Here is a 72089-nt window from a genome sequence, read left to right on the forward strand (position 1 = left end):
CATTTGGTCTGTTTACATGGGTGAACACTTAAACAAAGTTGCGCATTGTTATTGAACAGTCTTGAAGGTCCTACTCTGATTCGACCCAAATCCGGGTCAGATTTGACCTGACACTTTTCCGGGTCAAAATGACACTTTTGGAGTAAATATTTCCCCGGGTCATTTTGCCCAGGAAGGTGTCATCGTTTGACAAGAAACTTTGTCATGTCGACCCAGAAAAGTGTCAATTTAATTCGAAGAATTGTCATTTTGACCAAGAGGATTGTCCGGTCAAATCTGACCCTGAATCAGGGTCGAATCCGAACCGAAACTTTAATGAACGTAACCGACATTTGCTTCATGAAATTAAGTTATCTGAATTGTTCATTATCTTGAAGCAGCTTGGAAGTAAGTTTAGGCAAATGATAAATTGACCACCATTGAGCAGTTGAGCAACAATGGAAGTCTCCCCAGGCTAAAATAATTTACTGTAAGTTATAAATATTGAAAAAAAAATACAAATAAGCAAACCAACAAACACACAAACACAATTTAACAAGCGAACAAACAACTGAGGTCAAATCGATCGACAAAAGGGTCAGCTACAACAGAGAGAAGACAAAGTTGACCTCATCTATATGCTTTAAGGATTGAAAACTGAATTAGGTATGTATCGATCATTCAGAATCTTGAAGAAATTAAATAATTTGCTTGACGTTTATTCGAAGTAGGGCCTCCAAATGTTTTTAAAAAAGAACAGCATATACACCAGAAGCCCACGGGCGGAGTGCATGAAATTTAAAAAGCTGAATCCGTATTTGTCTAAATCATCAAGCAGGCCTGCGGAAAACTGAATAATGTGAATAGCGAACCACGAAATAGAATGAATATCTCAACCACAGTCCTGTCACGTTCCGTCCTGATATGCCCGCTGGTATACGACTAATACTGAACAAGATTTATCACAATGTTTACAGGGATTTTTCTATCGACACTGGAGAGGCCGGGGGCGGTGGATTTGACACTATACGGCAGGAATCGATACTTTTCACACGAAGACATTTTGTTTTGACAATCGCAGATCAGATTTCTCTCACGCACGAGAAGTATGCATTATGCCCCTCGTAACGGAGAACGCGGGCCAAAACGGTTCAAGCAAGTTATTTGCCACAGTGTGCCTTTGAAAAACGGGTTCTCCTCACTTACGGTGTAAGTTTTATTTTATCTATCATGCCTAGAGTATGTATGAGGATATTTGGTTTGAATTGTATTGATTTGTTTACTGCGCGTGACGGTGCATCTGGATAACTCAACGGTCGACTCTGTCATCGGTTGTTTCCCGTCTACATCGACCGATCACACCTCGTCCAACCCTTGCCTGTGTGTTCCCGACTGAAAGGGCGCTCGAGCCTTTCCACCAGCTCTATGGTTGAACTCATGACTTGAAAGGTTTACTCTTAGCTTGTTACGTACCTAACTCGTACCGGGAACGCCCCTTTCTACTCTTAACGAATGTGATGTGCAGGCAAGTGCATCATTTATCTAAACGGATAATGGAAATCATCCATTAGTCTAATTCTTGTCTTTATATCGCGAGTCCAGCCAATTAACATCAATCCATTCGTCATTAACGAGACCGCATCTTGACTGTGCTCAGTTATTAAAGGGATTGGGTAGTAACATCACTATCACTGCATGCTTAACACGACGTTTGCAAATGACGTCACAGATGGTCTAACATTGCCAATTACCTTAATTGCCACAGATGCCAAACGAGTGACGCATTTAGAACACGTGATTCCACCCCGATCCGCCTAGTTAGTAAGAGACACAAGGATACAAAACCAAGCCTTTGCAGTGTAATAAACCTGCTAGCAAATAGAAAGATCAGAATAATAAAACAAAATAGTAAAATCAAATATTTATATTCAGGGGTCGAAAATACACCAATAGAAGGGAGTAATAATACTAAAAGCCTGGTTGCAAGAAAGACTTACGAGAAAACAGTGGTCTTTTAGATAGAGGACTGCTTTTTGACCTCTGTGATACAGGTTCAAATTCCACCCAGGTTCGTCAACTTCGTATATTATCTGTTTCTTTCCCTGACTGATTCTTTAGTTTTTTCTTGGAGTATCAAAGCTGAGATTTCCACCTCACCTCTAAACCTAAATTTTCTCCGAGTCAATTCTCTCTCTCTCTATCTCTCTAGGTTTCTTCAGCCTTTTAAATTAATGCACTTGCATTTTTGAAAACACCTGGTTTCATTTTGGAAATGCATTAAAATAAAGTAGGGGATAGACGGTGGACGGACAAAACAACAAACGTGAAAAAAATGAACAGGAGATTTGGTTTACACACGCACGTACGCAAGCAATCTCTCTATTGCATCATCATTATTGCAGTTCTATCGATCAATTCGGTCTAACAGCTTTCATTGACCGAATTTCAGAACAGACGTTATTTCAGAGCACCCAAAGGACTAAACCATGGAGCACTCGCCATAATATGGCGGCTGAAACAACATGCAGCCAGTATCTATGTAATGAGCTGTGACGTCATTGCATTGACCTCTCCGCATCTGTGCTACACCAGACGTGATCATAGCGGCCTCGAAATGTGAGTGAATCACATGAACCACATCTGTATCTTACATTGCATTAGCGCTCGCTGATCAATATCTAGGCAAGAAATAAACCAGTCTATATAATGGAATACATTCCACACATGTGAAGGTGGCGACACGAAAACCTGCAGCAAATAAATGTCAACTGAAATCGTATAGTTGTTGACGTATACCAGTGCGTGTACTTTGTTACCGCGGAAAATGAGAGTTTGAAGAAACTCGTTCGCTGTAAAAAAACCACAATTTTAAACACATTAATCTCACGGATCTGTGCCTTGGTTCCGCTATAATAACACTGCATTTACATTTTGCGGTGTGGTTACATCAAAGCATACAACTATCTTGACGAAACTCGTACATGAAAAAAACACAACGTCCACTTAGACTTGGCAGTAAGGTGTTACCGAGATCTGATTGTCGTAGAAATGTGTCTTTGTTGTTCCTTTAGAATTTGCTATTGGCCAGGGAAAAATCATGATAGGTTGCATAATAAGCGTTCAGGCTACTTCTGTATTACCTAACGCTATTATCCCGTGTCTGAAAATTGCAGATTCACTTTTTGTGTGCTTAAAAAGCATTCCTTGTGTAAAATATAATTCATACAAATGGGTATTTTAAGAAAGCTTAATGTATCAACTTTTATTGGCGCTCAATCTTATTATAGAGAAAGCAGCTGTGGATGTATGCTGCCACCATGCGTTTGAAGGGTCCCAATTGGCATAAGTCATGCAGTTTGAATATATCTACAGTTCTACAGTGTTAATAAGAACAATTAACAATACAGAGAAGCTGCCATTAGAGGAACAAATCCTGCTTTACCCGCAAAGCATCATTGGAAAAATGGAGATTGGTTTTGTTTGAAGAGATTGCCAGATGGTAGTCATTCCGTTGTATGCTTCTATTTTAGAATGATCATTGTGTACATGTTTTTTTGTTGTTATGCACTGAAGTCAGAAATGAATGACGGTAACAAACTGATAGTCAATGCAGGAAGTTGACCGTGAGGTTGACACGTGACCTCCTCCTGGTCAACTTTTGGTGGCGCCCTGTATTGTGAATCGCTCCTCCTAATTGGCTACACGGTCTACAATACTTCCATAACGTGGCAAGACTTAGAACGTGCGCGGTAACCTGGCGGCTCGTCTGCGCTCCTCCGCCGTAGTATCCGCTCCAGCACCCCACGGGCCCGGTTCAGCATGGAGGACCGGCGCCGCTTCTGCACGACGCTCGACCCACGGCAGGGGCTGTCCACTTTCCCTGTGGAGTCCATGCTGCCCCGGCTACCGGACTCCTCCTCTCCTTCGTCGGATTTGAGCCGGCTGCGCAGCCGGAACTGCCGGACGACCCCGTGGAAGAGCTGATCGACGTTGTGGGAGATAGCTGCCGAGGTTTCGATCAGCTTGCAGTCAAACAAGGCCGCAAAGTGCTTCCCCTCTGTGTATGAGAGAAACGAGAGAGAGAAAAATGCCCATTACCAGACTAAAAGCCACTCAAAGTACAGGGCTACCAAGGGGAAAAGGAAACACAAACAAAAGGTGCAAATAAGACTGACCCTTGAACGGTGTGCCCTCAATGAGGACAGGTTTTGTGATTTAAATACATGACAGTGAAAGTACAAAGTGACTGCTCATGCATAACACAGAGGAACAAAGACTGCCCTCAGGTGTGACGTCAGATGCAAGGGGTCTATTCACTGATTCAGAAGAAAAGTTCCATGTTTCTCCTGAAGGTGAGGAGATCATGGGACGAAGGAAAACAAGCCTCTGCCCTTGAACAACCAGATCCAAGAAGACTAAAAATAAAACCACTATGTTGACTAGTGGTGGATTCCTGACGTAACTTCTGCCTGCGCACTATAATGGCACCTTGCAAACGCTTCTAATCAAACGCAGGTCAAAAAGTCAGCACGATACTTCTTGATTCTGGCTTCAAGTTGTGCTTTATGATGCTACATCGGTAACTATCGATGCAACCGTGCCAGGCGCTCCCGTTCCAAAACAGGCGACTAGTCCAACCACCCTACGTTCGAGTGAAGTTGGACTAGAACTATGGTAAAGTATAAAGTTCGCGCCCGAACTTGCCCTAGCTGACAGCCATTTACGGCTTGTTACTGACGAACAGGCAGCGTTAGGGAAAATTAGGATGGACACCAACTGCGGTAATATGACGGGGAAAGAATGTACAGCTTGCTTAAAGACTTTCAACGAGGTTTAGCCAAGGTCGCCTCAGCAGCAACTTACTTAATGCAATCACAGGAGAAAAAAAACTGAGGAATTTAGCACGATGTGGTTGCAGTGTTGATGGAATCCAGCCTTTTTCAACCATCAAGTGTTTGTTAGATGGTACAAAATGATCCATCAGTGCGGGAAGGTTCGTGAAGTGTAGCGCAAATACAAACAGATTGTTGCTAGTCTCTAGTTTAATAAACGTTTCGTCAATACATCTAGTCGTTAAGTGTGTACTGAAACATGTGCCATGCTTATAAAGGTTAATTAAATTCATTAGTCAGCGTTGCTGATGTTTAATGTCTATAGACGGAAAAAGCAACGATCCCTTTTCCTTTTTTCTTGCATAGAGAATGTAGAACGAAAATTGACGAGGTTGGTAACGGAATTTTGACTATTACGAATCGTTTATTTTGAAATCTGTCCACGAATATTTTAAAAGATTTGAAGCTACCTTTAATTTTGCAAAAGTAGAGCACATATCGATTTGTTTTTTTTTTCATTGGAAACTTCCTGAAAAGTGAAACGTACCAGTAAATGGTTCATCTGCAGACTGGCCTGGGTTAAAAGACATTTGCATAACCGGAAACTGTTTGTTCGGATCGACAGGACGTGCTGTCACCTACCAGTGCCGTGTATATCGGGCGGGAATTAATGCAGCAAAGGCGGGAAAATCGATAGTGGACATTGTCGCATCCAGATAAAATGATGTCAATTAATTCCAAGCTGATGCAATTGTCGGATCGTTACGAGAAACACAAAGGACTAGAAATAAATATCGAGCTACTTAATGATCATTCACAAGAAATCGTGGGAACGTAAAATGTAAGAATCAGTGTTTTTTTAAAATTTTTTTAAATTTTTTTTAAATAGTTTTACTGCGCATTTTCACTGCAAAACAACTAGCCATGGTGCTGTCAGAATAACTCTCTATACATGAGAAACTGTTGTTCTATTATTGCATGATGGACTGAACCTATTTATGGTATGTCCAGTCATATTTGCGCATTATGGAGAAATGTTGCCCATAATCACACGGACAGACACGCCATACTCATCCAAATATAGACCAATGCGCTGGATTACTGCGCCAGATGGCGAATAAAGTGGTCGCCCATGAGAAAACATCGTTCCGCTTATTCCCAGTCCCATCCTAGAAGATGGTGATTGGGGCCTGACTTTTCGATTGGAAAAATTGTATTTTGGACTGAATTTATATTTAAATGAAAATTCAAAAGCATGCATCAGGCGAATAGGCCTATGCATTCCCATCAACTAGAAGGAATATCGTGAATCTGTTTTACAAAAAACCCAACTTCTAGGCCTACGTTACTGGAAAGGTTAAAAAAAAATGTTCGAAGCTGTACCACTGCTAAAGTGCCGTCCATCAAAAGTCTTCACAAATCCATCGCAAGTCAATTACAAGTAATCCAGTCCAAAGTCAAGTCACAAACTAAGCAAATGAACGAAATAATTTTTGCGTGGTTGATGTTCATTCTTTACTTGTGACCGAACTTGTGAATTGTGAATGGACCTGTCTAGGACCCGACTACAACACTGATTATCTCTACACACGCACCTGCAAAGGAGACCTCCCTGGACCTCTCCAGGTCCGTCTTGTTGCCCACCAGGATGATGGGCACCGTCTCCGTCTCTTTGGTCCGCTGGAGCTTGAACCGGAGCTCGTTGGCCTTCTTGAAGCTCCGGCGGTCGGTGACGGAGTAGACCAGTAGGTAAGCGTCGCCGTCCGAGAGGTACTGCTCTTCCTTCTCCTCAAAGTCGGCCTTAAGAGGTTGGCATCGATTTAGAGAACAAAAAAGGAAGAAGGGTTCATGAGTATACTCGTCACATACATGTGTTTACTAAACTGCGGCCTCGTCTCCGGCTTCGGTTCAGACTTCATAAAGAGTTATGCTGGTAGGCCTTTCAATTTATAGTGGCATGCAGAAAAGGGGCACAGTATTGGAACCGTCTTCTCCACTTAAGGTTAAATACAAAATGAGGTGTGCCAAAAGTTGAGACTAAGGTCCACATGCGATTGGGCCGATCACTGAATGCTCCGAAGCCACGAGGTCGAGCTTGAAAACTTCAAATTACGTCATCAGCTGGTTTGTGAGGATTTTGCAGGATTGAGGAAGGTAGGGAAAATCAAGTTTTACTCCACAAAGAGCTGGATGCCCATAGATTTTTAAATACAAAGAATGCGCCTGAAGATGCAAAAGTGGTAATATTTGACTGAAAATTGACCTCCATAATACTAGACTCTTAGTAATGGTAAAATACAGGGGAGTGTATTACTACTCTTAGTAGTTGGGGCTGACACTTCATTGTCCCTCACAAGAAAGTATGAATATCGCAAAGGGTAGGATGAGTTGGCCCCCTTGCCCCCACTTGATACGCCACTGATTTGTCATTGTGTTTCTGCTCGTTGGGGGATTTGGGAGGAAATATTGCACTGCTCATTGCAATACGAAGCAACAAAGGGCACCGAGTTTACCGCCCGATTGTCTCATTCAAGTCAATTCCCTCATAAAAGTCCTTTTGGGTAGACTGGAACCCAAGGTGAAGGCGAGGTACCGATGAAGCAAGGTGGGAAATACCAAGAGCGCCAACCCTGACCCTCACCTAAGATGGATTGGTCTTCATCGATCAAGTCTTCTAGCCAGGAAGACGGGGGTCATCAGGATGCAACAAAAGCGTAGCCGATGTTCACCAAGCGCGATTCCGGAAAAGCCGAGCGATAGACGAGTGTGTTTAATGGCCATTGACTGGACCATATTCTTGCCTCATAATCATGTCAAGTGGATATTGTAGTACAAGGAAGCGCCATTTGGTGAAATGACGATACCACGAAAAGCCGATTTCTGAAAATTATGTCGATTTATATAGTTTCGTATTACTCAAAACGTGTTCCGCGAAGTGTCAGGGCCTGAGAATGGATAAAAACCTGTGGAATATAGTTTCAAAAGTATATTTCCTTGGATAGCGACAGTGTACGATTTCAATTCATCTCATGACAGAATAATATACGTTGCAGTCCTTTCATAAAAAAACTTATCAAACACGCGATTCAATCCCATTGTTAGGGGGGAAATGAATTAAATGTACCCGTGTCTGTAATGTTTTGATAAATGGAACAAAAGCAACATCAGGAGGTTTAGTAGTAATTAATGTGGAACACTGTGAGTCAGAATTTAGTTTTAAAAGTTTTTTTTTTGTTTTTTTAGGAAACTGATTTTTTTTCCGGCCACAACTCGCTTTCAATATACCGTTTTCTGCTGCGTGTCAACGGACATCAGAGGTCATCACTGGCATGAGAACGACGAAAAAGACGCTGGACGGGAAATTGTTCTCATAACCGGAGGCAAAGGTCTCTAATAAGGAGCCGTCGAAGGAGAAGAAAAACGCTTTTTAATATTCCGTTCGGGTTGTGTGTATCCGCCGATCTATCTTGTGTGTCAAGGCCTATACGTACGTGAGTTCTGTGATCAAGATATTGAACATACGTGGGTTTGTTTTCACCTTACGAGTTCCTTGGATGGTAATTCTATATGGAGACAGTGCTGTGTGGAACTGCGACACGACGCGAGTGAGACAATTGAAAGGTCTTCAACCTTTGTAAGTGGTTTCGAACGGACTATACTCCCTGGAATGAAAGATGATACTAGAAGGAGTTATCGGAAATTAAAGATGGCGCATAATGCATTCAACAACTTTCCTCACCTGGCCGTAAGAGGGCGTGTCCATTATGTGTAATGTCGTAATCTGCCCATCGATCTCCACTGTCTTTTCGTAGAATTCATCCTCAGGATTATCTGTAAGGAAAACGGGAATAGATTTGAGAGATCTATTAATAAGAGGTTTATTCCGAAAGAGATATGATTTTGGAAAACTTGACTACACAAATAGAAATCTCGGCAAAGTATAGGTTTGTTATGGTTGATATCGTTTAATTCCTTCTGTGTTTACTTTGTTGTGTTGCTTGTAGCTTGGGTCCTTTCTAACAATATCTTTACATTCTTTCAAAGAAATGAGGGGGGTCACCAGCCCTTTGTTTAAGGAATCAGGTACAGACAAACACTTCCCTTACATTGAAACGAATTTACTAAGCCGAAGGCTGCTGTGAACAGACGGTTATAACATCCTGTAAATACATGTTTCTGGTTACCTTCAGGCAAAGCTATGTCACATCGCCATGCCCTGGATAGTACATGAATGTTTGACAGAGCATTCTAAGCCTTTTAACCTTCCCACATTTTCGTTGCTCGCGGGTGGAATCGGTTACGTGGCTGGCTGCCGCGTGATTAAAGCGTATATCATGCGCTTGATCTCTCCCCGTTCAAATACGATTTCCATATTAAATAGAAAAATACGAGCAGTTCGAGTTCAAACGTCTGAGATGCAATTCGAAAATAAGTATATGTAAAGCAAGATTCTTTACTGCAACACCAGCGGCGTGCTACCAAGACGCGGAAGTTGTTTAGAGTTAAACCCTAATGTTGCAGAGAGCTTTACAGTAGCCGTTTATGGGTGATCAATCACAGCGGCCAATGTTTAGTGACAGTCAGGCCGGAGCCATCTGACGTGCATAATCATAATCCGTCGGCAAGCCTTAAAAAAAAATGACGCATAATTTCTGGTCGGGATATCAAATGCTATCTAACCCCGATAGCACCGAACTCTATACCGGCATAACACCCGCGTTCTGCACACGCGTGTCAAAGCTATTCACGGAAACGAAGATACAATGTATAAACGTTAGGCATTACTTCCCGAGTGTGCTTGTCCGCTGAAGGATCAGCTTTTCCGAAGAGAGAAGTCTGAGGGGATGGAAAAAAGTATCTTTTAGGAAGGTCCCTAAGGGGTGATCCTTAATCAATGTAAGTCGTGTCACATTACCGTCTTGTCGTCCTGATCCATTCCATGCGCTTACATGGACAGCTCGCCGCAAACATTGAACCTGCTCAATGATTCTACTGTTACGAGTGGCGCGTACAAAGTTCAGAAGATGTAGGCGTACAATTGAAACAAGATCATTTGGATAAATACTGTGCCTATAGGCTTCGAGCAGTGAGTTCTGTGGGTGTCATTCTAACAAGCCATCGTTTTGATTTCATTTCGGAAAAAAAGAAGGACATAGACAAAGCTGGAATCTAAGTTTTGTCAAAAACAGACAAGCAGACACAAAGAATGAAATACTTGAACAGGGTAAAACACTACGATGACAACGACAAACAAACTGCCATATATGTTGTGGTCAAAATGTCGGAGTTCAATTGCAGTAAATGTCCCTGATATCCGTGGATTAATTTCGTGATATTTTCAAAATGACGCATATCCATTATTTGCTGAAATTCCATTTGGTAGGTCTACTCATTGGATCGTTCGAGGAGCTCAAGTCATGTTCATTTTACTTTGCTGGAATATTAATGGATTTAGCATGAATTGTTATATAGCCTCCCAAAGGCAGACCATGGAATTTATGAATACGATTGTGTTGCTGATTATATATGTAAAGCCTATGCGTAGGCATGATCAGACAACACAATATAACAAGCCAACGAATCAAAACATGTTTACAACTTACAAGTTAGCAACATGCTCTCTTTTGGAATTTTATAAATGAAATAAGGTAAGATCTGGTAGTCTACTTAAGCCACACAACACCAATTAAGAGCACCCTTCCAAAATCGATGCCTTTTGCAAACCTGTTACTCAGTTCTTGCACACAGTTATCGGATGATACGTCACTTGAGGGCGCCCTAGGTGAAAATAATTTTGGTTATTAACACAATCCCGAAACCGAGTTCAAGACTTTGGGTCCCAAAAGTAAAGGACATCAATTTGTTAACAATTTGTCCAAGATCGATGTAGGAAGCGAAAGTTATAAATCATATCTGGTCTTGTGTCTCGAGGGTAGCCGATGGGTTGGCTTGTCGAACCGACCGAGATAGTCCATCCTTGACGCCAATACGGCGCTCCGCTATACAGCGCACGGATTTTAAGGCTTGATATCGATTCTCGTTTCTCGGAAGATTGTGTCCCCGGTGATTTTGTTTTCACCAGCATCTGATGTTGAATGTGCGGCCGTCTTAACCTTCTCATATAGCCGGCCCTCAGGTGTGTGTAATCCTATAGGTTTCCATCAAACCACTGTTTGCGTATGAACTGCACTTGAAGAGTATATGTTGCGATTGATACTTCTTTTGTCCACAAGAGAAAACCTGCTTTGGCTCAGTGGATGTTTTTCAAGTTGTTCTTGTTTTTTCAGATTCAGATGTCCACTTTCTCAGTTTGGAGAGGACTGACATACTTTTAAGGATCCTCGGTAAAACGAAATAAAACTAGTTAAGATAACAAGGTTTTAGGTTAACACTTTAGTCCTTTCATCTTTCGTACCTAATGTTCAATTATTTTAGATAAATTTGACCAATAAAAAGCGGAAGCTTGCCCGAAAGGCGCTCTGGACTGTAAAAAAAAGTTATCGTTATAATTTTTTAAACGGTCAATATATAATGCGTAACTCACAAAACATAATTCAACAGTCTACGTAATTCACAGGGGTCTTGTTGAACACATCATTTTGATGACGGTTATATACTTTCGTCTTTCCTTGACATCCCCTGTTCAATTTATCACAATTTTTAATGTCAGAAGATGTAAAATAAAAAAATAATATAATGTTCACGTGTTAACACTGAATGCTTCCAGGTGGTACCGAAATGGGAAAAAATCCCCAAGTACAAGTAAACAATAAATGAAACAAAAACCAAACCCAAACAGATTGAAACAAATGGAATGAAAGGTATTCCCCTTGTGCATTCCCAGCAAAAGTGATACTAAAAAGGTCTTCATGGAAGAGGTTTGGTTAAAAAAAACATGGAGCTTTGATTCATGGGCTGTTTTAACACTAATTTACACAGACCAGTTGGCATCGAAATGAAGAAACATGTGCACCGTCAAAGGACGTGTCAACAAGATCATCTCTCACGAGACATTTCCCATTCGTTGAATTCTACAAACAAACAGACTGTTCAGTTAGTCCAAGCGTCAATCGAATCAAATGTGATCGTGCGGTGCAGATGTTCCCAAAACGTGTACAACAGCGAGTTGCCTTGTACACACGTTCCGCTATAGGACGTGAGATAACGCTAGGCATGTAGCATTTTCAAGGGACACGTTCCGCGGATGATGACAATTTCTGTCACTGGTCTGTGCGATTTCAAATGTTATCTTCAAAGCATGCCACGCTGTGTGTACATTCATATCTGGCCAAATCGTGCCGCTGAGGGTATTTTGCACAGCATAACCCAAGCTAGTCAAATTTATATAGGCAGCACAAACATTCTAAACAGTTTATAGTCTGATTGTGGCAACCTGGCCATCATCGGTCAATTCTTTGCAACAAAGTAGTAGGTGGCCTCATCTGTTTCGTTCGGTGCAGATGGAATTCTACTTGGACCCATTTCAGCACGTAGAGACCCGCATATAAGTATTAAAGTCACACTGATCCCGTTTTCTTCATGCTTCCTTCTCGTTGGGAAATGTCTGGAGTAGATTTTGCCAGTCCATGAGGATTTTTAAATTAAAATCTATCTTCGTTGGCTGAGAGCTTTCCACCGCCTGCTTTGGTGAAGATATCCCCTAATCTCATTTTCCTGATTTAAAACTATACAAAGATACCTAAGTAATCCTGGCCCATAAAGTCGTTTATTTGCCTGTTACTTTACAAATAGGTTAGAGTAGGAAAATATTTTGTGTACGTCTACATGGCTACATGAATTTGATAACAACCCTAGTGTTGATTGAACCTTTTTTTCACAGCCTGGGAACTGTACTACACCAAGATTTTAACAAGATCTAAAAACGACCGATCGAATAACAACTTATGTCGTGTTATACTAATGTGGCTTTTTATATTGTGATCAAATTCAAGTCAGAATTTGTTTAACAATAAATTTCTACAGCACAATACTCCGCTCACAGATCTGCATTAATAGCCACAGCGTATTAAATGCTTCGTTTGACGACATTAATTAAGAAAAATGAAATCAGTCAGGAAGCAAAACAAGTATGAGAGATGTTAGTTTAGTGAAACAGTTGTGATTAAGGAACTATAGAACTTTAAGGGAAATCGTAACATAAATGCAAATATATGGCGATATTGTTTTAAATTAATTTTTCACGAATGTTCAGTGCAAAATGTAGAAAGCTGAACTTGAATGTTTGAGCTCCAGTGCGGTATACCAAAATCGTCGAGCAGATGGTCTTATCAAGTGGCGGGGTTTCAATTTGTCAGCGTTGGTCTGGGCGCTACTCGGAGGTCGTTTAAGGAATACTTGTCATGTAGCTAGCCGAGAACTACCGCCGAATGTTTGCAGTGTAACACGAGGAACGGCAGCAAAGGATCATGTGACGTGATTACTCTCTTATTGAATGTCATATAACAAAAAAGGCTGGTCTGGAAAATTAGGATCATTCTCTGACTCCTGTCAAATGACATCATATCTCCATAATCTAATTTCACAATCTATCAATGCGTCTGGTTCTATTTATACAGTTAATTTTTTTAGATTTTTCTTAAACCCAGATAACATCGATATAAATAAAATCCCTATGTAAAAATAGACTCATAGTTAGGTGATTATTTCGATTTCAACTTCAATCTGTTTCTAATTTTATCCATATACTAAATTCAAAGATTTATATCCACCTCCGGGGCTATTGTTTCTCTATTAACACCGCTGTCTCCCCATATTTTATTTACAGGATGAATACATCGTATTTATTTTAGAATACTGAACATGGACGAGGCTATGCTGTCTATTAAAAAATCGCTCTGCGTGGTTTCCTCTTTTGTTCTCATTTTTCTTGCGTTTCGGAATTTCGCTCAAGAATGCTTCGTGTCCTTCTTCTGTCATTATTGTCTCAACAAAATTGTAAGCTGCAGACCCGATTTAAGAATGAGCTCGTCTTACTAAATGCGTCTTACTATGGTGCTTTACGGTTTGTTTGTGTTCGGTTTGTTGCAGCTCAGCTCCTGTCGGTTTTGTAATTTTATTCCTTATGTCAATTACACTTTTTCTACTTTTTCTCCCAAGTGGTGATTTAAGTATTATTTTAATGTATAAATTGCATTACGTCATTCCTGTCTTCCTGTCAGGCCTAATGAGAGACAGTATCTTGTTTTATGGTACGTTGCTATGGTGATACCATTATTTGCCTATTATGTTTCCGTTAGTAATTGAAACAAGAGAATCCATTTTTTTGTTTACATACGATCCGATCCGTATTCATCAACTGAAATAATTAGTTTTACATGGATGCGAAATGCTCTTTCCATCTTAAACGTTTTACCAAAGTTTCGAGCTTAAACTAGTACTTTCCGTAATTGAAATGTGAGAATCCATTTTGTGATCCGATCCACATTCATAAACTGAATTAATTAGCATGCAAGTCACAAAAGGTTCTTTCCATCTTCAAAGTTTTACCGATATTTATAAAGAAAGGGGTTTTAAGCACTCCAGATCACATTTGCCGTGGCCTGGAGCGATGATCTGCGGGTAATTCTACAGGCTGTGGGTTCGAGTCCAGCCTGGGGTCATAGTGCACGTGTCCTTGGGCAAGGCACTTTGTCACTCATTGCTTCTATCCACCCAGGAGTAAATGGGAACCTGTGAGGGCAGGGATGGTTATTGTGATTGGTTTTAGCTGCTTTGCACCGAAATGGCAGTATATCGAGCTGTATACTCCCCAGGGAGCTGAGATTGTATTTGGAATGTTTCTTTAGCCCAATGAGAAGGGATAAAATAACATGAACGCCTTGAGTACCAATAGTGGTGATTACGTGCGCCTTGGAGGCCTAAATACACATTATTATTAAGTCGGTAGTGGTACAATACATTACCTTGTTTGCACAATTTGTTATACAGTGAAGTTCTTCTCCGTAATATTTGATAAAGTAATCGATAGTGCGGTGCTTTATTGGGGAAGCAAAACGGTTATAGATCGTCGTCAAAGCGGAACGGTGATATTCACATGATAAACCAAACATGTGTGGTCTCCAGTTATAAGAGGCAATATCCATTTTAATATCCCTTTGCGGCAACTGACGTGTCGCGGAACGTTGATCCCTGTTGCAACATTTGGATGCACGCGGCTGCGTCCACGTGGTTGGCGTATTAGATGAAGCTCTAGTCTTGTAATCAGCAGTCAAGCTTGTCGCTAGAAATCCCAATTCACTAATCCGTCAACTGCCAGCGATGAGTATAACACAGCAGCAAATGCAGTGCGGGTCATAGAGAATATCAGCGAGCACTGATGCCAAACTGTGGCCACCCCCCCCCCCCCCCCAAAAAAAAAGAGTTGCAAACTGCGAGAACTACTTTTTTAACAATATCAAACCGTGGAAATTTTACCACTGTGAATAAAATAACGATATGACATTCTCAACGTAATGGGAAAGGTAAAGCACAGCTTTTGTACCTTTCACAACTCGAGACAAGCATCGATACAACGAAACAACAACAACACGGACAAAGACAGGGCAATTCAGGCGGGACATTCGGGACAATGAGTTATAGACTCATACTTCGTAAACATTCTTAGGTTTCGGGTATGACAATCGCCTCTTTAAATGCCCATGGAAAGCGTCAACGTTTTCACGAAGGGACGGGCAAATGCGAGATCCACATTCAAGATGATCGCAAGAGAAGTTTCTCCTTTTTTAAACTGCAAAAACAACTACATGTTCTGTGCAACAACTTTATGCAGTAAGAAAACCTTCACGTGATTCTTTAAAAAGTAAACATTTATGTGAACCCAGTAATAAGAATTAACAAAATGGTTAGTTAGCCAAAATAAATCAGTAAAGATGCCCGTCCCTTTGTCAAAACGAAAATCCAAGTTTTCCTACATTTACGCCCTTCTGTTCAATGTGTTTCCATAGGGAAGGGGTGCCCATATCTACGCGCGCGCAGCTGAGAATACAAAGATGCCCGTCCATTCGTGAAAACGAAAATCTCAGTTGACCTACTTTTACGCCTTTCAGTGCAATACGTTTTGTACGTGTTCAAGGGGCAGACATGTTCGCGTCTCTTCGTGAAAACGCAAAATGCAATTATCGAGATACCTGCCCCTTGCATCTGTAATGTAATCTAGAAATAAATGACGTTTTGCTAACCGTGGGAAGCATCTCACCATGGTTAAGTACAATGTTTTTAAGCAAAATAGTGAGAAAAAAATCGAACTTATTGAAAAAAAATGGTAATTTTTGACATGCCCGTCCCTTCGTGCAAAGGATGACGATATTAACTAAGCAAAATGAAGGCACAGTCGTAAGTTTGAATGATTGTCGGTTCATTCCACAATATGACGTAGCGTTGGGGTAATGAAATTAATAAGAGAAGCACTGACGGTCATTGAATATTTCTGAACAAGGGACCAAATGCCCTTCACATGAACATTATCGTCATCTTTGCTTGTGATCTCAAAATCTTAAAAACTTCATATCAAAGATTTCTTCTCTCCCAGTATTTAACATAGCCTTCCCTTCTTTACCGTTTATTTGTTTGTTTTTTCTCTTTCAATATTCAATATTTAAGCTTTCCTTCGTTTTTATTGTTATCTTTGTGCATTTTTGTTCTTTCATCTTGCATCAACCTGGTTTATAATATGACTTACGTTGGTTTTGTTTGTCATTTGTTTGTGTGTCCGATCGTGTCTGTCTTTTGTGGTTTTTTGGTGTGATTACGTTGTAAAGTCTGTCCAGGCTGTTCCACCTACAAGCCTTGGCTTATGTGAACAGCCTTGTATTCTCCTATTCTACTCTTTCTCAACTTCGCTTGTTATTAATCTTAATTTAAATAATTAGATTCAATTAAAGCATTATTTTATTCTGGTGGTAATTACCTTCACGTTTGTAATCGTTTGTTTAAATATAACGGTATTGTACTTACATTATCCAACTTTGTATTGGTTTATTGGAGAGTGCTAAATAAATGTCAACTGAATTGAATTGAATTGAATCTCGAAAGTATACAATGCGCGCTCAGAAGAGTGGCCGTTACTGCAAAAACGGGCGGGAAACCAGATCATTTAAAAACTGACAAAGTGACACGGGCCCTCAGGGCAACGCACCGACACCCGAAATCGTCCCCTGTGAACTATATATAGCACCAGCAGTCACGCCCATCAGCCACGGGGCCGCTTGCTCGAGTGTCAAACTTGTTTGTTATTTTCGGAAGCGCGGGGAACTATTTTTGGCCAACATGCATGCCAACTATCCCCTGGATGCTATATTTAACCGCTGCTGACGTCAATCCAGTCAAGTGAGCCAGCCAAGGGCAGGCGGGCAGGCCGCCTCGCGAGCTCCGGTAGCTCACTACCGGAGTGTTGAGTAGCTGGCGGGGTGTATCTACGGCGATACGCTCTGGCGATACGAATTGGTGATGAAAACACCCGATGCAATTTTGGGATGTAATGAAGCCTTGAGGCTTATTACCAGGCGTCGAGCTGATCTGACTCTCTCTCTCGGTTCCACTCTTTCCTCGAACATTCCGATCGCGGCAACATGACTATCACCCTCCGTTGTTTGTTTGGCTTACGAGTTTATTGGCATTTTCTTAGTTAGATGAGATAACAAGTCCGTTTATAATTACCTTGTGTAGCCTTGGTTCGAGTGGCTCGCTGATCGCGGGACCATTCCTCATTACGAAATTGTAAACAGACAGAGCCCCCCCCCCCCCCCTCGGCTGAGATTAAAGCTGAACGGTATCAGCGATTTGAAATAAGGCTAATAATTAAAGTTCTAAGGCAATACGTCGTCAAAATGGTTTAAAATGTTAAACTCATTGTATCAAAAGTTAGATAAGACTGGATATCTTTGCTTTGGCTGTAGGGAATTTACGTCATGCATAACAGCAGGAGTAAAGGTAATTAACGACATTATTTGATAGCAATGACCACGAAGATATGACGCCGTTTTTATTTTTCATGCTTCAGCAATCTTGGAGGTGTTACTTGCAGTAAGAACAGGCACTTAGATAAAGATGTTCTTATGCGTGGCATGTTTAAGCACCGCACTTCCAAATGTTTGCCATGCAAAGCGTATGATGAAGATTTGTGCTCGTGTCAAAACGTTCAATTTCACAGGGTAGCTTATGTGTAATATATTACAATAAACACTTACAAACATAATATGTAAAATGAATCACAAAGGCATCTCATCCAGAGACAATCTCAGTCGTTTCAAGCCAAGGAAACCGGAGATAAACGCCGACCTGAAGGGCCATATTGCTCGTGACAGACTTTGACATGAAATTGAAAAACCAGTGTCAGGCACGAGGGATCAGTGTTTTCATGTGACGTCGTGGGCCAATCTCAGCGACCTGAAAATGAACTATTAAACATTCGTGCCTCGTCAGACGTAATGATCGCTTGCCGGGATGTTATATGACAACACGTCCTATGTTTATATAGTACTTGATTGCAACTCGCGACTGATACACATCAGGCACGCACACTATGATGCCTCATTTGCGACATAGACGAGACCAAAGGGCACCACAGCAACACAATTTAAAGGTGATTCAACCCTTTCAAGATACATTTCGTGTCGCGTTTATCGAGTTAAAGTTCCCTCACAAAAAAGCCCATCAATTGCGAATTGTTTACAGTTTGGCGCAAAAAACAACGACTTGTACATTATAATATACAGGTATTGATATTGACGTTTTTATTTGAGACTGGCGTTTGGAGCTTGGTATCTCTATTCAAATTTTTGTTTTTGCATTTTCCCACGTTTGCAGCATTGCTAATGTTGCTAGCATTGTACCTATGGGTGTGATCCCTGGCTACATGCATTGCATATACAGGTTCTGACCAGCGCCCATTGAACAAAGACATTGACTAAATAGGAAACAGCAAACAAAGGTAGCTCAGTTGGTGAAGCACCGGAACGGCAATCCGGAGGTCGCAGGTTCAGATATCGCGCCATTTAATTTCTTTGTTGAACTTTACAAATATTCTTTTTTATTTTTGTTGACATGATTTGTTTTTACAGATACCTTTTAGAAAGTACATGTGCAACAGCGTGGGTTTCTTTCACAAATATTTCACTGCACCGATCTCCTGTTGCGTGGATCAATGGAAAAATGCTGACTTCTTTCTACAAGTCTGATGACTGCAAAACATCTCCATTACACGCGTGGCTTTCCACACACACTTCGTATTGTTTTCGGATGATTACCAGTGATTTAATCAGTTCATAAAACGCGTGAAAAGGTTTCATTTATAATAGTTTAACACCAGTCTCCCTTGAATAATGCAGGACTGTGACGCGTGGAAGTTATGAAGCTGCAGTAACGACAGACAGTTAAAACGTTTGGAATGACGTCTGATGGCCCATTCATTGGCTAACTAAAGTGGAAACATATTTTCATACTCATTTCCAGCAAAGAGAGTTACAGGCGTTTTTCAAACATCGGTGACGTCTCCGATTCGGATTTATCGCTGGCTAACCTCTTGCATCACCTGATACCGAAGTTTGATACGAAGTCGAGATTTGGAAAAACCCGCTGCTCTCAGCAGCCGTCGTAACAGTTCTATATATAACCGTATCCAAATGATGGTTATCAAATTTAAGCTATTCTTAGCAAAAATCTGCTAAAAAAACACCAATTATTAAATTATTTTGACGGATATACGTTTGAGGACCCGCACTTCCTGTTATTTTGCCGGGATATTTAATATACATTTTACTGATTATTTTTAAATACTGAATCATAATCTTCCGTCTGTTAATTAAGTGATATGTCATACAATATTGTAAATTCTTGCTGAAGGACGTGCCTGCAGGCCTTTTGTAAAAATTCTGGACTTCAACACCTAAAGCCACCACTTCGAAATATCCCGAATTCGCTACTGAGTTGGCCTACATTCCTAGATTGGTTGATAAAACCAATCGTTGGTTGAAACATCCATATTCGTTAATATGTGTCCATCTAATTCGATTGGTTGGATACATTAACCAATTTTAACCAATCCGTTTTTAGATTGTAGCAACGGGAATTTCGCGGGAAAATACCTAGTCTGTACAGCCCACGCCTAAAGGTCCCATGGGACAAAGAAATGCAATGCCGTTGGAATCACGATGAAAACCACTTTCATTACTCGAAAGTCTGAAATAACGAACAGCTTCTTTTGTGTTACTTATGTGATACACACACAACGCACAACCTAGTGTAGACAATGCTTTGTTGAAAACAAAATCATTATATTTGCACTGCGAACACTCTTTCAACCCATTTTTTATCATGTTTTCTGAGTGTTTCTCTTTGAGCTTCATTTGGCGACGAATAACCCTAACCTAAAAATGCCTCCAAACCTGTTCTCCAGAGGGGGAACTATTGTACAAGCATCATACATTCACTCCGAACAAAAGAGCCGGACAAAAGAGGACCACATAAAACAGGTAGCATTGACATTTTATGGACTTACCTACGTCTACACAATGTTTCTCCCTCTCTGGAAAACAGCTTTAGAGGGATTTTGGGGTTAGGTTTATTCGTGGCAAAATGAAAAGAAACACTAAAGGGAATCATAGAAAAAAATAGAAAACAAAATAATGTCCACACTGGGTGTGTAACGTAAACATGTATGTGTGGACGTGGGCAAGTCCACACAACGTCTTCACTACTTGCACCCTGTGGACCTCTTTTTCACAGGTCAAAAAAGAGTATGCAAGGTTTAAAGCACATAGTCACGCCCCACGGATGAGGTTGATGGGTACTTGCATTTTTCTCCCTTTGACCCTCTTCTTTAGAATGTCTCTTCTGTGGTACCGTTTCACAAAGGTTGACATGTGGGGTACCACTGTTCCCTTTGTTGGGTACCCATAGGTAGCCTTCGTAAGAGCACGCAGAATGTGCCATTCCTCGCAAACAAAACTGTGCACTCTTAAAAATCCTGGGTCAGACTCGACCCGGAATCCGTGTCAGACTTGACCTGATACTCGTCTGGGTCAAAATGACAGTTTGTCGTGTAAAACAAAATGACACTTTTCTCAGTCAAAGTGACTTTTTTGTATAGTAATATGACACTTTTCGGATCAAATGACTCATTTTAACCCGGAGAAGTGTCAGGTCAAAACTGACTCAGATTACGGGTCAAGTCTGACGCGGAACGTTTCAGAGTGTGTGGTGTTCAGACTGACTCATCATTATGTGTTAACTCGACAATATAGTGATATACGCCCACCATCAGGCAGCCATGCCATTGGTAGAGATAGGATATCTTCATGTTGTTATATATATATAAATGGCCCGAGTCTACCCTGCGTGGGACGTGTCTGAGCATGTCCAGACTGCTTGATCCGTATAGGTTGCAGTCGATGGCATCGTGGCATATTCATTACAGGCTGCGCAATGATATAACAAAATCCTATTAAAAAAAGAGGAATCCTTGAATTCTCCGCGGGGGTCGAATCTCGACAATCTCGACAAAAGCCTGTGGTGATGGCACGACCAAGAATAATTTCCTATGGGAAATCGCCCGGGCCAATTACAAAACGAGGCAAAATGTCTCAATTCAAATTACCTATTTCACTCCAGATTTAGCCGCAGGTGTTTTGAGGGGACTTTTTTCTCATTCAATCAATTTGCGCCCTCGCAATGACAGGTCACATTTCACCTGACTATATACTCTTTTTTTTTTTTTTTAAGACGTGACCCGATCCCGTTTGGGAGTCAACTCGGCATAGCGGTACTTTCCTCGCCTTCCACCGCTGTGACCCGCGTTCGAATCCCGCCTGGGCCAACATTTGGATTGGGTTTTCAGTCCCTACCTGATTCTGTGGGTTTTCCACAGAATATTCTTCTAGGGTTTCCTCCCACCTCTAAAACTGTAATTTATTCCTACAGTGCCTTGGGTGCATTTGCGGAATCCTTGGTTTCATTACCAGAAATAAAATAAAAATAATAATAATAATAATAATAACAAATAATAATCCCACCAGCATTTTTTTTTGCAACCAAGTAAAGTCATGTACTGACCATACGAGTGCTGCGCATGTCAACAACACATCATGAAAAATCACATGGAAACAAGGTTATTCAAACTCAAAACACTCGCTTTGAACGAGGGAGTCACTCTGAATTTGCCTCAAATTTAAATCTTACAAATCAAGATATAATTGCTTCAAATCACTTGATACCCGACGCGAGTGAGGGGCGCCCGATGAAGGAAGCAGGGGTGACCTAGGGACGAATTGAATTGTGACGTTAGTTTAATTAGGGGTGAATGAACCCTGCAGACGGAATACTCGTCCGATGTGTTGGAAATTAAAGACCACATGCACTTCAGTTTCTATAGAATGCGATGCTTGCCAAAGATGTCTTGCAAATAATATTTGAAGGTTACAGCTCTATATAGCTTTTCAGGTAGGCTCTTTAACATTCATCATTGCTACACATCCGACCCTGCGCAATTCTACATACAGTGTACAGCCGGCAATGGGGTTCCTATAATTCGAATCCTACTCTGGAGAAAGAAAATTGATGGTCAGAATTGTTTTTAATATTAAGAGGAACTAATCCAAGATTTTTGTGAATCAAATTATATTTTGTTTCCAGAACTGCTTTTGACTTTCTGGAGTATTTTGTTTTTAGTAGTTTTGTTAGCGCCAATGATCAAAAGCCTTTGGGATTTTATAACCGGATTAAAACCCACGAAATCATCGTTCTATGTGCTAATCGCACAAATTAGTCAACCAAAAGTTGTTTCATAAAGTTGGTTTTGTAAGTTGTATTTTTGTTAGTTGGGCTTCTTAGTTGTATAATTTTGTGTTTAAACAACATGTGCAGTTAAATTTGCAATACGATATTTTGGTCATCGCGATTGCATCTTGAATTTGAAAGTGAACTGCCGACCTGTGGCGTCTCGTCTGATGAAGCCTGTGGCGTCTCGTCTGATGAAGCCAGCTTTCGATAATCCATTATTCGATGAGTTCTAATTTATATGGTAATTTTTTTAATCCCTGTTTTGATATCGGTTATACAAAGAGGCTTCAGGGAGACTCCAACTTCGTAGCTTTATCTTAGAATCTATCAATAATTCCGGATGTACATGTAATTTTCCAAATGGAACGGAATTGCGTAGGACTGTTACTCAACCCTGGACTTTTTTTCCCTGAGCTCTTGTGGTCATTCCTGAGCTATTCTGAGCATAGCACGTGTTTATGAAACGCAGAATTAATATCAGTCAAACCCAGAGATGCAATTCTGCAGGGTGACCAAGTATTTAGCAGGCGTTCTAACTTTGTTAACCATTCCTGTAATCAACGCACTTCACTTAAGACATTAATCCCATCATGACTTTTAAACATCTTAATGAGAAATTAGTGCTTCATTTGTGTGGTAAATTATCGCATATTAAGTTGTTCTTATGCTGTGTTTTAAATTATTCTATGCCTCGTAAATGTACTCCTTGCATACGGATGTTTTACTCAACAGGGTGTCAGGGAAAAATAACAGTAAAGCGACGACTTTATTCATAAATGCGCAGGATCAGATGAACAAATCTCTCACTGACGTCTTGTTGACTAGATTACTCGAGCGGGAAGTCAAAAACAAATTGTCAGCTCACAAACGAAATTGACCGGATGATGTAAATCCTTTTTGTGTGTGATTCGAGCGGCTGGAGATCGACATCTGAGAGAAGACGCCGCGCAGAGAGATCTCGCCAAGGAAATTAAATGATCGTTTTTCTGTGTTGGGTTTTAAAATTGGCAATAATATTTGAGCAGAGAGAATGTCGAAATATTTCAACGGCTATGTTCTATTTGAACAATTTCCAGGTAAAACAATGCCATCCAGTAACATCTTTGTACCTAGTTATCTGACTGACTGACTGACTGACTGGAATGATGCGGTGATAGCACATACATAGGCAATCACATCGACGGTTGGTTAAATTGGCAGGAGACATGCCATATAAGATGGGTATATGCCTACATAAGTTTGTCCTGCATACTTTGTTGTCAGGGAATACGTATCGCAATGCACTAATTGTAATTATACACCGTCCGCTGCTCGCGGCAACAGCAGCAGCATCGCGTGTCAAAAAGATGTTAAAAGCTAAAAAAAAAAAAAAAAAAAAAAAAAAAGCTGAATAATTTTTCCTCTTTCCTCTCTCCTTCTAGCATTGTGGCAAATCGTCCGGAAAACCCCCAGACACCTAGGAATAGCAGCCCGCGCTTCCGTATTGCAAGCTACTGCGGGGCTTCTAAATAACACACATGACGGGTCATTTACTGTGGCATAGGGCGTGAATAGGCGGAAATCGTCTGTGCTCCCAGGTTCCCCTTGTGTTATTCAAGACCAATATTGGCACGCTCGCTTGAACCGCTCGCTCGGCTCCTCAAGAGCCTTGCACCTTTTTTTTTTCTTTTTCAAGCGCGGGGGAAAATGGTAAACGAACTCGTCGTCGTTGCGTAGCGAGACGACAGCGCGCGGAGGCTGAGAGTCGTGGGACACGGGAGCTATAGTTCGGTGACCCGGGTGCTCTCTGGGAGCAATGCAACACGCAGTACGTAAAGGGACAAATCACAAGAACAGTTTCAGAATTATTTGAAGCTTCGCATGGTGGAACGGATACCAGAATGTTAATATCAATTACGGAAAAGATAACACCAGTTATGTTGTTTCGAAAGTACTTAGGCCTACATCGAAAGTTCTTGCAGAACCACATTTTTTTCAAAGATAAAAGATAATACATTGTATTTATCCGCAAAACACGTCCACGAAATACAATTCACTCAACGGGAACAAAACTGGAATAAAAGCCATAAGAAATTTCTTCTGCAGCGACTTAACTGCAGGAATACCTTCTTACTGCGTTTAAAATGCGAAATATCGCTGATTCGATCCCAACTTTATGTTACCGTGTGACAATAGCGCACATGACCAGCGAGGTCAATGTTAAGTTTTTAGGCTGTTTCCCGCCACTACAGCTTATTCTACTAATTTCTACCCATTCCGAATCAATCAAAATGAATGTTGAGCACTTTAGGACCAGCTCTGCTGGGCTTATCTAGTCTTTTTTCAAATCTTGCTTTGGAAGACTACTTTACCGCTTGATTCGCTCTTTTCACGCTTCCGCCTTAGGCATGCACAGCCTCGATCTGGCAAGTTTACAGAATGAAAATAGCCGGTTCAGTGATTCCCGTGTCGGGGATTCAGATCACAAAACTGGCTATATTCATTGTGTAAACTTGCCCGATCGAGGCTCTGCATATGGCGGAGCGTGAAAAGAGCGAATAGTGTCATTTACTTTCCAAGAGCAACTCGCAAATGTGTATGTCATGTCTATTATGACCTTGGCTTCAACTCTGCTTTTGAAATACCACACGAAATATGATCATAAAACAATTTACGATCGACAGTGAGCATAATTAACGTGAATTAAAGGAGCAGTGATGAAGACGATAGTAATATCGCCTATCAATGAAGATCCCTCAGTTAAAAATTGGTGAGTTGACATGGTTAAATTATTAAACTAGAGTCCAGCAAACACGGACCTGTAAGTATACGAGTTGTCAGAATGTTTACCCCGCGTTTTAATCGTTTGGTTACATCTTTAATTTGAGGGTAAAACATTAACAGATGTCAAACAGAGAGTTTGGAATCACAATCTTCATTAAAAATTAGTCCTCCACAAGGACATAGTCAACAGTCGGTTAAAGGTCACTAGGCCTACGGAAAAATAAGGGACAAAAGTACCCCCCCCCCCTCCTACGAGTGAAAATCAAACATGCGTTGAAACTCAGTATGAGCCGAAGGGGGCCGCCGGGACGCCAGATTTGATATGTTGATATTTGCTCAAGACTTGTGGCCAACTCCACGCCAGATGCAATTAGGTCGATTCCCATGGCAACTCCCGCCCTTTATTTCTGTAAGATTTTGCTCCGGCGTGTAAATGGCGGGAAATCGACAATGGCGGCGTCGCGGGGGACACAGACTATCGACAATATGCCTGCATTTGGGACGGCTCGATTCGGACATCGCTAGCTGACAAGTATCAATCAACATCTCGTTTATTCCCTTCTTCTTCTCTACTTCCTCGTTTTATTTTAAGGATATTTTTCTTCATGCAGGATGCATGCTGAGTGATTGCTTCATACTCAACTTTAAATGTAATAGTACGTGACATTGTGCACACTACGAGGTACTTAACATAAACACCGGCTTTGAAGACGCTGCCTATGCCTGTGTGCATTGGTATACCGAGCTAAATGCTAGCATGAGAAGTATTAAAGCTCTCAACATCGTTTGCAAGTTATACATTGAAATACACTTAACATAATCATAACTGCGAGTAAACCTTTAAAAGACCTGAAATAATTATCTCCGACAATCTTTCCATGCACATTATTAAAAGGTTTGGGACAAAAGCGTTTACTATTTTTAGAGAACAGTATAAAACAGAATTCAATTTAATTGTGAGTGGAAGAAAAATCTGAAACAAGAATCTGTGACATGTGACTTTCTCTTGCTGACTGAAAATATGAAAAACGAGTGGCAAATTTTTAACAGCAATTGGTCGAGGTCAGTTTTAACTCATATAATCACCACTTAACTCAAATAAATTTCAATTTCCAAGTAAACCACAAAACGGGCTAAATTGGGAACCGCTGGATATCTCAGTAGAGCGCTGGAACGGCAATCCGGCGGTCGCAGGTTCAAAATTCTCCCCAGTCAATTTCTTTGTTCAACTTTATAAAATCTGAATTTTAGGTGAATGATTTAATCATAGGCCTACTCGATAATTTGTAACCGTACTGTTGGGGAAAAAGCTTAACCCATGCAGTTTTGTTATGCAGTGTACTCCATAATGTCTTTTCCATGATGATTTATGGCATATAGACAGAATATATTCATATACGAGAGGTGATTAATCTTGGTTTGAAGCATCGTCTGCCATATGTTGCTCGCTGATGCGTGACTCCGTAACTGTTGCAAATACAGGAAGAAGCTCGAGTAGCTCGAATGGGACAGCACGGTGGCCCAAAATGGACAAAGTCTCGAGTATCTTCTCCAAAAATGATGCAGCAAACGTGGCGATATTGTAAAAATAATTTCACACATCGCGGTGGGAAAACAACGCACAATGTTGAAAACGTAACATTAATTTTGCGATCACATGAAAAAAAATGACAGACAGGATGTGTCCCTTCAAGGCCGCCATAGCTTAAATGCCGTTGGTCAATTTAGTTTCGATATCCAGTGACGTCTACATTACATTGAAAGAAGCAGAGCAGTTTTAGAAAAGATAAGAGCAAAGTGGCAACATAATTATTGGCAAAGAAAAAACAAGTTGGGTTAAAAAATAACACTAGCAAGCGATAACACCGCTAGATAACAGAATTTTTCTTGAATACAACAGAACAACTATTTTTTCATTAACATGTACTTCAGACGTGAATATGCAGATTTGTGTTCATACAAGGGAGACGTGTGTAAGGCGGTGGGTTGTCCTTAGCGAGCTGATGAGTAAAATATAAGTAGAGGAGGGGTAGGGGTGTACAAAATGGAATGTGCGGCAAAGTCTTGACAAATCGCCATCTTGGAGCAAGGATCGATTCATTTTTCATGCTCACGACAGTCGAGTCTATGACAAGACTTTCACAGGTCATCAAGTCTGAAGTCAAGCCAGAAGCATTTCCAGTGAACTGTGATTAAAGCATTCATGTGTCGTTGTTAATCCCCTGCAGTTACTTGTGACAAGACTTGTGATGGATGTGTTATGGGACTCGACTATACAACTCGAACAAATTAAGTCATTGAAGGCGAAAATACCTTTCATGTATTAATCACACTCTCAAGTGCAACAATCAACACCATTTCGTTGATGATGATAATGATGATGATGATGTACCAGCTGTGGAAATTGAGCCGTTGACGCTAATGAGAGTCTCAGGTGCTGTGGTGGCAAAACTAATGTCTCTCATGTTTGTTCATCGTGATGTTTCAGTTCATGGTGTGCTGTCAATACGTAGGTCGGGAGCGTGAAAATGGCCAGTCATGTTGTTGAGACGTCAATTGCAAATAAGCTAATTATGGCAACAGACACATCTACCCGCGTTTAAATTTGGGTGCGATACGGGCAAAAAGGTGTTAGGACGTTATGTAGTCAGTACCTTTTTTTGATTTCATCCGAATAAAAATAAATATTTCATTAAACAAAAAAAAACATTATATTGATCCCGTTCTTATTTACAAGGAATTGTTTGGCACAGTGTTAAAAAAACAACCCTTTTACAACCATGTAAAAGTCGAAAACCGCGTGATGGGAGGGGGGACATCATGTGACATTTCTGAGCATTATGTACTAGTACAACAGTTATTATACGTACAATTCAAATTAAATATTAGCATTATTAGCGAGCTTTTTCTCCCCATTTTCCCTTTCTTTAGTAACAATTTACTTAAAGGGAATATACATCATTTGCTTTTGCTGTAATTTTCAGAAATGGATGGAATTGGGGGGTTGGAAATATATAGCAAATATAGTTACACTGACTTTTTTGAGGTTTTGGGTTCGAAAATGCTATAAAAACCAAGAAAAACGATCATTTTCCTGTAGTCTGGTTCCCTGACTCCATATAAGAAGAAACAGAGCAGTTTACATACATTGGGGAATTGTAAGTTCAGGGAACCAGTCTAGCTGGTTCGTACCCGTTCATAGGTTTGTAATCGATTGCAAACAAGTGCGATGGTCAATTGGGGCCAGTATTTGAAAAAAGCCAGTTGTTTCCAACGCTGATCGGCCGATCAGCGTTGGAAATTGATACAAAAATACCACTTTTCTTGAAAATGACAGTATACCAGGTGCCATGATTTTACAGGATGCTTTACACTGTCATTCACTAACAGTCCAGCAAGGTATTTCAAAATGATTTGGTAGTTTTATTTTTTGATGTTTGCAAATGTTGTATTTTCCCTTTAATTCTGTGGTGGTCGGGCTTGAACCTGTAAACCCCCCCCCCCCAAAAAAAAACCCCATATATTAATAATTCTACGCCAATGTTTTGCATTGTATTGTTACGGTAAGTGGCATATAATAAAAAGAAACTGATTGAAATCCAGACTCAACCTGTGAGAGTCTATAGAATGAGGAAACTGGATACGACAGAGAACATGTTGCGACCCATCAACGAGGGATTATGCATCCAGACAATTACAATTGAAACAGTAACATGCTGTGTGCAGAATACATTTATTTTGTGATGCAAGGCAGGCACCGGCAAAGCAATCACCAGCCTATGGATTAGCTCCCATGGCATGAAAGCTAGACTACTCTTACAAGCAAGGCGGTACAGTATGCCAGCAACCTTCACATTTCAGACGGAGTCAGGAAATACATTTCGATGATAATTACAGAGTGAAAGACGACCCGATAGGAACATGCCGGTGCATGCATTATACCACCATTACACACAAGGTTAGTAATTGCTTCCATATGCGTCCGTGCTATTAAGCTGAAATATCAATGTATATTTTTTCAATATATTCATATTTCAGGTGCTCGGGTATTGCGATTCATCGAATACTCATGAGTAGTTTCAGCTATTCGTAGTTCTATACCATTATTTCCCACGACGTATAATAGACTATTCGTCATTGGCGCGAGAAGAGGCTGACACTAGCGAGTAGTGACTTTTTGTAAGTAGTGCGAAAGGAGTAAACTTGCCGTTTGGGAATTACAAAAAAGGACAGTCATCTGACGAGCAAATATTTTAAATTGATTACAGAGTTTTTTCTCTCCAAGAATCGCATTTAACCCGCATCCTGCTCCACCAGCGCCCAAATTGACCTAGATCCTGCTGCATCATCGAATATCCAATTTCATTTTGAAGAGTTTATACCGCTTTCATTCTGCCTATAATTTCACTAAACGATAAATCTCCAGTACGATCGGGGAGCTGCGTCGTGGTCGCGTATAATTAGTCCCGTTGCCCGATAACAACTACACGTGCTGTGTATGTAAAGCAGGCCACAGAATTGAGTATTCAGAACTAAACCAAATTGAAATGTCAATGAAAGGGAAAAAAACATCTGTACTTATAGGATCGAATTGGAATTACAAAGGATTTGACTAGCAATCAGTCCTATTTACATCCAAAAGATGTAGTAAGCTGGGTTTCAGTTTCATCAACATGTATTTCCAATTCCAACAAACAATAACAAATAAGGGTAAACAGAAATGGGTCGGTCTATACATTTAGAGAGTGCCTGTGCAAGTAAGACTGCTTTCAAGTCAAGTCTGACTATACAGTCTTTAGAAGAGTGCTGACTTATTGTTTGACTTATTTGTTCAAAGGGGTAACAATTCAAAACAGACCAATCAGGGCAAGCTGTCACTTGTACAATGCCCCCTTCAATGGTGATCTGTCATGGGGCAGTAGCTTCGCACCATGTTGAGTTCGCCATTGAAAGGGGCAAGGTGTACGTTTCGTGATCACGCGCCTGGATTCGTCTATAGAGTATTTTGATATTTTGGAGAAATGTTTGCGATTGGTGAAACACGAGTGAATGGTGAAATGAGTGTTTGCATAACAGCAAGGCCCTTTACACTTGACACTTAACCCTTCGACCATGTTGTGATTTTACTGTGAGCGGGTCTGTCCTAATGGAAGTAGCGCCTTGAGTGAAAAACACACCGTTGAACTTGAACCTCCGAAACACTCCCAAAGTAGGTGTCCGGAAACTCTTTCGTGGTAGTGATGTAGAGCCCACTTTTTATTTGTTTACAAAGTGTTAAAATGAGACAAAAAAGTCTTGGGAACATTTTTAGCAATAGAAGGAGCACACTTCATTTCCTTTTCTCATACATCGCGAACTTATTTGTCTCATGTAGTATAATGCAGGGGAAAATATTCAGTCTCTACCTAATTTCCGTTTGTAAGATTTGTTTCGAAAAAGGCCTCATACAAAAGTGGCTCTTGCAACGCGTGACCATTATGTGAATTTGGTATGATAAGGGATCGAAGCTCTTTAAATCAGAATGTTCTTACCTGACAGCATCGATTCATAGTCGCTGACGTCGGTGTAGAAAGAGGAAGCAAATTGCATGAGGAGGGAAGACTTCCCTACCCCGGCAGTTCCCAGTAAGACCACCCTGAGAACGGGTGGCTGCTGGAGTTTGGGCAAATCCTTGAGAGTTAAGAAAGGAAGGCTGGAGCTCCTGCCCCGGTATGAGTGCTCCTGTTGTTGTTTGATGGTCATATCAGCGATGCTCCAGTGTAGCGACTTGGCTAGTGGAGAAGCCGGAGGGTCCTTGCAAGATACGTGGGGGTCTGGGGTGTTGGCCCGCTGGTGCTGGTGGTGGTGGTGTGGGTGATGCGGGCCGTTTTCCCGATCCCCACCCCTCTTAAGGTTCTTCTCGATCATGTGGCTGGCGAGTGCAGGGTCTGAGGCGGCGGAGGCGCGTCGGGCCTGCTTGTCTAGGAGTCGGGCGGCCGTTGTGGTACCCTTGGGATCCCGGCCCCGGAGAGCGGGAACTATTTCTAATAATTACACAGTAATGGTTGAAAAGTTTTCTCTCCTCTCCTGTACGTCCGTGGCTTTCTAAATGTTTCTATATTAGTCCACTGTATATTTATAACATCGATGATTCATAGGTTGTTGCGTTATAATGTCTCAGCTAGCATGCGATGAGTTGTCAAGGAAGACGCGTCAAAAGTTCACCGTGTACAGCCTGGCAATTCGGTCAGGCCTTGACGTAGTTAACTGTACGGCAGGGCTTCAGAGAGCCTGGAGCCCGGTCAGTCCAACCTGTTGGTGTTGGAGTGAGCTCATCTTTCTGACGAGTTCCCATCTGCAAAATAATAAAATGAATACAAAGCTCAGTCGCTCGCATTTTTGCACAGAAGCATGACTGGTTTGAGTGCTTGGTCACAATGGAGCGAGTTTGTTTTATGTATTTGACGGCGCAGCTACTACTACTAGCCCAAGGCTCTAACGCAATATTTCAATGCATGTACTAGTTGCAGGCTGTCACACAATGATGACGATGTCGCCTCTTTCGATCGAGCTGCATACAGGATTGAATCGACCTGAGCCCAGTTGCCCACTCACTATCTAATATTTCTCAGCCAATATCACACACACGTCACCGCCACCGAGTGCGCATGCTCCTGTAGAATCCATCCACCTGGGGAGATTTCGATCGCTCCAGTATCGCCTGCTTTTTGCTCATCAATCGGATCCAACGCGCGACGCACCGCGCTCTCACTTATTGCCTCCCCGGCGCTATTAGGCGGTCGTTCCATCCACTCATTGATAATAATTTATTCATAGAACTATTACAACGACAATGGGAACCAGCCTCACTTTTTTATGCCGTCTCCCGTTGCCACGGTAACGGATGATGTCATTCAGATGATGAGTGTGTAATCATCAGTGTGCGGGCACTCGCATTATACACGCGTGCACAGCCTTGGTAAGTGTGGTGATGTACATGATGTAGTCGTGCTGTGCTGGCCTCTCGTTACATTATGAGCGCCGTGTACAAATCGTTCCCCTCGGTGGGGGACCTATCTGTTTTGTTGTGCGCACGTGGGATCCCGTTGCTGCGACACGCGTGTGAATCATAATGTTGTTACAGCGCGAGTCTCCGGTCGCATGACAAGCTATTCGGGAATGTGTTGGCGGGAAAAAATGACACCCTGCGCCCGTTATTCGATTTCATAGGCCACCCCGATGGGATATGATACATCGCGGTAGCTATTTACATCACATGATGTCATCATCTCGATAAAAAAAACCAGTTGACGGTATTATCGAGTCATCCGTGAAATAGATTGGCCTATTTCGCGAGTTAACGGCGCGGAAAGAACTAGGGCTAAATATGGTGATTTTGTTGTCAACTTAATCAGGAGGCGTCGTATTTTTAGATTATTTTGTCGGGTGCGGTTTTTTTTTTAATGGGGAGTACAAACAGGCCTAATTGAACATAAACAATTCCACAGATGTCAAAAAGGTGTTATATTTTTCCAGTATGACTCGGCGGGTGTGTCTCTTGTTTCAATAAATTGTTTATTTGGGGGAAAGTGTGGAAGGGAAATACGGTGTCATACCAAAAAAGAGATCCAATACTACATTTCACGCTCATCGTAAATAACACGACTAATTTGATTCACTGGTCGTTGTCGAGTATGAGCCAAAATCCTGGAATACACAGCGGGAAACTATTGATCAAACATTATTCCGCTAAATTTCACATAAAGAGAATAGTGCAATCGAGAATAAATATGGTGATGAGAACAGACAATTTTTTCCGCCTTTTCGTGTTACATGTTTTGTATTTTTTCCACCTTCAAAAATGCTCGATCGTATGACTTCGACAACGAAGTATATATTTGTGTTATCAGAAATATATAGGCCTACGCTTGGAATGTAATTGTGTTTAAATAATTGTTTATGAATGAAAGTTGTAGCCAATGATGATTATCATTGATGCATGCAAATATATCGAGTTCTTTCTTGTCCAATACAAACGCTCGACTGTGCATGCGACTTGTTTTGAAATATTTGAAAATATATTTTTATTTACTAAAACCTTTATTTTAAAGTCCAAACAAAAAGATCAAAAATGTGAAACAAATACAATTCGGCATCTATACATTGAACCAAAGTCTTGAAAGAGACGGATTCGTATAGGCCTAATGGTGTCCATTTTGACACTGCAGTTTGTGTCGCAGCGGGACGGTAAACTGTGAAATTCAATTAACTTAATGATCAGCACACGAAACGAAATTGGTAACATCTATCCGTTGTTATCGCTTTAGAAAGATACAAATGGTTTTTTTTTTAATCAGGTTAAGAGTCTAATTTATGCGAATTTCCCTTTGATAACAATTTTAATAATTGGCTCCCACACAAGTGTATCTAATTCTGTTGATGAGATAAGACTAAATGCGGAACCGATAAAAAAAAGAGTTAATTTGCAGCAATGGCAATGCCCCGGATTCGTAGATTCGGTGTAGTTGCTGGTACCACGCTAATTGATATCAAAACGAACAGAATGTGGCTTTTAATGAAGCAACTTGACGCGTAGGAAGCTGAAGAACAAAAGAACAGAAAGCAAAGGACAACCACCAGTAAAACAGTAAAAGTCATTGACATGATTGATGAGATGAGGTGAATGCCGCCATCTTGTCATATATCCTGACATGCACGGCGAGACCATTACTTTCGTGGTCATGACATCATGGGTACTAGCCTAAATGCATAACTTGTACTGAGGCTACATCCGAATCAACTGTCTAGAGCTAGGTCTAGGTCCACGCCCATTGAAAATACGCGGGGACACGCTGACAATAGACGTAGCCTTAGCTCTGGAAGCCCGTTTCGGACACGGCCTTATTCAGTTACCATTAGGGTACAGTCCCCATCTTCGTCATTAATAACGTATCCAGCATCAGTTGCTGGAGCCTACCTGCTTTATTGACATTTCCTTTGCTACGTAACGACTGTATGCACTGAAGAATGTACAATCCATAGACAATAATCACAACAAGGTGAACATTTTTTTTGTTTGCCAACATTTTCTTGAAATATGGCTGCCCATGTAAAATGGTGTTCCATGAAATCGACGACATCTTGAAATAAAACGTGAAGTTAATTTCACTGGCATATCAATTTTCGTTGTTAAGTAAAATTTTGTTAATCAACCCCCTCCCCCACAAAAAAACCCAAGCCCACGCTGTTGCAAAGGTTGACTGTCCTTTGCAAGGACTGGGCTATCGTCGCACAGTTACAATACTTCGTGTGTCCACAGTTCAAGCCTCTAGGCTCCTATTTAGAATACAATCTCATTCGCATTAGGCTGTTGGAATAAGCAATGATGGATAATGGCGATTCGTTCTAAAGACTCCAGTCACGAATATCTTCACGCCGGAGGTGGTAAAATGTCATGTACGACAAATCATCGCGTTGAAATGAAATTTGTCATTTTTCTTCAGAGCGGCCGTGTGCAACATTGTTATTCTCATCTTACATGCATATCGATATACATTATATTTTCATCTTGAATACCATGTCTTTAATTGTTGGAATATGTCGTTTTGTTCGGTTTGGTTGGATTAGGAATGGTTTGGTTGGGTTCGGTTTGGTTGGGACGGTTAAATTGGGTTCGGTTAAGTTGGCCTCTGTTGTGTTTAGGTGAGTTTAGTTTGGCATATGGTTGGGTTGAGTTGGTTTGGGTTGAGTTCAGTTGAGATGGGATGGATGGGTTGTGTTGGGTTGTGTTGGGGTGGGTTTTGTTAGGTTGGCTTGAGTTGGATTGTGTTAATTGGGTTTGGTTGGATTGGATTGGGTTTTGTTGGATTGGGTTTAATTGGGAGTGTTGGGTTGTGTTACGTCTGGTTTGGTCAAGTGTGTTTATTTTTTTTTTGGGGGGGGGGCAATTGGGTTGTGTCGGGTTGGATTTGTTTATAGTGTGAATCGAGGACACACAAGTGAAACGTCATTGTGTGATTGAGGACAGGAAATCAAATTGAGGACGTCCTCGGTTAGAACACGTGTACAAAACCAAAGGGAGCTGTTGGAAAAAAACCAAGTATGAACAAAAAATCGATGATGAGGAACAATATGAAATCCTCGATTTACGTCATTAACAAACGTGCTAGGGTTGGCTGTGTTGGGTGTGTAGGATTGCTCTAACCTGGTATACTCTTTGTGGACCCTGTGAACAAAAGAGGTCCACAGGGTGCAGTAAGTGTGAACGTTGTGTGGACTTGCCCACGTCCTCAAAAGGTTTCCCCCTCTCTAGAAAAAAAAAGGTTTAGAGGCATTTTTAAGTATAGGGTTATCCGTCGCATAATGAAGAGGAACACTCAAGGAAGACATGATGAAACATTTGGGTTGAAAGAGTGTTCAAAGTGCGAGTAAAATGATTTTTTTCCTCCGGTTTTTCTTAACTTCACGAATACAAAGGAATGTCTACAGTAGGTATGTGAGGCAAACATGCATGTTTTGGGTTGGGTTTTGTTCGGGTGTGTTCTGGTTGATTTGAGTTGGGTTGGGTTGACTGCATGACTGTGTACTGCTTTAATTTTGTCATGTTTTTCGTTCCGTCCATCAATCCTTATCTATATGTTTGAATGTAAGACATGCATTATCCATGTACAAGCCCACGCAACGCGTTATATCTTGTATAGTGGTGTCTGGCTGAATTGCCAATTTTCACCATGCATGAATTCGAAAACAATATGGTATATCACAGCGTTCGTTTCAACAGTACTAGTAACCAGACGGCAAACAATGTTTGTAGCATCCTCCACGCCTTAACTGCTTGACATCTCAGGCATCCTCCGTATGGCACGGCAATATTCCTGTCTCCCCGATCGCCTAGAGTTAAGCAGGCCGATGACTGATGTCACCACGAACTGGATGTAAGACTGGCTTGGAATCTGGGTCAGCAGTGACTGGATCCCTGTAAAGCCCTGCCGCGTCGATCCCCAAGGGGTTCCCCTCGTCTCCTCCAGCCCGAGCTACCGACGCCAGCGTCGAACTGAACTCCGAGTAATATCTAATTAATATCTGGTAAAGGGACCAGGAAGATAACATAGCTGCGGGTATAGCAGCTCAACAAATCATCATGTCCCTCCGTTAGTTCGTTTGTTAGTTAGTTAGTAACAAACGTTGACATTGTTTATTGCTCCTACGTAATTTTGACCGATTTCAACCAAAAGTATAAGTAGCCCTGCCCCAACATGTCACATGACCAATCTAGGGTCAAAGATCATCACGAGGTCAAGGTCAAATAATATCAAATTTCAAAGAAGCTCAAATGACAAAAGAGCTGTCAACATGTTAGCCTTGATCAAACATTAAAAATGTCCATGGTGACCACTTCGTCTGACCTACAGCTATATGGGGTCAAAGGTCAAAATAAGGTGAACACGAATTCGTTGGCCCGCAGCTTCCGAGATCCGATCGAGCTTGTTTTTCTGCAACTAGGTATAGTCACTAAAAACATTACGCATGCATTGAAACATTTCACATTTTACGAAGATCGATGCGACACTGTGGTCGTGTGGTTGATGTTAATTTGTCTAGATTATTGACGCCGTCGGTTCAAATTCTTTCAACCTAATTTCCATTTTTTTTCCTCCTCAAAATGTGGACTTTCTTTTGAATGAAATACACCTCAGCTTTTTTTTCTGACTCATTGCTCTTGGAAATTTTGTCTTTAAAAGGGAGTAAAATCGGAGCACCATTCCGTTAACTGTTGAATGCTCGTTATGGTAAGTGACTATAATTGGTTGCAGAAATAAAAACTAATTGGTACCAGGGCGAGTGCTTCTCCGAAGAATCCATTGTGTGCACACTACGCTCAGGAAATCTGGAGCACGCTGCTTTTTATCCAGGCCTTAACTCCACTTCGCATTCTTTGAAAACGGATGACACGAAGAACAGCACGGCTTCGCTGAATGATACGAACATGACTTCTCTCTGTATCATGATACGGGGTTGAAACATGAGCGTGACTAAGAGTCTAGCGATGAATTCCCGGGAGGGTTGATCATCGATGATGAACTTGAAGGTACTTGGTGGTACATTCGTTATCTCGAGGAAGCCCATTCCGCGCGAGAAAATTAGTACCACACGAGTACCGGAAGAAAAGCCAGAGAGCCAAGAGGAAGTACCACAGAAAAATTGGTCTTTCATGCATCATGGCAAGAGAAACGCCTGTGTCTGTTGCAACGATCACAGCAATTTTTGACTCGTGCCGTCATTCTGTTGGAACATTTATATAAAAAAAACCCTTTATGTGAAATCCAGAGAAATTGACATGTTGAGTCACCATGACGAAAATCAACTGTCATAAAAAAAACCTCTATTTATTTAACACTAACAGTCATTGTCCAGAATCACTCATGTTGTCCCACAGCTGTCGAATATTTCGATAAACCTTCACGAGGCTGTATCTGTATTATGTGTTTTTATAAAAGCCATAGAACAAAACGGCTCTGAAACACTTAATAACACGGCAATAAAACACAGAAAACGACAGTTATGAGACGCAAACGGGCATTTCAAAGTTTTAACAAAACAATTAAATTCCCCAGACCCTAATATTTTATCAACGGCAGTGTTTGCAAAATATGTACTCTCAAATTTCATTTGTAGCGCCACGATTTTAGAGTCAATGACCATTTGCTGATACGATATCTCCATTAAAGTTGCTATCGTCCAAGGGGACGAGTTTGTCCATCCCCAACTCGCGGTATGCCTTTCATCATTGTGACCCCATTGTGGCATACGGTACGCGAAGGAAAAAAAACACCACAGCCGCCGCAAAACCAGGACCAGGGCTGTTTGGTGTTTTCTGCCCGGGGCTGTAGGGCTTATTTCCCGGGTTTTATCTGCCTCGACTCGGAGGCAGTCTAGCTCTGCCATCCGCCGGGACATCGCAGCGCAGACTGATTGATGCTCGGCAGATGGCGATAAAGAGGAAGTTGACATGTTTACAGAAGATGAGGAAAAGCTTCTTCATCATTGTCGGGCCTTTCAAAGAAGTAGTGGTTAACAAGAAGCATTTGACCAATAATCTTAAACCTGCTGGACATGGTATATATCAAATATCAGATTTCCCTTCGTCTCGAAAGCAAAGACAGTTGGGGAAGTCTGTGAAAGTTTAGATAAAAAGAAAAGCATTTGTTTGGACCACATGCACCAAGCCCCACGCTATAATACTGTTTTATTTTGCATAAATCGTGTTAGCATTTATCAGATTATACAAATACTTAATATCTGAATGATGAAAGGTTTGCGGAAACACCATGTGGGAATAATTTCTCAACTAAGAGAAATGGTTCTGAAAAGAACCAGAGGTATAAACTCGACGTTCCGGTCAATATGCTCTGACCGTCTTCAGGAGAGTGACTATAACTCTAAGAAAGTAAATACTTAAAGGGAATATACAACATTTGCAAACATCCAAAAATAAAACTACAATGTTTTTGCGAAATACCTTAATAGGATGTTGGTAAATGACAGTCTAAAGCATCCTGTAAAATTATGGCACCTGGTATACTGTCATTTTCAAGAAAAGTGGTATTTTTGTATCAATTTCCAACGCTGATCGGCCGATCAGCGTTGGAAACAACTGGCTTTTTTTCAAATACTGGCCCCAATTGACCATTGCACTTGTTTGCAATCGATTACAAACCTATGAACGGGTACGAGCCAGCTAGACTGGTTCCCTGACCTTACAATTCCCCAATGTATGTAAACTGCTCTGTTTCTTCTTATATGGAGTCGGGGAACCAGACTACAGGAAAATGATCGTTTTTCTTGGTTTTTATAGCATTTTCGAACCCAAAACCTCCAAAAAGTCAGTGTAACTATATTTGCTTTATATTTCCAACCCCCCAATTCCATCCATTTCTGAAAATTACAGCAAAAGCAAATGATGTATATTCCCTTTAAGTAGCAAAAAGCTTCATCGATTTCGCTTTTGCTACTTAAGTATTTAATTTCTTAGAGTTTAGGCACTCTCCTGAAGACGGTCAGAGCATACTGACCGGAAAGTCGAGTTTAAACCTCTGGTTCTTTTCAGAACCATTCTCTTAGTTGAGAAATTATTCGCACATGGTGTTTCCGCAAACCTTTCATCATTTAGTATCTCCACCATGCAAAGCCTCAAATCTTACTTAATATCTGTGCAATTGTTGCTGCAACATTGTCCAAGTCGACCATATCTAGTTCCCCGACTTTAGTTATATTCCATCACCGTATTAAATAGAAAGGGCCAGACTCTTTCTCTCCCGCTGTCTCAAAACTACAGACCAAAACAAAACATTGACGAAAATGAAAGTGGAAAAGCGCTAAAACGCAGCTTTTAAGGGGGTTTCCAAACTGTAAAGAACTGATTTCGAGTTATTTTCTGTAAATAGTTTTCTTCAGGCTTCGGAGCTTACAAAATTTAGGAAGAACTCTTGGTTAATTACCAGAACGGATAGAATAAATTAAATGATTTCGCTTTTCAATTTATACCCAAATCGAAATAAATTGATAAAGGAGAACAAGTCCTGTCAATATTAACCCATTCTGGTAAAGTGTGGGTAAAATTACTTTCTTTCCTCGAGTACGGACGCAGTGAACTCATACGGACGTGCACCGGTTAACACAGCACCAGCACACGGGCGATCAGGTTGGTGCAGTAATAATTCTCGCATTTTTCCGTCAAGAATATTGTAATAATGGGATTGGGTTGCGAGTCCCAACGCAATATTCGCGTAGGTGTTCGCTCAGATTGAAGTAGGATTTTATTTGTTCTCCTTCCCTTTTATACTACAAGTTGGATTTGCTTCGTTGTCTTCGAATTTTTCCTCTAAGGACACATGAGGTATACGGTGATTAGAATTTGATTGCGAGGATTTCTTTCGGCTCATTGCCAGAACCTAAATGTAACACGATCTGGAAGATGTTTTTCTTGACGGGGCTAAATACATTGCCCTTGCACAAGATTCCGCGTTCCGATACCGCGTTCCGATAGGCCTAACGCGTTATGCTACGTTCTGATACGTCCTGGCAACGCCCAGATAATTTGCTGTATGTTTTACACCAACAAATAAGAAAAGATGGGCCTGTATTACGATACCTTTATCAAAACAAATAATCGATTTGGAAAGATCGGCTGCCCATTCCAGATGATGTAATCAACAAACCTTCTTATGAGGAAAAAAATGTTTAGAAATCTCAACCAACACGCGAAAATTATATTTCTTAGCTGTCAGGAAATGCCCCTTTTTGTCACTTAACTTAAAATGTATTCGTGTTTTGTTTTCAAAAATCTGCTTTAGGCCCCTTCCTCCCGTAAATGCTTGAATGAGCCAAGGGTGTGATATTTTAATCTCCTGCTGACGTCAATGCTGGAACGCAAGTTCGAGCCAACAAACAGCAAATATTGAACTCCTCTGTGTATTTTAAAGAAGCAATAGTATGAAAAGTGCAAGTTGTTTTTGTCATATCATGTATAATCTAAATAAATTGAATCGACAAATACATGTAGTGAACAAACAGTCTATAATGTTTGTAAAAGGAGTCTAAGCATTGCGTATACACACATCGACTGGGAGTCAATGTCCGCCCCCCCCCCCAAAAAAAAACCCAACCAAACAGACAACCCCATCAAACAAACACAAAACCAAAACAAAAACACACAAGGGCGGATCCAGAACACAATTTGTTTTTTTTTGGGGGGGGGGGGTTGGCCAAAAAAAGTTGGTCCCCAAAAACGTGGGTCTCAAAAATTACGGCGTGGGTTCGGGGACCGCTTCAGGGCTCCGAAATAGTTTTGGATTCTAGATGCTCTGTGGTGCGATCTGAGGAAATTTCTGACTACTTTAACCAAATTTCTTTAGGCAAAAGATGGTGGTGTACGGCAAAAAAAATGGTTTCGGGTTTTTTTTTGAGGGGGGGGGGGGCATTGCCCGCGTTGCCCCCCTTCTTCGGATCCGCCCTTGAAGACGCACCAAAAACTGAACACGCACTGTCGTCACAGCGATGTAGAACTGGAGCATTTACCTAAAATGACATTCATTGTTTTGCTCACGAATATGACAATTAAAATCAGCATAAAAAAAACGAATAAACGGTAGCAATATGAAAGCAAAGAAGGCCAATTGCCTGCAATAAACTGCAAAACTTCATGACTTCGGTCTTCTAGGCCTATATCGATATCTATTTCTTTAATAAAAATGTCATGAAATTCTGAATAACGATGACAATATTGACAAACCTCTGTTTCAAAGGTTAATTGGTAAAGTAAATATTTGGGAAATGTTTGCGCGAGCCCTATTGAAAATTTATGACATGAAAATAATTATTATGAATATTGTTTAAGTTCTCTGTGCCCACGCAGCAATACCATATGGTTCATTTTTTACTGACTCTGCATAATGATGTAAATGTGTTTAGAATTATATTCTGTGCAAGTCGATATGCAGAAATCCATGACAACAGGCCGCAGTGTGATATTAACTCAGTCCATGGAATTGTTTCGCCTACACCCTCGCGCATTTCAACATGAAATGGTGTTCTTTCTGTGTATCGTGTGTTTCCCAAAGTTATGTCGCATTAACGTGTGCTTTCATGAGTTGGTCTTGTCTGCACACGTAAAAATAAAGTTACACTGTTAAACAACATCATATTAATATGACTAAATTTCCAATATGGCTGCCGACGACAATTACCCATAAAGTTTACACAGAGCCCTTCCAATGCGGTGTATGCATATCTACTGTCTTCTATATGTTTGTGAGCACGCATTTCAGTTTTAAAGCAAGTATAGAAATATTGATAATTACTCGAAAACGGTCCTTCCTGCAAGTGAAGAAAGACTAATTGCCACCAAATACCCTGTGAAATTATTCTGCCTGAAATGGTATCGTTCGGAAGGAACACACTTAAGGTGTTTTAAAAAGAATTCAAGCGGACACACCTGTTTTACGTGCGTTACCAACCGAATCAGGTTACGAGACCCCAAAAATTGTGTAGATGTTTTCTCCTTTTTCTCAAAATTGAATAGTAAAATCTGATTTAAAACTGCCGCAGGTTAGTTTTTATGCACCCTGCTGAAGATTTTGAGAAAAACCCAATGATAAACATAATGCTTCATTGTCAGTTTAACTGTTCGGAGAAAGGCCTCCCCAATGTGTGTTTACATTCTATATTATTCGCCTGTAGTATCGGATATTTGAGAATCGATTTCCGAGAATGGAGACAACACTCTCTCTCCCCCCCCCCCCCCGTCTTATTTGGCGACTGAGATTGACACTGGACACTTTGCACGGATGGAGGATTTAGTTACCAACGCTTGCATGTAATGTGGGTCTGGCTACGGAAGTGTACAGCGACCATCCATGTTTCTCAGATAAAAATTTTTTATCTTGGAATGACAGAAAACCGATATGCTTTAATTTCATATATATACGAAGATATCTTTTCACTTTAATTGAAAAACAGGGTATCCGTGACGCGAAAGGAAGTCCTAGTATGTCAGAGAGCCATCTTCAACATGGTTTCCCTCATATAGTTTTCAGTCGTCCTATGACCATATATTTTGGAATCGTGGAACGCGGAGGCCAAATTCAACTTCCGCACTACGCCCTTATGAACTGTGACGTAAACAAGACAAGGTGAGCCTTGTAAGGCTGGTTTCAAGACTCAACAAAATGTGATTCCATTGATTCAGAATGGCTAAAAAGTTCGTAGAATAAGCTGTAGTGGGGACTTGATGGAAATGCAAACATCTTTTTTTTCGCCGTACACAAGGAGACTTAACTTATTTGTTTTGTATCATGTATCGTGTCAGTCAGTCAGCGAGAGACTACAGCAACCCTAATTCAAAGGTGAAAGTCATTGACATAGGTAACCAGTCTAATTCCCAAGTGAAAGTCAGTCAGTGAGATAGGTAACCAGTCTAACTAACAAGTGACAGTCAGTCAGTCAGTCGGGGAGTCAGTCAGTCAGTCAGTCGGGGAGTCAGTCAGTCCGTCGGGGAGTCAGCCAGTCGGTCGCTGATGTCGAAGGCACGTTAATATCAACGCAGTGGGTAGGGTTTCGGTATATCTCATAGCAGGCACACGTCCAAACATTCATTGTGGAGAAACACAATACGTGCCAAACGCGCCGAAGGACATCAGATCCATTCTATGTTAACATTTAACATCCGATGCCTGAAAAAAAAACATTTCGCGGAAAAACAAGCATTTTGATCAAGACACTCTAAAATCTGCAATTGCTATCATTCTCTGGCCTCACTAATTTCGGAAACTATTCAAGCACCTTTTTATTAGATTGCGCTTCCGGTGCAGTGTGGGACCGCGCCCCAGTGGGGTATCCGAACAAGGTAATCAACAGGGGTAGAAGAGCGTGGGTGCCGAGAAGGGTTCGATAAACAACTTCGTCTATTCACAAGGATTAAACAGGTTGTCCCACAAAAACCTAACGGTCGAATCTGGCATGTTTCAAGGCTAGTATTCAAAATCGTGTCTAATGTATTGCTGAGTAGAATAATTATTCTTCCAAATGCTTTTTACTTTTAGTTGGTTTCATTAGGATGTTTTCTTCAAAAGATACAGCAATCACAATAAGGGACTTGCAAAATCAAATGGGTCATTTTTAAAATTTAAAAGCCTTTGTCCAAATGATAAACTGATAAGCTGCACTAACACTTTCGACCCATCCTTTGTGTGTTTCTCTAACTGCAATTTCTCACTTTCAAGGAATTTGAGTTCGATGAAGCAAAGCGTTTGTTCCAACGCATCGGTTTGAATGAAAGAAAAATATAAAGTTTGTCTGGTAGGTTGGTTATCTGATTTTAAGAAGTAATTTTGAAATATTCCAAAACACACATGCCATATACCTTTATTCATTGGTGTTCGACTGTTATAGGTTCTTCGTGGGACAGAGCTGTAGACCATTCCGAGTACACGATCACTACATTCACGGAGGCCTTCTCAATGGCAAAAGCAATGTACCTACCATTATACAAAGCAACTACCAAATGACTGATTATCTGTACAATAGCTAGCACAATGCCTTCGCCATTGAAGTGGGCCTCCTGGGGTGTACAGGGATAGCGTGTTCGGAATAGTCTATATAGTCGAGTGGGATTGGAACCGGCGACCAGGGATTTCTCTTCGCGGGTCTTCTTGTATTCAGGTTTTATATCTCTTTTTCCCGCGATAAATATATGTTCTTTGTAAAGCATGACCATTAAAGACTGCAGGCGGGCACGTATTAAGAAAGACATAACGTTTACTTTTTAATGGGAGCCTTGAGACGATATCAGTAATCAGGACAGACAGCCACAATCTATTTTTCTTTCGTGATCCTTTCTTTCTACTTCCTTTTTCTCGGAAGACACTTTTGAGCCCTCTCACAGAAAAAAATCAGTCTCTCTGAGGGGCCTCATCAGTGCAATTATAATGAATCTCACCGTTATCCAAGGAGACGTGCTTTGGTTTCATCCAAAGCTCGTTACCAGAGGGTTAATGATCCTTTGGTCAAACTACGAGAATCCGTATAACGCTTCTAAGAATAATCACCAAGATATTGCTCGGCAAATGCGAGGGAAAGGTACCAACAAAGAAGATGTTCGACAAGGTTTATTGCAAGATATAAAACTGATCGATGTTGAAAAGTCGGATACCTTTGACGAAATAAAGACTATATAGCCATAGCTTATATGTGAATGCTCTCGGAACAAAATCCAAGGACTGACCGTTGCAGAAATAACGGCGAATTACTTTATTTTAAATACATACAAAGGCCCTGAAGCAAAATTGGCAAAATGTATAGGACTTGCCTGTAACCAGACCATATTCATTAGTTTGTTTACTTCAGTATATTTATGGAAGTGGTTCACTAATCTGATTTTGAAAGTACCTTGACAATTCATGTAGTCACCGGGAACGCTTCCATGCTTAAACGTCCATCACGCGTGCATTTTGTATAGCTCTGAACACGGTCACAAAATGGAGATTGTGTGAATTACCAAAGCGAGCTGTAGAGCTTTATTAATGATGGTGGAAAGCTAGTAATCACAAAAATTGGCCACTTGGATTGGTCTATATACTGGGACAAGTCTCATCAGAGGCGCTGTTTAATATCCTGAACATAATACCCCGTCTACCCGTCCGTCGTCAAGCACATCAATCGCGCCATTATACCATTTCCTGTTCTAATCAAGGTTGCAGACTTAAAAACATCATTGTAACAGACATCAGTGATATTTACCACCACTTCAAACAAGCTGGGGAAAATCCTCGAAGCTCTCCAAGGTTTTCAAGACACCGATACCGCAAATTAACTTAATGGACCATAATATCATTTTTTGTCCTGCAAATTCGATGACTTGGGGTTGTATTTCCTTTCAAATATGATTATCCTATAAGCGTCTTCCTGGGGTACATCTCTAATTTCAAATTAAAAATCTCTACTGCATTGAACGATCCACAGACTTCCGAATCCAATTTCACCACAATTTCTCAGATATAACTAGCCAGCCAAAAGCAGAGATTTAACCTTTCATTAATTACAAACCCTGAAGTACATTAGCCTATATGGCGGACACAATAGGAGGGCGCTGTTTGGTTTGGATAAATACAAATTACTTTAGCCAAATCAAACAGCGCCCTCTTAAGGTGTCAGCCATATTTCTCAAATAGGCTAATGGGCCACAACTTGTCAAGAGGTACTTTTGAGAGCGTGCAAATCAAGATTGTGTAACGAAAGTCGAGTCCACCATGTCGACATGCATGCTATACAGTTGGGGAATAATCCAGTTGTTTTAATCAAGTTTAATTGCGGCCTGTATTTTTTTTGGGGGGGGGGTTCGCTCTACGTTGGGATATTTTTTTTTCGGTTTCGTTCCCATATTTCCTATTTGTGTGTTCTCCTCCAACGTTGCGCCTTCACTGGTTTTGTTACCCGTGAATGACAGTCGATCTATTTAGTTAATTCCTGTTAGGCCTACATTTCTCCACACTTATTTTTGGAAATTATCATTACCAAGTTGATTGTATTAATAATTTTGGAGGCGCCCCGAAATGTCCCTAGATATAAGTCCATTATGTTTTTTAGTCTAGGCGTCCACTTTATAATCTGTTTATTTTTGGGGGTTACAATTTGCCGCTTTTGAGTGTTTTGTTTCCGTGAATTGTTGTGCCATACCCGACCGTAGGCTACCTACCTGAAACGCCTGACGCAAATCAACACGAATCCATGCAAACAATACACGGGTCCCAGCAATGGTGGACGCATTGTGTCAGGCATCTTGCTCGTTAATTAAACCGTCTTGGGCAATTCAGTTTATACGATGGCAGTCACTTTGTTTTCACCAGTACTGAAACCCACCATGTACAACTGCCCTAGTTTCTTCTGTAGGAACTTAAGATGGATGACTTATGACGGAGTTGTGAGATTAAAGGTAATCCACTCTCTAAAACGATACATTATTCGACATAGGCATCTCACTCAGGCCTAGCAAAAGCACTTTTGAGGTCATTGCCTCGGAGGCATGCTCTTTGTTTTGGTATAGCGTTGCATCAACCAACAACTCACTTATTATAACCAAGGTAGTTTTCTGATTACTTAACACCTGGCAGCAAAAATCTATTATGACACGGAAGATATATCGCATATCAAAACAATGACTTATTAAAATATTTGTGCACTGCATGATAAAACGGATTCATTAGGCCTAGGCCAATAGCTCGATACTGGAGACACAGCGTACAGCACAACAGTATGAAACCACCGGGAAAGTAGTTAAGCATAAAGCAGGATTTCCTGTCAACAGATGACGTATGTAAAATGATAAGTTAAGTGATCAGCCGCTCCTGGCTGTTGTGATTCGGTCTATAAATACGGAACGTCGTTCCTCGGGGTTGTTGTTTTAAGCAGGAAGTCGTACGGGCAAGAAGCGTATTTCATACCCGTTGTTTCGCCCCCCCCCCCTCTCTCTCTCTCTCGCTCGCTCAAGCCTTCAGGGCTAGTGCAGGTGGTTGATACGATAATACATATCCTGGAAACAGCTCACGTAAATGGGAATTAAAGACCCACCAAAGACAGGTGAAATTGAATTCACCTGATTATAGGGCCCATCAAGTCTCGTTTGATTTCTAAATTTAAAACAAAGGACAAACAGGACAATCTTGTTAAAAAGGCGCTGTTTGTTTGACAAAATTCAACTTCCAATTCACTGTTTTATTTCATTTCACGTAAATATTATAATTCCACGATTCAAGGTTACCCTTCGGGGTATTTTTTTCTCCCCTGTTTTTATTTACAATGTTTATCATTTACACAGAATACAATGACAAATTTCGTTTTCAAAAGCATAGGCCTACTTAAATATCAAAGCAAACACCGTTACCACAAGATATCGATTTTAATTGACTGTATATTTTGTCACGAAGTGTATGAACAACAGATTATGTATTTAAAGCTTTACGCTGATATTGCAATCTCGTAAAGATGTTTTGTTGAAGAAATGACAACATTTGAGAACAGTGCTCGTGGCGGTGTTATATAAAATTTTGACTCATATGGACTCTGTCCCTGTCGCTGTCCTAATAAGCTAAATCGGTATTTCAAACTGCACATGTGCATAACATGATTCAACGATTGGTACTTAGTTTGGGATAAACGTGCGGCGGATAAACGCACCCAAGTCTACGGGGGACGTGACGGTGTTCGAATCTGCATTCTTTAAACTTTCACGCAACCAAAAATGACGACGGAAACTTTCGTTTGCACAAAAGGTGGGGCAACAAAACACATATAAACACTTCGCTGTCTAAACTTTTTTTGAAATTTTGTGCTTACCTCAGAACAAGACAACTGATTTTGCTGGTGCCCGCTATGATTTTGCTTGCATGCGATGATTTTTTTTTCCCGAAAGGAAAATCGTCCAATTTTTCAATCGTCCAATCGTTCAATCGTCCAATGACGTGCGCATGCGCAGTAGTTGGAATACAGAACTGGCTTAATCCTCACTTAGGCATACAACCAACGCGCCCGTATTTCATAGAATCCAAATTTCATACTATGCACTGGGTATGGGTCAAGATCTGACGAAAATCTTGCAATATAGACATTGTGACTTTTCCCGCCTACGCGCCCATCAGAATTATTCGCACCTGAAGGGGGACTAAGATCCCCCACAATATGCGGGGGCTTTTCAGAGAGAGTGTGTTCGTCCGTGCCCCAGAGAAAATAACAGGCATAGGCTGTTGTTTGCAATTCGCGGAACAAACCAAATGACACGATCCCTTAAAGCCTGAAATTAATATCAAACGGACTTGAAATTCTCAAGAGTTTGTTAAATAAACCTGAGTACCCTGTAGACGGTGAAGCATAACCGCCCGCTTTGCTGTGTGAGCATTTTTGTACCAAAATTTAATTTTGTATTTGACAATATTGTGTTGTGTGTACTATATTTAAAAAGATATAATTTGTAGATGTATGATATGGTTTAATTCATACGCACAAGAATTGACTTATATCAAACGGATTGATCCGTTCTATGCAAAAACAGGGTACATGTGCATGTGCAAGAAACATTCTCAAAATATGATATTCAATTTAATTTCAAACGCATAGGGTAACAGGGGGTGAATGTTATCAAGTGGCGTCGGCAAGTAGAAGTTCGGCAAGTAGAACATATACCTTATTTTAATTATGGGCGTAACGAAAATGTTACGCTTTAAATCATATCTAACATACCCTCAAGAGCTCTCGATTTGTTTTTTATCGATGAAATCTTTAGGAATTTACACTCTCTTATTTGGATTCTGTGTGTTAATGGTAACATGTTCAACCATTTTGAATTGCGGGGATTCATAGCACGTATACGCTACTCTCAAGTAAATTTCAAATTTTCAAAATGGTCTTGAAAAGACATTGTAAATTAAGTGACATTTGTTTTGTCATTAATTTTCATGCCATTACATCGTTAGGAATGCACTTCATATTTGTGGAAACAAAAACTACTTAACTCTGTACATTTGAAGCAGCGGTATCTCTGTTTACCTAACCGCCTGACCATTGGGCGGATTAGGGTAGAAATCCTATAATACTAAGCTCCCTGGATATAAACACATCGTAATGGACACTAATTACAGTCGTTTCTATGCCCGAGTACCCAGGATCAAACACACCAACCAATCATCTCTGAGCGATGTTATAAGCGATCATGTCTAATTCCTCAAGACAGAGACTATCACATGCTGCTCCCCAACTGCTTCATCATATGGGCTCCAAATTAATATCATATACCAACGTCATCTAGTTAAACAACCTCTGTTCAAAGCTAGAAATATTTGAAGGCCAAAACTGGAGTTAAACTAATTTAACTTATCAACGAGACTACGTTGAGCACATGTTCTTGAAACTTTATAATGCATCTTTCTTGTCAGTTTGCTGTTATGAAAACTCGGTTTTGTTGCTGCTTAATGAGCATCTTTGCCTCAATTTTAACTCCCATGCCATGTCAATGTCCTTTAAAGCAGTCCTTTAACGCAAGATGTCAGCTGTCAGTGTAAAACTAAAATTGAAACATATATTTGTTCCGCTCTCTCTCATGGTGTTGCTACAATTTCGGTGGAAAAATACGGCTGTAGCTTTAGAAAATATGTGGGCCAAAAAGTCATTCTATTCTACCACATTAAAGACACGCTGTTATGAATGTGACAATACTCCAAACGATGCCGACAACGAATAGGTAATCCCACAGTATATGGCTTAAAGCCAAATCAAAAGAAATCCAAAATTACGGATGATATCAAATAATGTGACAAGTGCTACAAATACAAAACTGAATATTGATGTTGTTGTAATGCATAATACGAAATGAAGGTTTCAATTTTTGGGTCTTTTTTTTGTACGTCTAAAAAATCGCTCATTGAATTTTGATATTTGTATCGTTGAGTTTAGTTTTAATGGTTCGGGCCAGCAAAAATTGCGAAGATAATTCAAACGATAGGCATTCTGTGGCACATGTTGATGATATTATGATAGTGCGCCACCTGAAATCGGAATTCGTCTAATTTTCAAAGGGACTCGTTTCATTACTAACAAAATAAGTTTGCCAGTGAACGCATTTTAAACTTTTAATATAATATATTTTTACAGCTAATTTTGTGACCTATTTTCTTTCACAGTCTAAAAGCAAATAGTGTTACATTGCGAAGTACAAGTGGGTTTTATTCTAAAAAATCCGCGCCGATCTGGCAAATTAGTTTACTTTTACCGTGAAGGATGAGCGGGGAAAATTATGACACGACCTCAAGCCGGCTACTGAGTGAAAAAAAATCTACTTAAATTATTTGGATAAAAAACCGCATGTTGAATTCGCAGCATCATGCATATAGTGAGGATAATTAGTGGCAAATATTTCCCCTGGGTTGGCTGTATATGTGGATGGACACCATTAGCACTTAGGACGAGACGAGGAGAAAGTGCACACACGGAGTTAATCACGGACGAGCCCTGGTTGCGATAGCGATGAGTTAAACGCCCCAGAAGCACTTATTTTTTTATCTGCAACTAAGTATAGTTTACATACCTCGATTCGCAAGCGTCAGTTATTGTTAATGGATGGTTCTTGTATTTTAGTTACCTTAAAAATCTTGCAGAGAATCGGAAATAGGAAATATATAAAGTAGGACTTGATTAATACATATACGATAAAAAAGGAAGAGAATTAATTTTTTTTTGGGGGGGGGAAACAGAGGACACCTTGATACATTGCTGGCATTCGTCGACGGCGTCCAGTATATAATTATTTTGGTTTTTTTGAAAAATAAGCCACTGTGTCACTTTGGGTTACGCTCGACATGAACACAACATTGCAAATCACATGATATATTATTTCAGTTATCACGAGATATGCTTCACGCATGCGTATAATGACGAGTGGCCATACATGGTTGCAGAAGAAAAAATATGGGCCCGGGAAGCTGTGTATTATATCCGAGTGTTCACACCAAATGGGTGAATGAACTCTCCCCCAACGCACATGTTTGCATTTTCCTGCTCGGCTGATTTTCTGATCAGGTCATTCCGCGTTCATTGCTTTTTAAAGCCAGTCTGGTTCCAAGACCAAAGAATTCCGAGTATTCGGACAAATCCTAGGTCAGGTGGGGCCGCGGCACGTGACCAAATCGGACAGGATCCTTCCTGTTTCCAATTAATGTCTTACGTTTTCCGAATACTTGTTCGTTGAAAGTCGGACGTATTAGTGCTAGCTCGGGTATTTCCAGGTATAAAATGATTTTCCTTTACCAACAAAAAATACGTATCGTGTTTGTTATCAGTCCTAAATAAATGAGTTTATAATTTAATTCAACAACGGTATTTAAGAATGTCCATGGCAGGTGTGCTGTATTAAGTGACCATTTAGACGTTGCGCCTGCACTTAAGTATTCACTCAAATGAGTGCTGGACTTTGCTGCATCGTGTTCTGTTTTAATGTGACGGTTTACCTGACCTGATATCTATTAAGAGACGTTAAGATTGTCTAGTCACGGAACCAGACTTTTCTTGTTAACCCCGCGAGGCACCATGATACCTGGAAAAATAGAAGAGCTGAAACTCACAGCTCTGGCTTTATGAGGAAAGATATTTGTCCCCATGCCCGAAGCGTAGGACCTTGTCCTAGATCGAATATTTGTCTTTCCCTGCAGTCTTTGTGAAAAACACTTCACATTAATTCAACTGAGGGCAGCAAAAGCGACTGAGGGCGCTGTTACTTTGAAAGTCAATCCTCGGCTGAGACCTTATACATTTTGTAAATGTGCACCGCAAGTTTACACGGAAAGGGGTTCAACGAGGAATTTATTGGAAACAATAAACTGCGTTACTGCGCCGTACAGCAAGAATTGGATAAGACATCTTGGAACGGCATTCCGAGCTGAATCAGTTTCTCGTAAATACCGAATTCAAACTTGATTTTTTTTCGGAGAAACAAGCACCCAGTGTTACAACAGAAGAGACAACCACAACGAGCTAGGATAAGGAAGTAATCTACAATATTTTTTTTTACGGAAGACTCCTATGCCAAGAAATCTGCATGTCAGCATGTCGGCTTGCTCGTTGCCGTATTATAGCTCCCTCCCGATCAGTCTAGCAAGCTATTTCCAGTATTGTAGTCTGAAAAAAGTTCTGCGTCATTTTTCCAGGTCATAATAATTTTTTTGGTGTGTCAAAATGACATTTTACCTGGTGAAATGGCTCTGAAATGTGAGATGTATCATTTTGACCTGGAAACTTGTCAGTTAAAATCTGACCCGGATCCGGGTCGAATGTGACCCTGGACCTTTTGAGTGTATAAAAGCAAACCTGTCAGCGTTCGTGGGGCATACTAAAAAAATGTGCTTTATTTCATCGAATCAGCGAATGTTTCTTTTACTTCAGGAAATTGGGGCTCGACTCCAATGAAAGTAAAGCCTGCAGTGTGCTTACATTTTTCTTACTTCATTTGCGTTGCTGCTTGTCCTTTGATTGTGTATTAGAAAAATGTTCGTACAAACTAGTTTGGTGTGTATCTGTCAAAATCACGATCAGATTTAGCAAAACAAAATGTCCAGTTTTGTTTTCAAATTAAAAACATGCTTAACTTCGGCAGAGTTGAGTTGTTATTTGTTTTTAAATGAAAGTGGAAAGCAAGACACTTCAGAATGGTATAGCTTTAAGACGTTTCTTGGAGCCCTCTGGGATTCAAGCACCTTTTCCAGTGACTAAAGTGCTGTAGCACTCGGCTCATCAAGGGCCTATCGGACTCTTTTGAAGTAGACTTTTAATGGTGCTCAGTCTCTGCAGCCAGTGTAGAGTGGTAGCTCCGGTTTCGCTTTTAGCAATAACTAAGACCTTCCTAATCAAATTTAAGGAAAGCAAATCCCAGATTTCTGTCTCCAGGCACAGGTCTCACCGATTCTTCTTCTTCTTCATTTCTATTTTTTTTCTTCAGAAAATGACTTTCTTGAAATTGGGAAAACGGCTGCGCATGGTGTGTGTGTGTGTGTGCCTCCTCAGGGTACTTTTTTTCTATCTCGCAGGGATCGTATGAAAACTTTCCTTGCAGTAAAAAAAGCCATGTTTAGGCTCCTAATGTTTTCTCCAATGTCCATCTCATTTTTTGTTTAATCTTAAACTTCAAACAAACCCCAGACATAAACTGACGTGGTAAAATTTATTTATATTAGGTTGAAGAGAGAAATTGCGATTAGCAAATTTGAGGTATGGCCGCCACAATAGGAGGGCGCTGTTTGGTTTGGGTAAAAGACTTGACCCAAATCAAACAGCGCCCTCCTATGGTGTCTGACACACACCTAGGGGCAAGTTCGCGCAAGAACTATTGTTGACCATTGGTTAACCATAGTTCGACTAAAGTTAGCCCGAACTCTGTCTAGTCGACGGTGGCTGACTACGCTAGTCGACTATTTGGAACCAACTTTCTGGGGTTGGTTGCATCGCTGGTAACCAATAGCCGCGCGCTATAACGCACAACAGGGAGCCAGGATCCAGAAGTTTTGCGATGATATTTTGACCAGCGCTTGACTAGAGACGTTCGCACGTTGCAATTGGTGCGCAAGCGTAAGGTACGTCACAAATGAACCACTGGTCGACTAATGGTCCTTGCCCGAACTTGGCCTAGGTTTATGGGCAGAATTTGAACCTGCGATTTCCAGAACGCCATACCGACGCTCTACCGACTTAGCTATCTCACTTATCTACCATATCGGCGGTCTCTTAAGTCAGCATCCTAACATTTCACAAGGGGAGCTAGACATCATAGGACAAAAGTATGGCGAGCAAATTCAGCTTTTAAGGCCCCCAAAAAGTCTTTGGTTTCTGGTATGGAGCTTGCCCCAAAAGTGGTGCGGCGAAGTGGCTTTTTTGTTTTTACTTTTTTTCCGTCAAATATCGGCCGAAGACTGCAAATGGTGCCCGACCAAATTTAGTGCAAAATGTATCGGAGCCCAGAGAGACCACATAAAGCTTATACTCGACCGTAACCCCATCTAAAAACACGTTAAAATTATGCAGCAGCAGGATTCCAGTCAAACCAGTTAGTTTGGCGGTTTTGAGACATCATCTCACATTGAAAAAATCTTTTTAATTTTGCCGACGCGCATGGCTACGGCGACGCGCGCGCAGACCAGAAACCGGAGCCTTTTTTTTGCCTTATACAGAGATTTCTCTATTTGCAGACATGCCAAGTTAACGTTCATCCCGAAATAATCTTTATTTCTAAACAGATATCTGTAGACCTATTTGAAATCGATATATCTCTTGTCTTCATTGTCCAAGAGTACATGTGAGGAAAAAAACACAAGCTTGTCAAGTGGAACTCAACCCACGACCACCTGCAAATTAGAGTAGGGCTTAGCTGTGAGGACGATCCATCACTATAGCCCCTTAAATAGCGCCCTCTATTGTAAATATCTTTGCGAGCAGCACTCTTCTAGTACGGGGGACCGCAGTTTTGTGCATTTGTTTTTTCCTGAAAAAGAACTTGTCGATCCTGCCCACGACTCTAAATCGAACACGGTCGTGAGTAACGTAAAGGTGATAGTGATGGGCCCTTAATAGTTCACAGATGAGACATGATTATCTACGAATGTAATTCGACTAGGATATTAGATAACCGTTCCGCTGAACCACAACCTCTAGATAGATGGTTGATCAACGAATCGGGGAACGGGGCCCTGTAACATGGTGACAAAATGGTCCCACTTGCGGTGCTGCATGCACTGACTCTGTGTTTATTTGATATATACAACTGAAGCCATTTTCTGTCCAAATATAAAAGGTTGTCGCAACCGTGACCGGATGAGGCTAAAGTGATCTTTTGACTTCATTTTAGTAGCTAAAATCGCTTTCTGTCTCTTTCTATGCCTATTCGTTCTTAAAATGTCTGCATGATTTGAAGAAAAGGTGAGGTAAAATTACTAATTTGCCTCTGAAAAAGATTATGTTAAGATCGCGTGAGCCTCTGGCCCTCGTATTGATTTGTACAAACAGTGTCTGCAGTCCGATATCGATTAATGCAAGGACCACAATAACACCATATGCATTATGCGTTAAGGAGGAACTAGAGGGCAATTGTTTTGCATCTCATGAATAGGCATGAGTAAACCTCTCGCGCGTACACCCTCTGAGATACCTCAGTGCGCGTGAATGTGAGCAAGATGGTCGTATGAGTATTGAGTATAGGCGCGTATTGCGTGTGAGCGTTGTACCATCTCATACAATGGGTTCTGATTGTAGTCGCCGGATAATGAAAGACCTTTGTGCGACCTAACTGAGATCAGTTTTTATTATTTTAATTCAGTGACAACAAATTTGCATAGTACCAATTCATGCGCACCACAGAGAAAAAACACGTTTCCTCAGATGTAGCGGCAAAAGCCGCAAGGAGTATACTGAACTTAATTAGGGTAAAGTATCTAGCTTGTGGACACGGGCATGAAGACCACCCTGGGGCCAAATCGTAGCCTCGATTTCAAGGCTGATATACCAGAGCTGACACATGAATCTGGTACAACACTCACCGACGATTCAAGTGGGCACCGCTTCACTAGAATTGTGATCCAAAATAGACAGTTCGCGAATGAGATAGAAACACTTCAGAATGGGTTTGCTTGCCTTTTGCTAGATCGGTTTGAAATGATAGCACATCAAGATCTATGCGAAGAATAACATTCCCGAAGGGACACTCAAACCACGCGTTTATTTCTCTGAGATCTTCTAGTTACAACTTGGTTAAATTTGTATTCTTATCAAATATACTACAACAAGTATAGACTTGTTCAATTCAGTTCAGTTTATTTCCACAGTACCAAAATATCAACGACAATGACAATGAGAATCTTATAGAGAATAGCAGATTTTTTTTGGAATAAAGTCGAAGATGAGCAAACAATAAGTGTGAAAGATACTTTGGAGGGGCCATAAAGAAGCAAAGCTTGTTAGGAATGGGCACCTGATCATGCATGTGCATTGAGCCGAGTTGATGATATTTTTTTTTTTGGGGGGGCATTCTTTTTTCTTTGGGGGGGGGGGGGGATTAGTTTTGGAAGAAAAGATTGTTTGCAAGAAAACGAGTGTGCAAGAAAACGAGAATTCGTAATCGGACCAATACGTATGTAAAAGCTCCGTTCGCTGTTCACGATGAGTTCATGACCACTTTTCAGATGATAGGTTCTCGTGTAGTCTGTGATAATAACCCTTGCATTATTTCAATTTATTATCAATTTAGTTATTATACCAATTCTGGCTCCCAATCCGTTATCGATCTATTTATATCTCACTTTTTCTCCCTCAACTTCAGCAGATACTTCTGCTACACTTATTGATATTTTTTTTAATCAAATATTTGATCCTCTCCCAAATTCGGTATTTTACTCTCCGATATTTCAAATCACTTGCCAATCATTCTTTTTATTCCGTCTCTTAATTCAAGTGCTTCACATAGTCACAATAATATTTCTTATTTTACTTTGTGATTCTTGAAATGAGAGCCTTGTAAATGTTATGGATGAGTTGCACTCTTTTGACTGGGCTAATGTTTTAAGTTGTAATCATAGCATATAATACAATTCTGGATAATTTCAATTATCAAAAAGACAAATAAGTTTCAATTAGTTTCAAAAACTTTTGTTTTACACCCTGAAACAGGTAAGCCATTGTTGAAAACAATTTGTTTTTTTCACAAAATTATGAATTCAAAGCGATATGCCCATTTTTATGTCTAACATGAATATATATAGTATATAATAAAATTGTAAAATTACTAAACTAAATCATACAGTTGGTCTTTAAATTCGCAGGAGTGAAATATTTTTTGAAGTGCTAGAAGTTGTACTAATTTTAGTAGATCTATGCAAATAGACTTAATTAAACCCGCGCATGCGTTGTAAAACAATCACAACCGGGCTTAAACGTAAATTTGAATATTTTCAACAGTAAAAGGCATACATTTTTATGTCCGTTAATTAACTCAAAAACACGTCAGCTTAGGGAGGGCGGGGCTTAGATCACTCCTCCTTTCCCCTTCTTGATACGCCATTGTTGTAGATCCAGGCTCACTCGGCATCGATGTGGATGGTAAGGCTATCTGCCCTTCCAACTGGTCCACCACCTGTGGGGATATAAGCATACCAAAGCACACTATTAAAGTATAAAATCTTCACCTTATAAATATTGACTACAATGTAGACTATTCCTATGCTTTATCAGACCTGCAACATGACATTATGTTGATGCTCGAACACCTTCTGCATCTATTTATCATAACGGGCGCCGCCAGGGGTGGGGTGAGAGGTGACACCCAAGCCTTTCAGTACTCATTTTTTGTAGGCAAAATTATTGTTTCTGTCGGCAAAAATTGTGTCTGTTGAAAATGATGCGGCAACGAAAGCGCCACGTGTCGGAAGGGGTCCCAGATGGTCCGCTTTGAACGGCGCCCCCAAAGTCAGTTAGTGTCCACCAACAGAGCAGTTTATGAACGAAACTAAGTATAATGTCTCCAATTAACGACGTTGAATTTGAAAATGGGGTGTGGTAGGGGGTTTGTGCACGTACATTATCAATCAAATGGAGCAATTTGCCGACTTTGCTGACAAAAAACGACCGATGTGGTGGGGGTGACATGTGGGAGGGAAGAGGTATGAAATCAAGGGCGGATACCGGCTTTTATAGTAATCTGATAATACATAAGTCCGCTTTAACTCGCAGACTAGTAGTACCCTTTTCTCACCGTTTGATAGCACGTCGTTCCACAACACCTTGTGGTTGGTTGTGCTGTAGAGTATCATTGGGTAGGGATGTGCTTCCGTTTGTCCCTCCCATCCACAGTAGTTAAGCGAGTCAGACTCGGTCACAACCAGCCAGCCTTTATCCCCCTCACATCCACCATAGTGGTTGTTGATGAAAAACCGCCGATCCCTATGTTTTATGACAATCGGGAGATAGAAGCAAAGAACTAACTTAATAGCCACTCTACCCATCAAAGGCTGGGGTAACCACCTTCACTCTAAAATAAAACAGCCAGGTCAGAGAGTTGACCCGGAATCCGTATTCTATTTGACCTGATACTTTTCAGGGTCAAAATGACACTTTTATGGTCGAAAATGACGCGGACACTGATCCAGAGAAGTGTCATTCGGACCAGGAAAAGTGTCATTTTGGCCCTGGAAAGTATTAGGCACGCAAATAAATCTGGCCAGGATTTTGTGTTAGATCGTAGCTCGCGACTACGTAAACCATGGGTTACTGTGATTCAGTTAAAATCATTCAATTCTTAAACAAAAAACCCCCACTATATATCAATGAATTATAAACTTATGCCCAAACCGAACTGATGATCAGAAGATTGACAACAAGAGAGCTGTAATCAAGCCCATCTGAAGTCCCGTCTCAAGTCATACACCGTCTCAAGTCATACACCGAGGGGGCGTGGCCAGAGTGTTTAGATCAACATTTTTCAAGGGGAATGGATGAGGCGTTGCAGTCAACGCATAGAAAAACAAAACGCCTGAAGCAATGACTTAAAACTGGCAACACTGAGTGGCGGTGTTCAGGGAACAAAGAAGGATTAGTCCCGTCTCACGTCATATCACGATATCATGAGTCAATCACGCATCAAGTCACCCATACGGTAACAATTACTTAGACCCAATTTTGGACAAGATCGTGACCGACTGGTCCAAAGCACCAAACTTGGCAGATATATTGTTATAGCCCTAGAGAAGATATTTAGAAGGGGTGACACCTGAAGTTCTTTTGGGAAGGGTGCCTAATTTGCATAAATCGTTAATCCCTACCGTGTAATATATTTTATTCCCATATTTGAGGATATGTTTAATTTTTTTTTTTTGAAAAGTATATTTTGGTGATTCCACTTACACATCCTTTCTTCAATAACATTTTCTAAAGCATTTAAGACTGACTGGATAATTATGAGGACACCATAACGATCCAAAATGGCTACTATTATACTCTAAAGTTGCGCGCATTAACCTTGTCTCCAGATATCATCAAGTAGTCTTGCCAAACCTTAGTACTGATGAGCTTCAAATTCACGAAATTGCTTACTGGCACAGTTACTCGATTAAGTCTTCATGGATAATCATGTGAACAATGATAACATTGAGATATTAAGGCCAGAAAACAAAAACGGGGAACTTGATCAAGTCCACCACAATAGGCAGGCTTCGCCTAGTTTTAGCCCAATTTACGGGCACCTCATTTCCCCCCTTTTTGTTTTTGTGGGCTAAATATCAAGATGATATAATTGTTCACATGATTTCCCATTTATTTTTGTTAGGGTAACTGTGTCAGTAAGTAATTTTGGGAATTTGAAGCTCATCAATACTGAGGTTTGGCAAGACTACTTGGTGATATCTGAAGGAAAAGGAATGCGCGCAACTTTAGGGTATAATGGTAGCCATTTTGGATCTTTATTATGTCCTTATAATCTTAGAGGCTCCGATATGCTTCAGAAAATGTTATTTAAGTAAGGATATGTAAGTAAAATCCCCAAAATATGCTTTTCAAAAAATAACAAAAATATACATCTACCCAAATATGGGAATAAATATATTACACGGCAGGGATTAACGCTTTATGCAAATTAGGCACCCTTCCTAAGATAATTTCAGGTGTCACCCCTCCTAAATATCTTCTCCAGGGCTATAAGAAGCCAAGTTTGGTGCTTTGGACCAGTCGGTCACGATTCCTACCATATGCCACCTGACTATAAGAGGTAGTGGCGGATGGGGGATTTTCCATAATGGGGGCGTGGCTGGAGTGTTTAGATCCAAGATTTTCCAAGGGGGATGGATGAGGCGTTGCAATCAACGCATACAAATACAAAAGGACTGAAGCAATGAATTAAATATTGCAACATTGAGTGACTACAATGTTCAGGGATTTCTTTTTTGCGTTTCACGCATTTTGTTCGTTTCCGATAACACCACTCAAAAGTCAAAAACAGAATGTTGAAGTTTCGGCTCAGTGGAAATTACACTTTTCGAAGAAAAAAACAGTGCAAAACCATGCACACCGTTTGGATCACGAATCACGATTTTGTCTTCAGCACTCTTTATTTCCAAAATTCAGTCAATTGACTGATCGTTGGAAATCACCTACATTTCTTGATTTTTTCTAAATGAAAGCAAGCCAGATATCAGATGGAATAATTTCACGGGGTGTTTAGAACCAGAACGATCTTTTAAATCCAAGTAAGCTTTTTGATCATAATTCGATAGGTTACTTTTGGGATATTGTAAATGATCCTATTATTATGCCTTTAGATGAATTTTCAGATTGTTTTCATAATGTAAGGCTGGAGCTATAATAAAGACTCCGAGATGTAAATAATTCACAATGATCATTCGGAGGGGTCATCGGTCGGAGGGCTGGTTGGTCTATCTATTGGTTGGACTACCACCAGTCAATCTCTTGGGGTGGACCGAACGCGGGGATGTTAAACTGTACTTACTCTTCAACATGACCGTCGATACTGAAGTACTGACCATCACCTCCAAACTGAACTGACTTGAGATCATCCCAGGGAGATGAAATCAAGCGGGTCTGTGTGAACCAACTCCCGATGTCGGAGCCGGCTCCATCGAAGATCAACTCGGCTCTCACAATTGCGCCTTCATACAGGGAAAGCTTCACCTTAGCAGAAAAAGAAGAGTGTAAAATGTGTCAACATTTTTAATTGCAAGATTTATAGCTCCTAGTTTGCATTCATAATATTAACCAACTATAGTGCAGCGTGGCTTCAATCCTGCTAGATTGGACGATGAGGTCACTAGAAAAAGAAATCTAGTATTTCGTATTTTTCCTTGTTCGCAGTGGCAAGCGGCGGACCCTTCATTTCGTCATCCTGACATACTTACTCGTCGGACATTCAGCAGTCCGTTGTGCCAGGCTTGGTAGAGGCAATTATCACGGCGATGGCCACTCGCCTCATAACTCGAGGTCCAGTCCACTCTGGTCCACATGTCATGCAGCTTCGCTCCAGTTCCTGCCACGCCTTTGAACACCAGTCGCCACTCTCGGTCTGTATAATAGGTAAGAGAGTATTTCCCCTTTTTATTTCTCCGTGAGGAAACCAGACTTCAACACACCTACACCAACAAAATAAATCAACTTTCACAAGTCGCCAGAACGTTTTTTTGACAAGTAACAAGAATATCATTTAGTCAGATTTTCTGGTCAAAATGGGGTTACCATTATGTAACCTGTGACTTCACTGATACCAACAGGAAACCGACAGGAAACAAAAACGTTTAAGTACATTTTGCATGTTATTTGGCCCGTCACATTTTAAAAGATACACATGCAGTGCACAAGAGAACAGTTTGCTGAACGTTGGCACACGTCACCACAGCATCCAATTTGTAAACAAATGTCACATGGTCTATAGTCTCTTTTACACCTGACCGACTGACTGACCCAATGAATGACTGTCGGTTGTGAAGTTGAACTGAAATCAAAAGGTTAGTGGACCTAATGTTTCGATCCTATAGTAGAGTCCTGCTATATGATGGAGACGTCAGCACCTCTGACTTTCTTGATTCAGAATTAGACTTGTTAAGTCTCTTTAATACTGACTGCTACTTGTGCATTAGACTGGTAACTTAACTCACTGACTGACTGCCACTTGTAAAAAATCTTAAAATTAATGTGGCCTGACGTTGCGAACTTAGCAAGTTCTTCTTCAGAGGCTAAAACAGAAATGACAGAGGTACAAACATTAACATGGGGGTGCACACAAACATGCAGGGCTGAAAGAAGAAACACAAAAGGAGGATTAGGTGTGAAAGGTGTGGAAAGATGCAGGGGAGGGTGGATGAGAGAACAAAGAAACAAAGGGACAAAGGGAGGGGGCAAACCACAAGGGGTCTTGTGTAAACAGGGGAGGGACCAGAAAGGGGAAGGATCAAAGGTCACAGGGAGTGGGAACGGACAAAAGAGTGTGAGAGTGAAGGGATGATGTGGGGGGGGGAACAGTATTGAGGTGGAAAGGGATGAAAGATGGGGGAAGATGGGTAAACACAAACAAGGAAGACCAGGTGGATTATCTGTAACAGAAGACAATGGAGGAAGAAAAGGATTAGTCATTTCCAAGTTGGATGTTGAGACCATGTGGTTGAATAGTTCGAAGACGATTCATCCACACTTTCTCTCTGCTGAGGCGAACTGAGTCCTTGCGATGGCCAAGAGATTCAATGCCCTGCAAAATCATATCAGAAATGGAGTGGTTAGGCAGGTTGAAGTGATGACCAACAGGGGTGTCTAGTTTCTTGGTGTTGACCGTTGACCGGTGGGCATAGAAACGCTTCTTGAGCGTATTCTTAGTCTCACCTACATACTGCACTCCACAGACCCTGCAAGAAATGAGATATATGACATTAGAGGTGTTACAAGTGATGTTACCAATGGTTCTGTGGGTAGTGACAGAAGAGTGGCCAGAAAAGGAGTCAGACTCCTGGATATGAATCTGGCAGACAACACATCTGGAACTGCACTTGAAAGTACCATGCTGGGTGGGAGGGGATGCAACTAAGGAAGGGACTTCAGCTCGAACAATCAAGTCCCGTAGATTTCGAGGACGCCTGTAAGCCAATGTGGGGCCGTTGGGGATGGCGCGGGCAAGGCGATCTGAAGTGTGGAGGATATGATGATTGTCATTAGTGATTTTGCGAAGGGGAGGGAGATTGGGGTGAAACGTGGTAACCAAGGGAATCATGGGTTTGGCCATGGCATCAGGGGCCTTTCCCGTGAGAGCTAGATTTCTGGGGATAGCTTTAGCTCTGGCAATGGCACGATGAACTTGGCGAGAGCTGTGACCCCTTGCCACCAAGTTGTTCCTCAGTATCTGTGTATGGCGGGAGAAATCGGAATCATTAGAACAAATTCTTCTGAGTCTGAGTGCCTGGCTAAACGCTATGCCAGTTTTGCAGTGCCTGGGGTGACAGCTGGAGGAGTGGAGGTACTGGTGGGTGTCTGTGGGTTTGGAATACAGGTCAGTGGTTAGTGAGTTGCCTTGCTTGCGGACGGTGACATCCAGAAAGTGGGTTTGGTGAGCCGAGAACTCCGATGTGAATTTGATGGTTCTGTGGAAGGAATTGATGTGGTTAGTGAAGGTCAAGAGACTGTCCTCATCACTGGTCCAGATGAAAAAAACATCATCAATATATCTCCACCAGATCCAAGGGCGACATGGGGCCGAGGCAAGAATGCGTTCTTCGAGGTCGCCCATGAAGAGGCAAGCCATCGACGGGGCCATGCGAGTGCCCATTGCAGTGCCGTGTACCTGTAGATAGTGTTCACCAAGGAAGGAAAAATTGTTCTTCGTTAGTATAAGTCTCATGAGGGTGCCAACATCACTGATGGGAGGAGTCGTGTGTCCTGCCTTGGCCAGAGCCAAGGAGCAAGCACGAACACCCTCCTCATGTGGGATGTTGGTGTACAGAGATGAGACGTCGAAAGTCCCAATGATGGCTGTGCTGGGAATCTGGTCCTTGATTCCTTCAAGCTTGCGTAGGAAGTCTGGGGTGTCGTGAATGTATGACGAAATCTGTGGGACAAGGGCTTGTAAAAAATCTTAAAATTAATGTGGCCTGACGTTGCGAACTTAGCAAGTTCTTCTTCAGAGGCTAAAACAGAAATGACAGAGGTACATACATTAACATGGGGGTGCACACAAACATGCAGGGCTGAAAGAAGAAACACAAAAGGAGGATTAGGTGTGAAAGGTGTGGAAAGATGCAGGGGAGGGTGGATGAGAGAACAAAGAAACAAAGGGAGATGGCAAACCACAAGGGGTCTTGTGTAAACAGGGGAGGGACCAGAAAGGGGAAGGATCAAAGGTCACAGGGAGTGGGGACGGACAAAAGAGTGTGAGAGTGAAGGGATGATGTGGAGGGGGGGGGGGGAGAAACAGTATTGAGGTGGAAAGGGATGAAAGATGGGGGAAGATGGGTAAACACAAACAAGGAAGACCAGATGGATTATCTGTAACAGAAGACAATGGAGGAAGAAAAGGATTAATCATTTCCAAGTTGGATGTTGAGACCATGTGGTTGAATAGTTCGAAGACGATTCATCCACACTTTCTCTCTGCTGAGGCGAACTGAGTCCTTGCGATGGCCAAGAGATTCAATGCCCTGCAAAATCATATCAGAAATGGAGTGGTTAGGCAGGTTGAAGTGATGACCAACAGGGGTGTCTAGTTTCTTGGTGTTGACCGTTGACCGGTGGGCATAGAAACGCTTCTTGAGCGTATTCTTAGTCTCACCTACATACTGCACTCCACAGACCCTGCAAGAAATGAGATATATGACATTAGAGGTGTTACAAGTGATGTTACCAATGGTTCTGTGGGTAGTGACAGAAGAGTGGCCAGAAAAGGAGTCAGACTCCTGGATATGAATCTGGCAGACAACACATCTGGAACTACACTTGAAAGTACCATGCTGGGTGGGAGGGGATGCATCTAAGGAAGGGACTTCAGCTCGAACAAACAAGTCCCGTAGATTTCGAGGACGCCTGTAAGCCAATGTGGGGCCGTTGGGGATGGCGCGGGCAAGGCGATCTGAAGTATGGAGGATATGATGATTGTCATTAGTGATTTTGCGAAGGGGAGGGAGATTGGGGTGAAACGTGGTAACCAAGGGAATCATGGGTTTGGCCATGGCATCAGGGGCCTTTCCCGTGAGAGCTAGATTTCTGGGGATAGCTTTAGCTCTGGCAATGGCACGATGAACTTGGCGAGAGCTGTGACCCCTGGCCACCAAGTTGTTCCTCAGTATCTGTGTATGGCGGGAGAAATCGGAATCATTAGAACAAATTCTTCTGAGTCTGAGTGCCTGGCTAAACGCTATGCCAGTTTTGCAGTGCCTGGGGTGACAGCTGGAGGAGTGGAGGTACTGGTGGGTGTCTGTGGGTTTGGAATACAGGTCAGTGGTTAGTGAGTTGCCTTGCTTGCGGACGGTGACATCCAGAAAGTGGGTTTGGTGAGCCGAGAACTCCGATGTGAATTTGATGGTTCTGTGGAAGGAATTGATGTGGTTAGTGAAGGTCGGGCGACATGGGGCCGAGGCAAGAATGCGTTCTTCGAGGTCACCCATGAAGAGGCAAGCCATCGACGGGGCCATGCGAGTGCCCATTGCAGTGCCGTGTACCTGTAGGTAGTGTTCACCAAGGAAGGAAAAATTGTTCTTCGTTAGTATAAGTCTCATGAGGGTGCCAACATCACTGATGGGAGGAGTCGTGTGTCCTGCCTTGGCCAGAGCCAAGGAGCAAGCACGAACACCCTCCTCATGTGGGATGTTGGTGTACAGAGATGAGACGTCGAAAGTCCCAATGATGGCTGTGCTGGGAATCTGGTCCTTGATTCCTTCAAGCTTGCGTAGGAAGTCTGGGGTGTCGTGAATGTATGACGAAATCTGTGGGACAAGGGGTTTGAGAAAACTGTCAATGAACAGGGAGATGCGTTCCGTGGGTGAGCCATTACCGGAGATGATGGGTCTACCGGGGTTGCCAGCCTTGTGAATCTTGGGTAGAAGGTAAAATCTGGCAGTCCTACAATCACAGGGAGAAAGAAATTTGTGAGCTTTCTTGGACAACTGGTTACGTGATCGCATATCGTCAAGTACCTGTTGTATATCTTGACAGAAAGTGCCTGTGGGGTCAGAGTCAAGGCGGGTATAGTTAGTGCGATTATCCAACTGGCGGTGGGCCTCATCAATGTACTGCTGACGATCCATGATGACCACAGCTGAACCTTTATCTGCTGGCTTGATGATGATGTCGGTGCGAGAGCGCAAGGAGTTGAGAGCCAGGCGCTCCTCTCTGGGGAGATTATCATGAGCCCTGTGGGGGAAGTTGTCCGGGTTAGTGACTTGGGAATTGATAACTTGAACGTATGTCTCTATGGCTGGCACACGGTTCTTGGGGGGTACCCATGAACTCTTGACTCGAAAAGGCTCTGGCTCACACGGTTCACTGTCCAGGAAAAACTCACGCAGACGGATTCTACGGTAGTATTCCGTGAGATCTTGGCTGAGCTGAACCTGGTTCACAGAACGGGGAGCGGGACAAAAATTGAGACCCTTGGAGAGAAGTTTGTGCTCTGCGTCAGATATTGATGAGGAAGAAAGATTAACTACAGTGTTGACAGGGGGTTCTGGCGCTGGCGTGGTAGATGGGGACCTAGGACGTCTGAAACGTCTGTGTCTGCGTTGCTGTTGCTTGGCAAGCAAGCCACCAATCTTCTTGTTTCTCCTGTTGAGTAGGACAGAGTCAAGGTTAGACAAACCCCTTTCAATCTCATCATGGAAATTCCTGTACGTGGAGTCAGAACAACTGGATTTGAGTTGGGAGTCAAGGTGGGAAATATTCTGATGGAGGTCCTCACGTGTAAATTGACACTGCTGAGAGAGAATATTGATGAGTTTAATAGAGGCACCATGTATAACTTGATTCCATCTCCTTTGAAGGTGTGGTGGGAGGTTTCCTAAGCAGGGAGTGTGAGACAGTTGCAAACCTTTGGGGATAAATCGAGAGAGGGAGTAAAAACTGTAGTTATCCTGATGGTAGGAATAAGGCCTTTTCCTTTGCCTTTCTGAGCTGTTGGAAAGTGCAAATGGTGTCACTCATATCTGTAGAAAGGGAGAGAATAAATGGTTAATACAATAAATCAGTGGAGGAACACGAAGACAAAAAGTACAAGTCAACTGGAGTAGCTCATGCTTTTTGAAGGGACAGAGCTTGTAAAAAAATCGTATAAAGACATATACCATTTTCATGGGTGTCCATTTAATGGCATAACAAAACTACTCTGGAGAAAGGCTACCAGCTTTTTTTGTTAATGGGAATCATTTTTAACCCTTTGTTATTACGTCCTGCGTGGAGCTTCGACGTAGTAAATTAAATGTTCCGTTCAACCGTATAGCGCACGTATCTACCAACCATTTGGTACTCAAGGTGCTGGAGACGATGACACTGGTCACGATGCATCTACTGCTATCATTGACCCTTGTCAAAGTGTCTCTATTGTTGTCATTGACCCTTGTCAAAGTGTCTCTATTGTTGTCACTGACCCTGGTCACAGTGTCTCTATTGTTGTCACTGACCCTGTCACAGTGCCTCTATTGTTGTCATTGACCCTTGTCAAAGTGTCTCTATTGTCCAGTCTGTGTTAGGTGTCCACGTTTGTTTTTCAATCATATCCCATTCTGAAGATGAACGCATTGTCTGAAGAAACAAGAAAATCCCTGCAATATTCGCAAAGTTTTGTTTGATTGATGCTCGGATAGATGTTTATCAGTATTAAATAGCAAACGCGGGAAACGTTTAATTGGCACTTTATTAGGTGTCTTAATGAGGTATTATTTTTTAATTGATTTATTCGCTTCAACGTTATTTGTATGGTCGTAGAAAAGGTTACAAAACCTATATTAAAATCCACTCCCGCGTTCAAATTGTACAGATAAAAACTGGGTAAAACGTATAAAATTATGGAAAATAAAACAAACATAATACGTAACAAAAATAGATAATAATCCAAACAAAACACTGCTAAGTGACAGACTGACATGTATGTATTCCCGTAGTTACTGCAATATACATGTATAAAATTTAACTAATCGTTTAAAAAACCTATAAACGTTTTGAAAAGGAGAGACAAGACATTTTACAATCATGCAGTAATCTCGTATGCTTTTATTTTATTTCATTGTGCTGTATTGTATTTGTAATGTATTGTATTTGTACATGTGTATGTAGGGCTCCAATGGAAACCACTTTTAAACTGTTTGGGCATACCCTGGGTAAAATTGTAGTAAAATAAATAAAAAACAATAAAATATAATAAAGACATCTGGCAGGCAGCTAATGGTTTTATTCCATTGTGCATATATCCTCGCGGTTAATACATTATAAATGGTAAGCCAAAACACCGGATACCGCCCTGAATAATTAAAAACAATTTGTTGTTGTTGATGTGGAACTGCCAAAGCTGTATTGATTGATTGATTTGTTTGTTTCTATTATCCACTCCAACAGCGAAATGATCGCCACTTACTAAAAACAAATTGTAAGGGGGGGGGGGTCCGGGTCACTATATACAAGTACGTTTGAAAGGGAAAAATGAATTACTAAATATGTCTAAAATTATATCAAAAAGTTAAACCACTTAAAATATTGTACCAGCAAAAAAGTTTCAAATTGAGATATTACATATTAAGCAACATGACGTAAAAACCGAAAAAAGGAGTAAAATATTAAAGCTCAAGACACGTTCAAAATGGTACATTTATTGAACTATTTCTATTTCATGTAATATATATAATAAGAAATATATTATATAATATATTAATAAGAAACCTAATTCAGTTGAGAATTAGACTGGTTACCTATGTCACTGACTGACTTCCAATTGTGAATTAGACTGGTAGCCTAATGCACCGACTCACTGTAACTTGTAAATTAGACTGGTTGCCTATCTTGCTGACTGGTTGTTATTTTGTAATACATGTTCCCTGCTTACGTGCACTTTCTCACCAGATGACTTCCACTTGTGAATTTGACTAGTAACCTATCTCACTGACTGACTATATAGAATGGAGCGTTCCCCTTAAAATGTGTTAAAATTGTTATTGTTGTCTGTCAAAGGAAAGCAATGTTTAACCTTTTATTAATAAATAAGTCTAAGTTAGCAAAGATAGAAGAATGCACCTAGTTTCATTAATAATATACCTTACCATTTTGCAATGGGTCTTCATAAAGGTATATACAAAAGTACTTAGGAGAAAGGTTACCGTCTATTGTCTGTCAAAGAAAAGCATATTTAACCCTAGGTTGATTCATGAGTCCTTCGTGGAGCTTCGATTGTAAAATTGAATTTCCATTCAACCGAAGAAAGACGTTTCTCAGTACCCAATAGCAAAAGCGGGAAAATATAATTGGCAATGTATTAGATGTCGTAATGAGTTTTTCTGTGTGCATTCGAGTAGTAACTGCATTATATATTATGCCCTTGCGTTTCGATGGAGCAAAATTTAACTTTTCATTTATAAAGCCTATTAACGTATTAGGAAAGGCATTATGTATGACAGGCATTAATGGTTTCATACCATTGTTCATCTATTACCCAGGTTAATGCATTATAAATGGGAAGCCAAAACACAGACAGGGTAAGGCGGTAGACATGAACGTTGAATCCCGCCCCGAATCAATCAAACAAAAAGATATCTATTGATGATGAATTGTTTTGACAGTGTTGTCTTTATGGGCGTTCTTTTGTGTGTATTCTCGTAGTACTGCATTATAAGAAGCGACTTAATATACATTAACATTTCAAAAGAAAAGAGAAAAAACCAGAAAGGCCCGCCGAATCCCGCTCATTATTGTTGAACCCAAATGGTAATTATAGTGAAATATAAAAAAAAACGGCGACATGTTATTGGCAATTTCATTTGCGAACGTATAATGCAATTACATATTAAAAACACTCCGCTCGATCAAACAGCTCTGCTAGCAAAACTCTGAACATGCTACAGTCGGGTGTCGTGCACCCCCCCCCCCCCCCCCCGTTTGCGACTTTTGTACACTACAATTCGGGGTATACCGTGTACTTTCCGATATGGGAAAATGGTTTATCAACGCTCTTGAACGGAGACTAAGTATCCATCTCGCGCAAGGGCGGATCCAGAACACAATTTTTTTGGGGGGGGGGGCCCAAAAAAATTTTGGTACCCCAAGAAAGTGGGTCAAAAAAAATTACGGCGTGGGGTTCGGGGCCCGCTTAAGGGCCCCGAAAAATTTTTGGATTCTAGATGCTCTGTGGTGCGATCTGAGGCAATTTCTGACCACTTTAACCAATGTTTTTTTGAGGGAAAAATGGTAGTGTACTCATTACCTGCCTTAATTGCGATGTCACATAAAAAAAAAAAAATTGGTTTCGTTTTGGGGGGGCCATGGCCCCCTTTGGCCCCCCCCCTGGATCCGCCCTTGATCTCGCGCATATTGTTGAATAACCATAGGTCATATGCCATAGATTTAGAATACAAAAGACCAGCCTCGACTCCATGGGCGCGTGCGCGTTCCTTTGAGATCGCGCAAGGCATGATGGGAAACAACATGGCGCAGCAAGATCTCGTACCCATAAGAACGAGGTTGAAAAAAGACTAGATTGGCAGTGCGTATACGCGCGTTCTGCCATGGGCGGCGCCATTTTTCAGCGCGTGGGGTAAATGTTGTGTTACGCGCACCTTTATTTCGGTAGGTTTGTATGGAAAGATATTTTTATGTCCGTAAAAGCAATATTTTGGACCTGTAGTAGTTAGGCTATTTCCCGAACAAAATTCAAAATCGTTAATCAAGCTGCATGTTCATTTCGAAGTTTAATCCATTATATTTCTCGTATTTATTTCCCGTTTTAAAATGCCGGTGCGCGTTGCAAAAAAAACCCCTTGCATCAAGTTGTTTATTTTAAGTGTTATTTTCTTCATATTGGGGAGGGGGATGCACGCCCCTTCCCCAGCCCTTCACCAAAAAATAGAACAAATAAATTTGTGTTATTGTGCTCTCCTCAAGTGACGTATCCAGCATCTGAAAATCTTCAAGCAGGCGCAAGCATCTCACAATATTGAAAAAGTGGGTAGAGCACATATTGGTACACTTTTTGATTTTTTTTAAATCATTCGTACGGTTTACCCATCTCGTTTGCCTATGAGTAGCAGTGGTTTTGTGAATTGCCCGTTGCAAAATATAACTTTCACCGTCCCAATGTTACTTCTATCAGCTTTCCCGATTTTGCTTTTAAGATCTCCATGATGTTGCCATCTACCAATGCCCCTAGCCTCTCAGCCTGGCCACGCCAGCACTCTTAGCGTCAAATTGAGGCCAAACATCCCTGGCGCTTTTTCGAAATATGCACAACCAACACACCCATCATCCGTACCCTCATAGCTCAAGCCATCCTCCCAAAAGGTTCGAATCCGCCAATGCATTCAGAAGGCCGGAACATTATGGGAGTGTAATTTAGTTTCATTCTTAAAACGGTTTTCAGGGACAATATTATTGTCATTAATAGTCATACACATAAATGCAATCCAAGTAGATTGTTCTCATCCCGAAAAGGATAAGAATATATTGTAACACAAATCTCCAAAATCATCCATTCAAACATTTCACAATTTTAATTTTAAATAATTCAACTGTAATTTAAAGCAGTTCTTATATTCTAGGTTTTCCTTTTCATTGTTTAAAACAATAATTTTACGAACAATTTTATCAGATAACTGATATAATATTTCGAGATTTTTAGCAACGCGCACCAATAAATACATGAGGAAAACAGAGCAAACTTCAAGGTGACTATCCAGCTTGAAATTGCAATTTGAATTTTGTTGGAGACATAAAAACTACTAGTCAAAAATGTTACTTTTACGGACATAAAAATGCAAGTTTGTGCACAAACCTACTGGAATGTAGGTGCACGTAACGCACGTTTTGCCCCACGCATTACTTCACGTAGTGCGTCCATGCGGGAACGGGGAAATGTCATAGATATAGAACTTAAAGCTATAGTCCATCATTTGCAGACATCCGAAAAGTAACTGGCGTAATTATTGTTGAAAAATAAACTTGGTT

At 41.1% G+C, this 72089-nt stretch overlaps 2 protein-coding genes across 2 annotated transcripts in view; both read right to left on the reverse strand.

The window, feature by feature from the left end:
* Positions 1–3528: 3528 nt before the first annotated feature.
* On the reverse strand, positions 3529–32147 carry LOC119738321 (ras-related protein Rap-2b-like). Its single transcript, XM_038213168.1, has 4 exons — positions 30899–32147; positions 8551–8642; positions 6407–6611; positions 3529–4036 (listed from the first exon to the last, which is right to left on the reverse strand). The coding sequence occupies exons 1-4, from the start codon at positions 31272–31274 to the stop codon at positions 3687–3689; spliced, it is 1023 nt and encodes a 340-aa protein (XP_038069096.1). The 5' UTR covers positions 31275–32147; the 3' UTR covers positions 3529–3686.
* Positions 32148–56477: 24330 nt separating this feature from the next.
* The window catches only part of LOC119736970, a 19354-nt gene continuing 3742 nt past the window's right edge, over positions 56478–72089 (reverse strand). Inside the window, exons 3-6 of the mRNA XM_038211016.1 lie at positions 61322–61485; positions 60916–61097; positions 58171–58358; positions 56478–57552 (exon numbers count right to left, since the gene is read on the reverse strand). Of these exons, the coding sequence (XP_038066944.1) occupies positions 57497–57552; positions 58171–58358; positions 60916–61097; positions 61322–61485 (590 nt within the window). The 3' untranslated portion in view covers positions 56478–57496. The remainder of the gene's footprint in view (positions 57553–58170; positions 58359–60915; positions 61098–61321; positions 61486–72089) is intronic.

The sequence above is a fragment of the Patiria miniata genome, unplaced genomic scaffold (assembly GCF_015706575.1).
Source record: "Patiria miniata isolate m_02_andy unplaced genomic scaffold, ASM1570657v1 HiC_scaffold_3, whole genome shotgun sequence".
In the NCBI taxonomy this organism is placed as follows: Eukaryota; Metazoa; Echinodermata; class Asteroidea; order Valvatida; family Asterinidae; genus Patiria; species Patiria miniata.

Excerpts from the sequence above, each read along its gene's own strand:
- LOC119738321 (XM_038213168.1), bottom strand. The coding sequence starts at position 31,274 with ATGATCGAGAAGAACCTTAAGAGGGGTGGGGATCGGGAAAACGGCCCG. Across the intron at positions 8,643-30,898 it reads CTATGAATCGATGCTGTCAG|ATAATCCTGAGGATGAATTC; the intron begins GTAAGAACATTC and ends TTTTCCTTACAG. Across the intron at positions 6,612-8,550 it reads ACACGCCCTCTTACGGCCAG|GCCGACTTTGAGGAGAAGGA; the intron begins GTGAGGAAAGTT and ends CAACCTCTTAAG.